Raw genomic sequence first — 72089 nt, 5'->3', positions numbered from 1 at the left:
TCTGCCCTGCTTTTGACAGTCTGCCATGAAGTAGGCACTCAGTTGTGAGCCACTCCAGACAGCATGACCGGGCGTTTTTGGTCTGTGTTTGTTTATTTTTTGTTTTCATGGAAGCATATATTGATTTATCTATTTTCTTGAACAAAGATATGAACCTGTGCAGCAGACTGTTATTGCAAAGAAAGGTGATGGATAACGAGACTTATGTGTGAGACAAAGGGCTTGTCTTCACTACCGGGGTAAGTCGACCTAAATTACGCTACTCCAGCTATGTGAATAATGTGGCTGGAGCCAACGTAGCTTAGGTCGACTTACCCCGGTGTCTTCACTGCACTGTGTTGACAGGAGACTTTTCTTACTCTTCTCGGACAGGTGGAGTACCAGGGTGTACTGGAGAGCGCTCTGCTGTTGATTTAGCGGGTCTTCACTAGACCCATTAAATCGACATCCGCTGCATCGATTGCAGCAGCGTCGATCTCCTCAGTAGTGAAGACAAGCCCAAAGTATTGGGCTGGATTTATTGGTTGCTCACTATTGTAGTCTCTATGTTAAACTAAAGATTATCCTCCCTTGTTTACTATATGGAGATCTTATGTGGATAAAGCTGAAATTCATGTTAAAACATAAGTCAAACAAAGAATAGGATGACATCTTAGATTTGTATATAATATGAAGACCCTTTCTCCAAATTCTTCCAAATGGAGCAGCTTACATATTGCAAGAGAAACTGGTCTGTCAGAAATAGTTTCAGAACTGTCCTTTGATGAGGAACTTAGTCCCAGCTCTTAAAGTTATTTTTGCACCTAATTCCCATTGATTTCAACAGGAGTCTGGCACTTAAATTCCTTTGAGAAACTGGATCTTGATTTATTGTGGAAGCTTTAAATGAATCTTGGAGTAGACCTTCACTTTATGATTAAGAGTATGTATAAACACTTGTGTATAATTTTAGAAATTATTTTAGTCAAGTTTTCACCCTTAAATTGTATAAATGGACATTTCCAATAAACACACGGAGAATTTACAACCAACTATATGTATGGGATTGCTCTATTTTATTCTTCAAAATACATTCTGTCCTAGCTGCTGTTGTGTTTAGCTATTTCAGATAATTGAATCACCGTTCCCTAATGGTACGATTTGTCCCAGCCTTGGAATTAGAATCAGAAACAATTTAATATTTAAAAAAAGGACTGTGCTCCCCAACACTTCAAAGCTTTTAAATTCAATCGAATTGGATAACTATCATCACCATTTCAAACTGTAGCTCAGTGGGTTTTCTTCCTTTGTTCCAGTGTAGGCCATCTGAATAGCCTTACAAAGCATGCTATGCTGAACAGTGCATCCATAAAGCAAAACATAACCCAAGACATGGGTCATAGTCTGATTCAGCCTGCTCAGCAGTCAATTATTGCAAATCCATTTGCAAAGCCTACTCATCTTAGTTCACCCTATTTTTAGAAAGTCTCCAGCTCATCTGCAAGCATTTTCCTTATCCCGGCTTATCTAAATTGGACATTATTGTAATTTATTACGGAGAAGTTTTTGACAGCATTGGTTACTGACAGGCTCTATTCTTACTGCAAGATATGTGGTATGGGGGAATGCTTCACACAGCGAATCTTTCTGGTATAAATTCTACAGTTATTGGGAAATCTCAGCGTGTGCTGGAGTGTTGGCCGGGCCCCACATTCTCCTTCCTCCCGTCATTACTCTAGATTGATTGTGTGTGACCGGACAGACAGAATAAATTGAAACAGATCAGCTCAGTATTAAATGGTTCAGGCCATTCTTGAGTATGGCTAGTCAAGTACCCTCCATGTGTGTGAGGGGAGGGAAGGTAAAGTTTTATACTCTTGAACGGAGGGGGTAAAAAATGGGTCAGTCTACTGGCTTCTACCTTCTCGCATTCATGTCCTTGTTCAGCCTCGATCCTGCACGTCCTTGTGCAGAGCACAGTGGGGAGCAAAGATGGTGGTAGTCCAGTCCCAGTATGAGTGGAGGCTACATGGGGGTGTAAATAAAGTTAAGCACTAGGCCCTGAGTGGAAGAAAGCCTCAGGCTCCATGGATGACCACTCCCTTCAGGCTTCTCTCGAAGAGGATAAAAGGTGTTCTTTCTAAGTGTTAGTGGCGCTGCCCTGCAGACACTCACCAGACTGCTGTTGGATCCCAACACTAAACCGGTGTGCTTTAAGCTTCCCTTGGTCTGTGTAGATTTCAGCAGTCTCTCTTTCTTTGGCCTCTCTGGCACACCTGCTGGGCATAGACTCTCTGTCTGTTACCCCTAGAAGTGGGGCCTCACTTACCCCTAGAAGTCCAGCAAACCTACTGGCCTCAGGACCAGTGCTGACACCCAAGTACTTAGATACATTTTTTCCCAGAGCTCCAGCCTTGTGGGCACTTGGGGGTTACAATTTACCCCTTCATGCACATTTAATAGACACAGATTTGCAAAAGGATTTCTAAACACAATCACTCTTTGCATTAGACAGCCCAACAGATACACAGATCTAGGCAAAATAATAAACATCTGTACACTATTCCCTGCCTCAGTTTCCTTACCCTGTTGAGTGTTCTTTGGGATTTGGTCAGTCTCTCTCTCTGAAGGAGTCCAGGATCTTTCCTCTCCCCATTCCCTTCTGTACATGGCTTCTCCTCTGGAACATGGAATTGCTATCTGACCCCTGCCTGCCCACCATATCCCTCAGCTCCTGGCTAGTCCCTCACTCAAAAGGTTCCCCCATGTTCTGGAAATCTGCTTCTTTGTTCCTCTGTGAGTCCCTCCCCAACTTCGCAGCCTCTCGTTTTAGAGGGCTGTACCAACACTTCAGTCTTTCTTTCCCTCCTGGAGATTTTCCACTCCTCCTCCTTTAGAGGAGTACAGAGAGCTAGTCCGAGTCTTCAGCCATCTCATTGTTCTGTTCAGGCACTGTTGGTAAACCCTAAGGACTGTCCCATTCAAAGACAGACACCCAGGCACTACTCCCCTGTTCCTTAGCACAAGAAGGATGATGTCAGCATACAGTAAAAATAATCATAAAGACCTAAACATAAAGAGTTCATATAATCAAACAGAATTCATCAGTTATACATAGAGTCCCCAAATCATCACAGTTAGCGAACCCCTTTTAATGAGCATGTTTCAACACCCTAGAGTAGCCTGGGCAAGTTGTATTTTAACAGGGGTTAGATACCAGCTAACACAATTGTAATGGTATTAAACTGCATCTAGACCAGGTGTTTCCAATGAGGTTAGCTAATTTAATTTAAAAATATACTCCCCTCCCCACAGTGTAGCCAGACCCTTATCTTCCAGTACAGAGGGTATTAGAAGGGGCAAGGTGTGGGCAGAGAATGCCCCTGGCTGAGAGAAGAGAAAAAATATCTTTTTTGTTGTGGGTTTTTCTGCTCTCTTTATGCAGCATGTAGCAGGAAGGGCAGTACCTAAAAAACCCAGACAGTGAAATTCTCAGCACGCAAATAGAGTCTTTAGTTATGTGCCACTCTCTGGCTAGGAGCAATAGTGACTGAGCCACTCACTCAACAGCACTCCCACTGACACGGGGTCAGTTTCCCTTGTGCCCCACCCTGCTCGTCACTTTCTACCCTGCCTTCACATGCACAGCTCTCCAGATATGCACAGCACCTGCGCAATCCCTTCAGGAGTTCCTGGCCATCTTCTCCTTTACTCCTTTTTCCTATTTTGTTCTATCTCCCCCCGCTCTCCTTTACTGCCATATCAACCTGCTGCCCGTCTATCCAGTGTAGTCAGAAGATGGGAAGGAGGACTCACTCTGCTGGCAGTACAAGGAGAGAAACCCACACAATGGCATTTTGACTCATCAGCTACAAAGCTCTTAAGACAGGGTGCTTGTCTTCAGGACCAATTATGTGAAGTGAGCGCATTCAGCACTTTGTGAAATTGGCACTTGGGACCCAATAAGTGCCAGTGAGCAGACTGAACAGTGAGCCCAGGGTAGATATAATCCCTTAACAACGACCTTGAAAAGTGTGCACTACAGCTAGTTGGTAGGCATGTCAGGAGAGCTGCAATCAAAGCCTGCCCTGGAAAAGGTGAGGTAGGATATTTATTACAATGATTGCACAAGAGAATGACTCAATTAATAAAAGCAGAGCTCTTTTCATAGCGCATTCTTTGAGACACCTCTAAAAGGACCTACCTACTTCGCAGAAGTCAACATTTTCCCATATGTACCTACCCACAGTGTAAGGTACTGCATGTATGGTGCAAAACTACAGAACTGACTGGACCTGGTCTGTTCTGCTTCCTGTACAGTGTTCCTTGTGCAGCTGTGGAAATGGCCGACATTAGAAGCATGGAAGAAACGGCACTGAGATCCAGTTGGAAACAGAGTCTGAAGTCTGACTTGAATGAACTTTTGCTGTTCCTCCCACGATACTTGGTCCACGGTCTCTCTGCTAAGTCCTGTAATAGACTAGGTTTCTAATCAAACCAGCATAGGTCAGAAAGGGTGGGGTGAGGTGCAAAAACTATGCTCAAAATACACCAAAGTGTTTCAGACAAGTCCCACTTCACAATGGTGTGACGCCTCAGTGAGGAGTTATACCAGTTTGATCAGAGGTTGTGGAATGTATTTTACACGGCACAAAATTCTGAGCGGGAACATGTCCCACAGGAATCAGAGCCATCAGCTCCTGAATTCTAATCTCTGCTCTGCGCCTACTGTGACCTCGGGCAATTCCCTTCTATTCTCTTCTCTCATCGGTATAATGGGAGACTACTACTTACTGACTCACTTCCCAGGGGGATTTGTGAGGTTGAATTAGTGGTCCCAGCAGGATTTAACTGTGTCTCCGGTGACTGCAAAGTCACAGTCAGCAGTATGTCATGTAACTTGAGTGTTCCCAATCAAACACAGATATGTTCCAGGGCTGACAAGACCCCTGAGCCTCTGTCTGAAATTAACCAGGACTTTTCAAAAACCATGTAGGAGCTGTTTCCCTGTTCAAAATCCTAAAATAATTTTAGGTAGCTATTTTAAGCTCTTCCCCGAACAGCTCAGCACAGATACAAACAAAACCTTTCTGGATCAGCCAGTCTCGCTGATGTTTATAAACAGGACAGGGCAGGCCACATTACACAGATAAGCACAGAAAGTCTAAACTGTGATACATGCCCCTGAAGGTTTTCATTGCTAAACTAAGAGGTCATGCAACTAACCTTTATATTAATCTTCCTACCCCCTCTTACCCAGAAACTGGCACACAATCCAGGTAATGTTACATATTTCAGGATTTTCTGCTTAATTGACAAATGTATGTCTTCCTAGCTCTTAAAACAGAATTGAGCTATCATGGAAAAGGAGCTTTGCTTGTTTTCAGATTTCAACTGTGTTGTAATAACAGTGCTGAAAGTGTGCAGTCTATTAGTAATCAACATGTAACAAAGATTATTCCATAGAGCCAATAGGCAAAACTAGACCTTACACACTGGTAGGAAATACTAAATAAAAATAATCTGGTCATGAAAAAGCAATGACAGAGTATCAGAGGCCCTAGTGCTGTAATGCTGATTGATGTTTTATTCAAAACTTTAACAGACCACTGTACAGATTCTAAAAATTTTAAAAACATAAGGTGGAATTACAAAGGGGAATGGCTTCTTGGCACAAGTACTATCCAGGATACAACAGGGACTGCCTATTCAGATCAGGGGAGTAGGAACAAAGATGGATCTATGGCCCCAGTATACGAGGAACCACATTTTTAAACTTAGGTACACACTTTTGTGCAAATACCTGATGTGCACATAGCCAGTTAGGCATCTAATGCACATGTGCAATTGTGTGGCCTGACCTTGACAATCCAACTCTGAATACTTCAGCTAGTTATGTGCCACTACTAATATACTATCTCTGCAGCATGTACTGGAGCAGAAGTAGCCATAATGTTTGATATTACATTTCAGTCCACATAGATATACTACATTTTGGAGTTTTTTATCTTGTCTCAGCCCTGTTTAGAGAGCCTCCCCGCCACACACAGACACCCACCCATACTTTCTGTATTGGGCACATTTCTTCGAAGAAAATGTTTTGATGATTTTTTTGTGCCATGATAATGGAATGTGACATGTTTCCAATGCCGAGAAATTACCTGAAGAAGCAATATAAGATTTAACTGACATCAAAAAGAAAAATTAACTGGAGGAACTGGTGCAAGACAGAAGGCTGTTTGTAATTTACAGAAGGGCAGTGGCCTACAGAATTAGTGGCGCAGAGGTGCTACATTTTGTAGTTTGGCTGCACTGAATAGCATGACTCTGCCCTTGTAAGTATAACCATCCATGGGTGTCAGGAAAGTGTGATGTGTTAAATCATTTATTAATATAATGTTAATATTTATGCATACAACGATTGAGTTTCGTTTAAATAAAGTATTTGTCTAGTGGAAACTGAACATAAGTTAAGCACAGAAAGAAGCGGGGGTGTGAGTATTCTGAGTTGTGCCGGGTTTGTTTGGTTATTACGCAAGTTGTACTTAGCAAATAGAGATTATTTCCTTTTATTACATTAAATAGTTAAGATTTTCAGTTCCCTCCCTCTACCTGCTGGATATTTGTTCTGAATCCATTTTAGAAATGACAGCTCAGATAGACTTGTTGCAGAGCCTTTTGTTACTGTAGCTAAAAATAGAACGGATAAAAAAATCTCTGTAAAGAAGGTTGAAAGAACAAAAAAGCAACTGAACAAAAGCAGGTGTCAGTCTCTATAGGTATTTCTGGAAAGGCACAGTGCGGGGAAAACAGAGGGTGTTCAGATTAGAGATGTAATGATTATAGATTCTAAAAACATCATTAGTAGTTACCAATAAGAACTACGATACTTAAAGGTGTAAGGGGATTAACAATTATCACTACAGAAAAATAGGAAATGTAAGGGAGACTAGCATCTTGTATAAGAATGGTTACCTTCAATCTAGCAAACAAAGGCATAACAAGAACCAACGGCTAAAAGTAGAAGTTAGACAAATTCAAACTGGAAATAAAAAAAATTTTTTTTTTAAACAGTGAGGGTATTTAACCACTGGAACTATTTACCAAGGTTCATGATGGATTCTCCATCACTGGAAATTTTTAAATAAAACTTGGATTTTTTTCTAAAAGATATACTCTAGTTCAAACACAGCTATTCGACTAGAAATAGGACTTAATAGAGGGAAATTCTATGTCTTGTGTTATGCAGGCAGTCAGACTAGATGATCACAATAATCCCTTCTGGACTTAAACATCTATGCCACCAGTTATCCATCAGTGTAAAATACTCGTATGAATACATTTACAGAAATAGTTACATTTATATCTAAAAAGCCAAGCAGAATAGACTAAAATTTGCCACTACCAGAAATTCACCAGGCCTGTGTCTGGCTCCATTCAAAAAGCATATGGACCCGTTTTCCCAGTCATTTTGCTAAGCTATAGTTCATTTGAGTACTTGTGGCACCTTAGAGACTAACAAATTTATTTGAGCATAAGCTTTCGTGGGCTACTACTGTTCTTTTTGCGGATACAGACTAACACGGCTGCTACTCTGAAACTTTTCATTTCCCCTGTCATCTAGCCCAATGGTCCTCAAGTTCTTTCCCTCTGTAGACCCCTTCAAAGGAGAAGGATCCCCTCCCCGGACTACTTCCTCTCCCAACCCAGCAAGTCCTTGCTGAGTGCTTCCCAAAATGTTTTATTCTGTGGATCACTGCTCATGCAGACACCACAAGGATATTTTTCTCCCTTTCTATATTATTTTTTTAATTAAAATTGCATTTAGAGAAAAAAGAAAAAGCTAAGCTGAAGCAGAAGTGAGAAGAATAAAAAGCAGTCTTACGCATGCTGGCATCGTCTTAGAGGTCTGGCGGTCCCGTGGCTACCTGTGACAAAACAGTTTGAAAACCACTAGTCTAGTCAGCTGTCAATGTCCTCCTTTCTGCTTCAACCTAAGCTTTCTACAGTTCATCTAGATACTACGATGACAGGTGTCCTTCAGTATGGATCATACTTATTAGTGAACAAACCCAGAAATCTCTCCAGGGGAAGAGCTGTACAAAAGATTTGACTTGAACAGCCAGCTACTCAAAATCAGTCTTGGGGCCTTGGCTACACTGGCGCTGTACAGCGCTGCAACTTGCTGCGCTCAGGGGTGTGAAAACGCCCCCCCCAAGCGCAGCGAGTACAGCGCTGTAAAGTGCCAGTGTAATCAGTGCCTGCAGCGCTGCACGCTCGCTCGCAGCGCTGCAAGCTACTCCCCTCGGAGAGGTGGAGTACTTACAGCGCTGCGAGAGAGCTCTCGCAGCGCTGGCGGCGCAACTACACTCGCGCTTCACAGTGCTGCCGCGGCAGGGCTGGGAAGTCCCGAGTGTAGCCAAGGCCCATGAAAGTTAAAACTATACTCCTCCTCTGCAGGCTTTTTATCAGGTTTTATTAATCTCCGGGAGCTGTTTATGGAAGAGTCTCATGACGCTTTTTTGCTTTATCTGGATATCTACAGACTTTATCACAGACTGCAGGTCACAGTACATTTAGAGTTTGCGAGTAGCTCACAGGAATAGTTCATATGGGTCAAGTCACATGATATTTCTCGCATGTCCCCGATTAGTTGAGTCTCAGCTCAGTAGAATCTATTTTTGTTTGGTTTCCTGCATTCGAGTTGAACTGTCTGAGCCAGCTGGAAAAAGTCAGAAAAAAAAGCTAATTTTTTCTAGCTGTTATAATGTCTGGCTGGAATTCCCCAGTTATTAGGAACCGTCTCATATTTACATTTTGATTCATATAATTCTACATGAACTTCAAAAGGGGAAGATTCCTAAAGTCAGAGTTTTCTGGAGGCATCAGACCTAAACAAGGGATGGGATTTTTCAAAAGCACTCAGCATTGGCCTCACTCCGGTCTATTACTATTGGCTTCACTGGCAGCGGTTAGGTCAATGCTGAACACTTTTCAAAATCCTGCCATCAGTGAATTTCTCACAGAAACCTATAGGCTCCCTGTCTAACTTCCCACTTATTGTGAACAGTCTAGTTACTATTTTCTTTTTGGGATCATCTAATTATATCTCAGTTCACTGAGGCAACCATACCTGATTTGCTTGTTTGGTCAGTTACTTCCCCAGCTTCTCTGTTCAGCAGACGACTTTCTAAACGAAAGATCCTTTCATGGACAATCTCCACTCCCAGTTTTTGGTTCTCAAAATAATTAGTTCTGTACACCACTAGGATGGGCTCTGTGGGCCAAGGTGCTTCATACACCATAAACTGAGAACCAACAGTCTGGCCCATCACAGCCCTCTGAATGCTAAATTGAAGAATTCAGCTGGTGATTCTGAATGCCTGTTGGATAGTCTCTTCAAATGTTCTTAGGATCTCAGCCACAACCCACCAAAATCCACCAGTGGGATCCTGGCTCCATTAAAGTCAGTGGCAAAATTCCCATTGACTTCAACGGAGCTTGGATTTCACTCCACCTGAGTCTTTCCACTGACTTCAGTGGACTTTGGATCAAAGCCTTAGTCAGCTCCTGTTTTGTTTCTGCCAACTTCACATTGCACAGAAAATGCTCCATAGCTCAGTTCTTCTTCCAGTTAGAGAAAATTTCTAAAGGACAAAGAATTTCAGTCAAAACCCTTGTATTAGGCTAACAGTCACACACCCTTCTTCTTTAAGAACTATAGCTACTTTAACCTGCTGTCGAAGATTACATTTTCTCTAACCCCATACAAACCACTTGGCAGGGGCAGCTACTGATGCCGAAAGGAGCACACTAGAAAATACTATCCCAAGCTTTCCCAGGAACTCTTTTACAGCACTAATCGGCATCCTTCTTGCAGGATTGAAGGGGCACAGAGAGTTACCTTCCATGTTACCATCGGGAGAACCACCAGAATATGCCCCACAAATTTGTCTCAGTCAATATGGGGAAGCTTTTCTGATGCTAGCCCTGGGTGTGGCTAAACTGATGACTTCAGTCTCCAGCGCTGAAAATCTGTCACCTTTCACAAGCAACAGATTGACTTGAAAGCTGAAATTGAGGAGGTGAGGGAAGGAGATCTTAGGACCCCAGTCTAGGAGCGCTTTGGCAGTATAGCTAGACTGGAATATACTATACCAGCAAAGCTCCCTAGTGTGGATGCAGCTTACACTGGCGAAAGTGAGTTTTTGCTGGTATAGCCCATTCCATGTCCTCCAAGTGAAATAAACTCTACCAGCAAGAACAGTTTTGCAAGTCTACAGTAGGAATTTCTGCCAGAACAGCTCTCTCAGTCAGAGACCCCATATCTACTCAGCTCTGAGCGACACTGCTATATCAACAAGAGTTTGTAGGCTAGACCTAGCCCTAATCTCTTAACGGACTCGTTTTGGTTATTTTACATTGGTCCCTAACCCTACTCAGAGATGCACACTGATTTGCAGATCTCTGCGATTTATGATGTTTAAATGAGAAATCCCTAGCTTTCTCTCTCTTTCATGCTTCAGGCTTATATTTAACTGTCTGGATACCCTGGAACATACTGCATAGTGCATTACACTTGAGTGCATATCAGCTACAAAGCCTGGCGATTGGGATGAAATGGCTGTAAATTGGCCCCTGGATGTGAGTTACTCCTGTTCTCCTTTCCCAAAGCAAACCTTGTAAAATCAGTTATTGACCTGTTTCCATGGGTGAGACACAGGGCAATGTGCACTCATTTATCCGAGGGAAGGTTGGGCATCGAGCCACAGCGTGAAGTAGTCTGAGCGCATTGCACTGAATGTGTTCTTTGGCAAACATCCCAGTGAAGTGGACATGATGTTATTAGAAGGGACAATCACAAGAATTCCATTGTCATTTTGAAAGCCACTATTTCTGTAAGGACCAGGGCAAAGAAACAAAGCGTTCCCCAGACTGAAACGCAACTGCCAGAGCTACATGGTCATCAAGCGATGGGGCTGATGCACAAGCAAAGGAGACTTGTCTTATAAACATGTAAATGATACATTGACAACATTGTTCTTCATACTTGCACTGGGCGAGTCCAAAAGGATTGCAAGGTGAAGGCTAGCTGTTCCGTCTCACCCGCACTGAGAACAAGGTAACACTCCCTCACCAGACAATCCATCAGCCGCAAGGGGAGTGAAGTGCCAGCTGGAAGAAACAAACAGAATGATGCCAGCCTGCTCTCTTTCTGCTGCAGTATTAGCCCAACCCTCCTGGCATGAATTCAGCTCATGCACTGAGATTTCAAACCTCTCTACCCTCTAAGCTTGACTGTGCTCAAGTGGCACAGCTCAGAGTAGGGGAGGGTGCAGAGCCGCATCTCCCAACTGGGAACTCAGGAGAGAGTGTGTCTTCAAATGTAGCCTGCTCTTGCCTCCTCCAATCCCCATCAGCACACCCAGTCCTTGCAGAGGAGGGGCACAGGCCGTTCTAGGGGTGTCCAGAGCACACAGTCCCTGCATTCCCTTCCCACATCCCCCGCACAGAACCAGGTAACAATCAGGGACAAGACCGGCCCTTTTCTCTAGCCTGTACAGTCAGCATCAGTTTTGTTTTACCAGTAGTGACTGTTATGCTACTGGGTGCTTCCAGGAGAGAGTCAACTGGATTATTATCAGAGGTGGTAGCAGCGAGAGAGCTGGCATTCAATATGAATGTGTGTACGGACATGTGTGTACTAGCATTTCCCGTCTGTAGGCTGAAGGGGCAGGAGCAGTGTCTCTTTTACACAGTCTCTCTCTCCCAAGAGTTAGGAGTTTGTTGAACAGGTTTTAACACACACAAAGCTTTACAGAGTCTGACAAAAAATCCCTTCCCCTGTCAATTGGCCACGTGTTTCAAGATGTCACAATTCTACCAATTCTCCAGTCTTCCAAGCAGCCCTCTAGCAAAAACACGGAAGGAAAGCCCTAATATTTCTTAGGTAAAACAACAAGCAGGGAAGAAAAGAGGACCTTCCAGGCCTTTTAAATGTTCATAAAGCAGCAAGAAGGGCCCATATGCATCCCCCCACCCCTTTCCTTTGCAGCAATAGAGGTAAATCAAAACATCTCTGTTCTTGGTTCTTCATCCCACACAGAACTTCATTTCACACTCTCACTACACTGTCTGAGCAGTAGGTATGAGGCACTGCAGCCTCCATTTCATTGCTCTCAGAGGCAGGAGATGGGCTCCTTCAAAAACATCATCCATCTTTCATTAACATTCCTGACATCTGCCTGGCAGAGACAGAGACTACGAGCAAGGTACAAAACAACCGAATAAAGCATTAAGCACTTGCCTTACAGCTAACAACTGCAGCGCCTAAATGGATCACTCGTTAAAAAAAAAAATCGATTCTCTCAATGCCACTACTTGCAACTGGAGCTAAATTGATACTTCAGAAATCTAGCAGATTATTTTACCACTCTAGCCTTTCACTCAAACCGCTTTAAAATTGCATTGCAACACTGGGTAGTCAGAATGTATGATGGCAAACAATCAGTTCTGAAGAAATAAATGAAAATCAAAGTAACATACTTGCAGATTAGTTCCATACATACACATACCAGCCAGTTAAAGTAAACAAATGAACCCAAAACCTTATAAATGTATCATCATTTGTTTAGATGCAAAATTCCACCCCAGCAACAGAAATAGGTCTGAATGCAACCAGATCTATACCTCATAAGTTAGATCCTAGATCACACACTAGTACAAGACGACACTGGTTTTATGCAGTAGTTTTGCTCCTAATTATTCAAGAGGAGCTCTGAAATGCCTGTCTTCCATCTGCCACACGTATGTGTCTGACATCAGATCAGTACTACATCACATGGAGAGGGAAGCGAGGTGACCACTTGTTTGTATTTGTCCTGCAGGACAAAATGATCGTGTCATGATGTGACAAATAGAAATATGCAAGACATTCATCCTGAAATCTGAAACATCCTCAGCATTGCTGAGGTTAATGAACCTCGTTTTGAGCACGCCTGGGCCAAGGTCTGGTTTTGGTTAGAAACTGAGTCAATCGCCGGGCAGGCTGTGGTGTCTAATAATTTGAGCATATGTCTAAGAGTCAGAAAATCTGTGTTCTAGTCCTAACTCATCCCTACCATATTGGGTGATCTTAGACTGGCCACTTAATGCTCTGTGCCTTAGTTTCTCTCTGTAAAATGGGGTTAATATATACCTACCTTTGTAAAGCATATCAAGAACTTTGAGTGAAAGGCACTACCTGGAACTGATTAACAGTGTTGTTAGATATGTGCTTTGCACAATGCTATAGATTAGCCCAAAACTAAAGTACTTGCACATGAGCTAAACTGGACCCTCTGTGAATTGCCATGTGTTTATTGGCTAAAAGTGCCACTGTTGCAACTATAGTGTTCTAACCTGAACCTGTGTTCCGTTAACTTCTTTGGTGACAGAACTTTACGGAAGAACATCCTGAGATCGTCTGGCCTGGCTTCTAAACTGATTAGACAGCCATTGAGATCTCATGCTTTAGAAACTCTTTTCTTTCTTCAATAAAAATAAAGCAATTTCTCAAACAAAACAAAAAATCCTGTTGAGTTTCTTTAATACCCACCAAACAAGCTTTGCTTCACTATCTTCTCCAATAGGAGTGAGAAGACAAAAAACCAACCAAACAAAAACAAAACCCATTGATTCTGAAACATTTCAAAGCTCTAGTACCTTGGTTCATTATAATAACTGGGGCATCATAAGAGTCTCTGAAGCATGCAGCTAGAAAGGACTCACTAGCAAATTAGAGGTCAGGTTTCCTTTCTTTAATTTGCTGTCTTTTTACTTGTTGTTGTTTAATAAAATAACCCCTAAGATATTTGAAACCAAAAGCTATTTCCTCACCATGTTTCTTCATACTGTGTGTGCACACATGCACGGACACTGGTTTCCTGTTGCAGTGGAGATTGGCATTGATTTTGTTTTGGAAAAATCTCATTTGAAGTCTTCGTTGTGAGAAAAGATAACACACAAAAATGATATGGGCTCTGCAAGCAGACACAAGAAAAAAAGAGATCAGATTTTGGGTCAGCCAGGGTCAACAGTGCTCTTCAAAGATCCTGCAAGCCCTTTTCATTAGCACATGTTAACAGAGTGAAAGTTGTTTTGAAACCCTTATAGTTGATTTCCGAATATAGGCCTTGATTCAGCGTAGTACTTCAGTATGTGCCTCATTGACTTCAATCAGACTAAACACATGCTTAAGGTTCAGGATGTGTTTAAGTACCTTGCTGAATCAGGGTCATAGACCAGGGGCTAGATTCTGCACTCACTTGTATTGATGCAATGTGTTCAGAGGAAAAAAAAGTGAGTGACTCCAGCTGTATAAAGGTATAACTGAGATCAGAATCTGGCCCAGTGTTTTTAAAGCACATCCCATGCTCAAACAGCCGCCATGTACCTTTCAAGAATGCCGTGTAAAGGTTTTGTTGCTGTAATAATATCAGAAGCGAACTTCACTCTTTTCAGGCAGGATTATTGTCCTGCCTTGCCAGCTTTACGTACCATTCGATCTGCCATCACCATGTCTAATGCACATACCAGCGTGACAAACACATGAGATAGCAACTGCTGAATCTGGCAAGGCAGAACAACACAGAGCCTCTCGAGTAAAAATACCCTGCACCATGGCCTATGTTTGTCTGCAGTGGCTCCAGAAGGGAGAGAAGGTTCTAGGAAAGAGCAGTTCTATCTTTAGAATGTTTTACTTTACACAAATGCCAAGGGTGGGGGCGTGGAGAAGGAGCTATTGCAGAAAGATTTGTTTTGAAGAGTTAGTTTTTATTCCAGTGGCAGTCCCACTGTGTCTCATTGCAGGAGTGTTGGCTTACTGGATGGCATGTCAAGAGAGCTCTCTCTTATTTTACACCTTAGATATTATTTCCACTTGGGTTATTTTTACTTTCACTCATGCCAAAGCAGCCGTGGCAGTGTGTGGAAGAGGGGTCCCACTCAGATTTTCATTCTAACAGGAGTCCCACACAATGCCCTCCGTGACATGGCTGGTTTCCCTTTAATGTTGTATATTTCTGTGTTTGGAGGAAAAGGCTGTATGTGTGCCTAGCAAGAAGCAGGGCCGGCTCCAGGCACCAGCCGACCAAGCACATGCTTGGGGCGGCACCTTGTAAGGGGCGGCCAATCTTGGGGCGGCGCTCAGGTTTTGTTTGTTTGTTTTGTTTTGGCAGGGTGGCGCTCGGGGGTATTTTTGTTGTCGTTGTTTTTGGTTCGGCGGGGCAGCTCTCAGGGGGGTTGTTTTTAGTTCGGCAGGGCGGCGTGGGGGAGGTTGTTTTTGGTTGGGCGGGGCGGCGCTGCGGGGGGGGGTGTTACTGCGGGGGGGGGTTTTTTTTTTTTTTGCTTGGGGCAGCAAAAAAGTTAGAGCCGGCCCTGGCAAGAAGGGCCTGCCTGAAATGCTGGCCCTTTGCTACATGTTTGGGAGGCTGTCACTATGTATCTGGGCCAAATGTTTCAGAGGTGGCCTTCGTTCTATACAGAGCACCCACAATCACTGACCGCTTCAGACAAGCCTTAGGATGTAGTCGGATGGTATGTGACCGGAGGGGTTACAGTGATAGAGGGCACCCACAACCCTCCTTCCAACGGGCGCCCACAGCTGACCAATGCTAAACTTCAAATTGGGCAGTGCAGGCAGGAAGGGGAATGGCTAGGATTGCCGGGGATGTGCTCTCCCAGCCGTCAGCCTAGCAGAGTTCCTAGAGAGCCCTCCTCCTGCTCTTCTGGTACCCTTGTCGGATATCAGGGGTGCAAACAGCCTGTGCCCTCCTCCAGGGTGAAAACCCTACTGTGGGTAGAAGTTCCTGCCAGCTCAGAGAGGATGTATCCTGCCCTAGCTGCTGAGGAATTTGGCTTACACAAAATGAGCTGGTGGTCTCTGCGGACACACGTACACATCAGGAGGATATCCTGGTAGGCAGAGAGGGTTACAGACTGGACAGGTTCAATCACCTCCATGGCACCATTCTCCCCTTCTCTGAACTCCATGGAGCCTCTCCACAGGGTCTAGGATCTACCCCCAGCTCCCATGTACATATTCCCCACTCAATATAACAAAGCCCCAGGATATATTATCTTTTGCTCACAGGCTTCCCTAGGGCCCACTGCGGCCTAGAACAGCCATGCTGCTAAGGAGCAGCAGGGGGCAGATTTCCCTCCCTATCCCCTCCTCCCCTGGGTTTTACTGTGGGAGGGGATGAGCTAGTTTAGCCTGGAAGTGATTTCTCTAACTTTAGTCAATAAATGTAGTTACGCAGGTAGCCTCTCCTCCTCTTAGAATTTGTAAGTGGATACTTAGTGTCTTCAGTCACTACCGAGACTGTTCAGCTCTCCAAGGAGAGCATTAGAAGTGAGACGAAATGCCATTATAGACCCAATGAACCACTCTGAATGGCCTTTCAATGTTTTAAGTACACCTCTACCCCGATATAACGCTGTCCTCGGGAGCCAAAAAATCTTACCGCGTTATAGGTGAAACCGCATAATATCAAACTTGCTTTGATCCGCCCGAGCGCGCGGCCCCGCCCCCCTGGAGCGCTACTTTACCGCATTATATCCAAATTAGTGTTATATCGGGTCGCATTATATCGGGGTAGAGGTGTATAAACACTGAGTTTTCCATTTCAGATGAGTGCTCTTGGGTGAACACATGTAAAACTAACCTTTTTAATGTAATTGTGGCCAACCCACTGATGGCCCAGAATGATTAAGGGGAGAGACTTTCCAAAGTGCCTATGTGATTCTGGAGCACAAGTCCCATGGAAATTTGGGTTCCTATATCAACTTAGGTGCTTTAGAAAAGCCCATCGTAGGTATTTAACAAAAGGATTTTAATTGATCGGATACTATTTCAATGCTGACTATTGGTCACACACTGCTTTTCATCAGGATTATCCTACATCCCTTCGAGACTTTTGAAAATCCCACCCTAAATCTACTGGATCTATAAAAAGACAAAACACAAATGATGCTTTACTTCTTTAAAGCATGGTACAAATAACTATTCATAATCCTCACACCACCCCTGTAAAGTATATCAGTATTATTACCTTCCAAACAGAGACAAGTAGAAGTGACAAGCTTATGATCATACACCAAATCTTTTGCAGAGATGGGTTAAAATGCAAGCCTTTGGCTGCAATTTCTATGCTTATATAAAAGCAAGCAAAATACACCTTACCCTATAACCAGACTCTAGTCTGTTTCCAGAGTTAACAGATTTGTAGTGTGTGTGGGGCTGGGAGAATTCCTCTCCTGCAAAAAGAAATATGCCCAACAGTACAGAACCATCATACGACAGACAGCAAGGCATCTCCTAAACTTGCTATGTTCCATTTATAATGAGTTTCAGACAATATGACATTAAGCATCAGGCAGAGAAAAAAAAGGAAGATAATACCATCTGCCGTCATGGTAACAAAGGTAGAATATGCTTTCAGTGCCGCTGCATAGAAACCTTTGAGAGTTTCTGAACTGTTGTATCAGGGAATCATTTCATGTACATTTCATGACCTCTGTCTCAGAACTTGCTTTTGTACTCAACAACTACCATATCAATAACAAAAACAATCAGAGGGGTTTGAGAAGCAGTGGGGCAACCACAGAGCACTCAATGCTGCCCAGTCCCAGTGGATTATTGTGTTTATGAGCAGAAGGTAAGAAGCGATTAGCAGGACAGTGAAAACAGTGACATAATCCTGTATCAATGGGAGTGCTGCTGAGCAGCCACTAAATTGCTTCTGCCTAGTGACATGAATAAGGCCTAAGAGAGGAGTTATAAGTAAGTGCTTCTTTAGCATAAAGAGAATTATGAAGAGTCACCCCCTCTCTTCTCCATACACAGCTCATCTTTTAACTTGGCAGCCCTCAAGGATCATTGTGAAAATGGCTCAGTAGATCAGACCCACATACAAAAGTGGCCAAAGGTCCAAAGTCACCAGAATTTTTTTTTTTTTTGGTTAAACATCATGGAATCAGTGACGAAAATGCAGCCTGATTCAGAATGTACAAACTCAGCTGTACCTGAACACTGCAAGGGGCTGCAGTAAGTATACTAATTATATTGTGTGCCAAGGCCCACGCAAATGTGCAGAACACACTGGTCAAGGAGCAGAGGGCATTAACCACAGTAGGGCTGCAAATTCTATCAGGTGAGAAAGAAGCAGTTATTCCAAAGGAAAGGAACTGAAAGAGGAGCGAGCTTCTTGAAACCACAATGCAACTGCAAGGTGCAATACAAGATGCTGACTTTGCTCTATGAAGCTCTCAATGGGTTGGTGTCCTGGATCTCTAGCAGAACCACCTCTTTCCTTCCCCTCTACTGCAAGGCAGAGAATTCTCAATGGAGGGTCCTTGAGTCTGGAACAAGTGTCCCTCGCTGGTCAGACAGCCTGAATTTGACAACCTATCCAGTACACTGCAAGACTCATAACTTGTCTCAGGCTTTTGCCTGACAGAGGGAGAGGGAAGGATGACTGCAGTGCAGCAGAGGCTATGGGTGGGAACTGAGGGTTGAGTTGGTCTGTGTGTAATTTTGTGGAGAGGAGGGAATTTTTGTCTTTGACTCTGTTTACTGAACATGATTGTTTTTATGCTACATAGTGTACATGCCCTCAGACACAACATGTACATTCAGTTTCTGAGCTGAAAGAAGCTGTGATTTGCAGCCCCATTTTCAGAGAAAAGAAAGATCTCAGAGTTATTGTGGACAGTTCTCTGAAAACATCCGCTAAGTGTGCAGCAGAGGTCAAAAAAGCTACCAGTGTTAGGAAGCACTAGGAAAGGGATAGATAAGAAGACAGTATATATCATAATATAATTAACTATAGAGATCCATAGTACACCCACACCTTGAATACTGCGTGCAGTTCTGGTCACCCCATCTCAAAAAAGACATTTTAGAAATGGAAAAGGTACAGAGAAGGGCAACAAAATGATTAAGGGAATGGAACAGCTTCCATATGAGGAGAGATTAAAAAGATTGGGACTTTTCAGCTTGGAAGAGAGGACTAAGGGGGAATATGACAGAGGTCTAATAAAATCATGAATGGTGTGGAGAAAGCCAATAAGGAGGTGTTATTTACCCTTCACACAACACAAGAATCAGGGCTCACCCAATGAAATTAATAGGCAGCATGTTTAAAACAAACAAAAGGAAGTACTTCTTCACATAACACAATGTCAACTTGTGGAACCTGTTGCCAGTGGATGTTGTGAAAGCCAAAACTATAACTGGGTTCAAAAAAGAATTGGATAAGTTCATAGAGGATAGATCCATCAATGGCTACTAGCCAAGATGGTCAGGGATTCAACCACATGCTCTGGGTATCCCTAAGCCTCTGACTGCCAGATGCTGGAACTGGACAAAAGGGGATTGATCACTTGATGATTGCCGTGTTCAGTTCATTCCCTTTGAAGCATATGGCATTGGCCATTGTAGGAAGACAGGATACTGGGCTGGATACACCATTGGTCTGGCCAGTATGTCTGTTCTTATGTTCTTTCAGAAGCATTCCCTAATTGTGTGTGCTCACATTGAGGCATCTCGTGCCTGATTTTCAGAGATGCTGAAAACTGGATGCCGAGAGTCTTTTCAGCATCTCTGAAAATCAAGCACAAGGTGCCTCAATATGAGCCCACACAATTAGGGAACATTTAGCCTCAGTGTCTTCCACGCAGCCATCATCCTGCTAGATATTTGACCATCGCCTTGAATTAGGAAGCAATTAGCTAAACTGATACTAAAGAAATGACATGGACAAGAAGAGGAAGAATATAGATCATCATCATGGATTTCTTCACTGTTCTAGCAGGTTAAAGCTCTGACACACAAAATCAGTATTTGTCATCGGAATACAGTGTGCATGGAAAGGTGCGGAGTTGATAGTCCTGGAGATTGGAGTCCTCTCTACAGCAAGTATAGGAGGCAGATGTGCCAGAAGGAGGTGCTCCAGCGGTAAGTGAGTGCCCTGTGACACCCTCCTACTCTTAACAACAAATAATGAATTGGACTCATTCAGGCCTATCCATTTATTTTTATTTCCTCTTCAATCAGCTTTAAGAAAGCTTTAGGGAGGATTAGGTTAAGCTTGCAAAACACATTTATTTCCATACTGCTTTGTTTGTTTAAATACATTCTGATGGTAACACAGATCATTTTGTTTGCAGTGTCAACAGGCTAATAAAAATTATGCTGAGAGCTGAGCTGCTGTTGATGTTCTAACTGCATCCCACAGTAGTGATAATGCAGGCCAGTAGGTTGTAGTTTTAGAAACATCCTGCAAAACAGCAGTTAGGCTGATGTTAGGATAAAACAATAATTAGCATACGCAAAAGGAGCTGCAGTTTTGTTTTCTTTTCATTTTTATTTGTCTTTCGTGTTGTCTAAATGACTATGATTAACATACATAAACCATTGGGAAAAATCAATTCAAGAAAACTAATTTAACATACAAGATGAAATAATTAGGCACAAATATCTAAAAGTCACTATTATGATTACTAATTACAGTGGGTCTCAATCTCTTCCATACTGTGACCTTGTGTTACAATGGAAAAGAATTTGGGGACTCCCAACCCTGATCCCATAAAACTTGCTCATTACCCCCAAGGTGAGTGCTTATGATTTATAATTTGTAGTAGAATAAAGCCTAGAAGCCCCAACCAAGAGGTAGGCATCCCTGTGCTAGGCAGTGTACAAACAGAATGAAAGAGTCCCTGCTCTGAAGAGCTTATGGTCTTAGTAGACAAGACATTTTAAAGGGTTTTGTGTAGGATGACCAGATAGCAAGTGTGAAAAATCGGGACGGGGGTGGGGGGGGAATAGGAGCCCATATAAAAAAAGCCCCAAATATCGGGACTGTCCCTATAAAATCGGGACATCTGGTCATCCTAGTTCCGTGAGTGACACATGTTTACAAGATTGGAAGGGAAAGCTGAACAGGAGGCAGAAAAAGAAGATCTTGGATGGACAGTGTGGCACCCTGGGTGGCTCAAAAGCACTATTCATCCACAGAGAGATACACAGGGGACTGTACAGAATGGGCTACCATGATTGCAAACCCCTAGTGTGGAGATGCCACATAAGAAAACAAGACAAAGAGCAAAGGAGAAAATAGGCCCAGAGAGGGGAAGTAACTTGCCCAAGCCATCCCAGGAGGGCGGTGGCTAAGCAGTCTCCTGGGTGAGTTCGGTGCCCTATCCACTAGACCACATTGCCGCCCCAAACTATTTAAAAGCTGATCAACGAAAAAAGGCATTAAAATTAATGGCACTAAGTGACCATAAGTCTTTATCCAAGCACAAAATACATTAAAAATAAATTAAGATGAAAATCAATGCCAGTTAGAACATCTATGCGGTTTTAAGATGCTAATCACCAAAGCCATATGCTGACACTTTCACTCATGCATTCTTCCATGAGTGGTCCTTACTCCTGGGGGAATTCTGCACCACTGAGCATGCACAGAATGTGTGTCCCCTGCAGATTTCTTTGCTTCCCCGCAGAAAAATGACTTTCTGATGGGGAAGCAAAAGGGAAGACACAAGAACGGTTATGCGACCCTCCCCAGGACTATGTTTCAGGGGCCCAGGGCAGCCAGCAGAGAGCTAAATCACTGGGGGGCAGGAGGCGGGACTGGGGAAGAGCTGGCTGGTCGCTCCTAACCTGCACTGGGCTCAGCTGCTAGTCCTGGCTGGGCTGGGGAGAACAGGACTTCCTCTTCCCCTGCATGGCATCCGGGGCCGGGTCAGACCCACCCCCAGATTTTTCCCCTGGCTGAAGGAAACTCTGCAAACTCCCCCTCCCCCCCCCTTCCTGTGCCCATCGCTCCTCAGCTGCAGGAGGAGGGATCCCTATACAGGGAGCTGCTCCCCCATCTGCCCAACCCGTCCATCCAGACCCCCTCATACCCAGACCCTCCTGCTGAGCCTCACCCCCCACACACTAATAACCCCCCCAATGAACCCCACTCCCCCCGCACCACCCTAACAAGCCATCTGCACCTGGATCCTCACCCCATCAAGCTCCAACCAGCTGCATCTGGGCCCCCCAATGAGCCCCCCCTGCACCCATACCCCCCACCGAGCTCTATCCCCACCACACCCAGATTCCCCCCTGCTGAGCCCCAACACCTTCACCTGGACCCCCCTGCAGAGTCCCATTACTATTGAACCCAGAACCCCCCAACAAGGCCCTGTGCATCCAGATCCCCCCGCATCCAGATCCCCCACTAAGCTGCTTGCACCCAGATTGCCCCATGCAGAACCCTCTCAACTCACACCTGGATCCCCCCCACTAAGCCCCTCCACACTTGGATCCTGCTGGGCTGAGCCTGCCTACTCATACCTGGTGCACCTGACACAGAGGGGCAGGGCCCTGGGGTGTTTCTGGAGCAGACCCAGTCCTTGCACTATGTCAGAGTTGGGTGCAACCTCACTGCTGAGTCCATGTCCCCGGGGGAGCTGCACAGTGGTCTTTTACAGCCAGTGTCCTGTGCTCCCCAATGCCATGCTGGAGCCTCCACATTTATTCGACAAAATTTGAAGAATTTTAAAATATTGCATGCAGAATTTTTATTTTTTGGTGCAGAATGCTCTCGGGAGTAGTGGTCCCCTAAAGGAACAGATGAAATCAACTATCCATGTATTTAAGTTTCAATGAAATCTTGAAAAGAGAAGAGTCCTAAACCTTTGTGAAATAGCAGGTATTTTGATTATAGAGTTTCCCCTCAATACAGTCTATTGCCCATATCCAACACAACTCATGAGCTGATTAATTGTATACTGTAACTGATTTGACGACTCCATTGTTCTCAATGGAGTTACAGCAGGGAGAGATTTAGCTCAGGGAAAACATTGTATTTTGTAAATCATTGGTTCAAAGGGGGCAATCACTGCAAGTTATATAGAATCTTAGGACTGGAAGGGACCCTAAGAGGTCATGTAGTTCAGTCCCCTGCACTCATGGCGGGACTAAGTATTATCTGGACCATCCCTGACAGGTGTTTGTCTAACCTGTTCCTAAAAATCTCCAAAGATGGAGATTCCAAACCTTCCGAGGCAATTTATTCCAGTGCTTAACCACCCTCAGTTAGGAAGTTTTTCCTAAACCACCCCTGCTGCAATTTAAGTCCATTGCTTCTTGTCCTAGCCTCAGAGGTTAAGGAGAACAATTTTTCTCCCTCCTCCTTGTAACAACCTTTTATGTACTTGAAAACTTATGTCCCCTCTCAGTCTTCTCTTCTCCAGACTAAACAAACCCAATTTTTTCAATCTTCCCTCATAGGTCATGTTTTCTAGACCTTTAATCATTTTTGTTGCTCTTCTCTGAATTTTCTCCAGTTTGTCCACATCTTTCCTGAAACGTGGCACCCAGTACTGGACACAATACTCCAACTGAGGCCTAATCAGCACAGAGTAGAGCGGAAGAATTACTTCTCGTGTCTTGCTTACAACACTCCTGCTAATACATCCCAGAATACATGCACCAGGTTTAAAGTGTGGGGGACAAGTTTGATGCCCTGTTTACATAAAATAACCCTTTTAACACTGGACAAAGCCATACCATTTCTTACATGTTGCCAGGATGATTGCCACCCTTGGGCCTATCAATGCAAAAGCATCAACTCAAGTAAGTCTTGTCCCTGACTCTAGTGATTGTATTTAAGTTATCTAACACTCAGAGTACAAATGTTCTTTCTTTGATCAATATTTTTTAGTGCTTCATCTGTCTTGAATTGGGAATTGCAAGCACCTTGATAGATAAACTGAGACATGGCATAGCTTTTCTATAGGTTGGATAAGTAACTCAGTATCTACTGCTGAAATGATTGAGATTTCTCAGAGTCGTGTTCACTGCATCACAACTGAAATTGTTAAGTCTTCCACTGCATCACTGCACTAGGAGAAGTGTCCCACCCTCTCCCCCATCACTGGAAAGGGCACACTGGTTCCAGAGATCTGCTAGATTAGGGCACCAATGCTAATTAGAGATGGACCTAAATGACAATGTCTGAATTTGGGTACAAACTACCCCAAAAAATATGGATCAGGGATTTTAGTTCAAGACCATCGCTCATCAAACAAGATGTGGGCTAGACCCCTTCATTGCTGACAACCACCTCTGTGGGAGGTACTTTGAAGAAGTAATATTCGTTTTGTCTATGGGTTGTCAGTCTCAATGTGCTTTAATTGTTATTCCTTATTGAAAAGGGAGTTTGGCTTTTGGTCTTGAAAGGCTGATAGAGGAACTTCCCAGCTGTACTAAAACTGTTGGTTTATTTGGCAAGAGGAAGAACTTGATTTTGTGTGGAGGAGAGAGAATTCCAACTCCAACCCCCCAGAAAACATACAATTGCGTATCCCAGCTAGACCCACTAAAAACCCTGCCTGCGGTCATCAGGCAGGCATGATGCTATCTTGACCAGCTCTCCTGGAGGAGTTAGTTCTTCCACAGGCTAGTTTATTATGTTACAATATGTTGAACACAGCTGTGGAGTAGGGTAGCAAATGCTAAACGCCATCAGTGCCAGTCTTTGTGATATGCTAAAGCTAACAGCTTTTGGGCCCTGGTCTTTACTACACAGATGTATAAACCAGTGCCCGAATAAAGCAGCAGTCTTGTACTCACTCCTCTAGCCACTAGAGGGCAAAACTGCTTAATGCAATTTAAGTTCTTCTCCAGTGAAGCCCTCCCCCTGACCTGTTAATGCAGAAACATTGAATAATATAGCACTAGGTAGTGGGTCCGCCGTACTGCCTCTGAACAGGCTGGTGCAGAGAAAGCCACTGGGGACAACTGAAGAGGTGGGGGCCACAGGATATGCCATTAGGTGGATCAGGTGGCCCAAGCTCCCCACATACAGTGAGTGCATAAGGGCAGCTGCCATTATTCTAGTCCTTTGGCTGGAATTGCCGCCTCAGAGGTGGTGGTGTGAAGTCCCATCTAGGTGGGATGCATGTGTTAATTCTGCTCCCCTGCCTAGTACCCTACACAAAGCACTGTTTCTCTGGTTTTCTGCAGGTGGGCCAATTTTATCCGAGTACAAACACTGCCCTCTCACAATTAAACACTAGGAGTGTGGATGGTTCACAGGCTTTAGAATGGGATAAGAAGCCAGCCTTCCATGGCGGGGCACTGATTTAGAACGGATTGGGATGGGTAAGTGACAAGCTATTCCCAACTGATGACAGGTTCAAAGACTTCTGGCACATTATAGTAGCTACTACCATCACTGCTGAGTGGTTAATAGATTAAATTGGGCTGGAAACAGGCCAAATTCACTGCTGGCATCTTGGGTGAAAGTCCAAGGATTAAACACTTGCAAGGATATTGAGAACATCCATATAATTATATTAAATAAAAAAAAAAAAAAAAGAGTGTTAATGATATAAACCCTCATGCTTCAGTGCATAAAGCAATGGTGAATTGATGGGGGCAGGAAGAAATGGCCTCTATGGGCAGCTTATTCCACAATTGTCCATCAGAGGTTCTTGTAACTTTCTCTGCAGCCCTTGGTAACTGGCCCCTGCCCGAGACAGTATCTAGGACTAGATGAACAAGTGGTGTAATTCAGCAAGGCAAATTCCTATGAGTGGCAGCCATTTATATCAGGGCTGATGCTGGCTTTTTGTCTCTCCAAGTCTGGATTGAAGCACGGCGGGGGGGGGGGGGGGGGGGGGAAACGTGCGGGAGCCTCAGCTGCTGCTGCTTCTCCTGCTCTGATGAATGACAGAGCAGTGGAAAGCTATATGCCCTTTCACCGGCACTATGCCCACTTTAAAGGAAATGTTATTAAAAGGAAAGGAAATCATTCTTCTCTTGTCTAGGCCTTCTCCATATTGCTCCTTTACTTCTGACCCCACATCTAATAGACTATCCTCTGTCCAGGAGACAATTTCCATTTTATAGCTGAGAGTATAAATTAATGCCAGAGTGTTCTGCCTTTGCAGGGTGTTTTGTACTGTGCTCCGTCTTAAAAAAAAACAAAACCAACCTCCCCAGCACTTCCCTGAGTGCTTTGTAAGCCTTGCCTTGCTATTCCAGTACTCTAACAGGAACATTGCTTTTTTCATTTGATTTCTAGTGCTCTCTGTGAGAATGACAGAGGTTGATCACAGAAGGAGCACACAAACCCCCGAACAGCTGTTCAAAGAATAAGCTTGTTTAAGAATTACTTACCATATACTAAACTATTATCTAGATAGAAACAAAGGGGAGATTTCTTAAGTTAATATGCAGCAAAGAAATAAAGCTAAAGTCTGAGGGAGTAACATAGCTAGTGCTTAGATATGATGGTTGAGTTAGGAAAGCTAGGTTCTAATCCTGGTTTGACACCAACTTGCTGTGTAGCCTTGTGCAAGTCATGTAACTTTCTTGTGCCTCCATTTCCCCATATTCCCACTGGTGAGGTAATACTACTTCCCTGCTCCACAGAGGTGCAGCAAAACTTAATTCCAGGCTTTGTAAATTGCTTTGAGATCCTTGGGTAGAAGACACTGTTGTAACCATTAAGTATTGTTAAACAAAACCTCCCGTGCAACAGAAGAAGAGGTTTAGAGTACTGTTCTACTTGTTAAATTAGGGGCTTGGGACTCCTGGGTTCTGTTTTCAGCTCTACAAACAATGCATGTGAGCTTGTGCAAGCCAAAACTTCTGCGCCTCGGTAAAATGGGCATACTGTAATCAAACTGAACATCACTATGTTAAGAGGCATAATTAATGATTAAAAACTGATTTAGGAGCCTCGGAAGACAGACAGTACAAGTACAAAATATTAATAATCTATTTTCTGTATACCCTGGAATTATAGCGTTTCACAAAACAGAGAGAAACCTTTCAAATGAATGACTCAAAAGTGTGACATGTTAGGGAAGTGAATGGTTGAAAGATTTGGTTGCCCCTTGAAATCTAGTCCCAAGTGAAAGTTACCACCATTTGGTGGGCTGCTTGGTTCGTACGTGAAATGCGCAAGTGATCCAACTCTGATTCTCAGCGAACTAACGTTAGAAGTTGGCATCAGTTTGTATCCTCACTGGCAGCTAACACTGAGGCCAAAGACAGACACAACTTGTCCTCACACCTAGAGATAGGTCCCTCAAGGTGAAAAGTTGAAGCACATTGTTCTGATGGTTTGAAAAAACAAAAAAAAAAACAAAAAAAACCCAAAAAACTTACCCTGCTTTTGCCTCTGCTCTCCCTGTTATGTAGATAGACTTCAGTATGCAGAGTAGCATGACATCTTTCACAGCCCCTATAAAAACACAACTGTATTGGATAGTAATAGTTCAAAACACTGCAATACCATTAGCAGAAGTTGTACCACTACTGTCTGGTTTTTAAAGGAAGCATGGATTCTAACATGTTTGAAGTCCTCAAAGAAAAATGATCAAGATCATTAATGTCAAATGTATGGATTTCTGAAGCAATTGCTTATTGAGTGGAATGTGCATGTTCTCCCTTACCAGGCAAATGCTTCAATACTCTTATAGTCCTTAAAATTTAGTACTATAAGTCCAGACAATCTCATAGTAACAAACCACGTTTAAGGAGAAAATATTTGGTAAAAGTAATAGATTTTAGTTTCAAGCGTCCAAAGGATTATTTAAAAGAGAGAAATAGGAATCAGAATTCTGAATGTTACCTTTGATGCTGTCTTTCAACCAATAATTATTTTTTATCTTTTGGAGAATGGAGAAGTACCACCAGTGCATCTGAACTGTATCATTTTTAATGATCTTTCTGCGAAGTTTGAATTAGAAACATGTTATTTAACAAAGCTACATTTACAGCAAAAATTCCAGAGATCCTTTATCATCACAGACTACCAAGTACACCTTTGTTCCCAGCTTCATTGTGGCACCTACGTTCCCCTGTTGCTCTTGAGAATGTGTTATAAATCACATGCTATTGCGTGGAATTTGACAGAACAGTACATTTACTGCAGCCAAGGATTCCCCCCCCCCCCATGACAAATGGTTACTTTTATTTCTAGTTTCCCTAGTCAAGACCAACACTTGTCTGACTACCAAAGTAAAAAAGGATAGGGGGGAAAATAACTCTGGCAAAAAGTTAAAGTGGATCCTGACAAGAAAATATGAAATGTTTTTAAATGGAAGAATTTAACATACCTGTACATTTGTTTTGTCACTATTTAGTCTCAACTTCTGGAATGCTGAAAGCAGAGAAAAGGGTTCTTGACATGCAAATACTTTTGCTTGCTAATAGCTTCCACAATAAAGTAGGAAACAGTACCTATACTCTTCAAATAAACCTCAGCAAGGAAAGGAAATAATAGCTAAACTGTTTGTCAACATACACACATGCTCAGCTGTCCAAAATACAAGTGTGGCTAGCTTAATTTAGCACCTGTCGTGCTCAAGGTATCCTCAAGCAGAGTTACGTGTCGTTAATGCAAGCCACTGAGGCAATCAGCGTGTGCTTCTCACAGCAGATCATGCAGCTTTGGGTATTTAAAAACTGCTTTGGTTGAGAGGAAATGCTAACTAGAATACTAGAGTTCTCCCCTACGCCTTGAAAAGGGGCATCGGATATTTTGTATTCACCTGGACAGCTGCTAAAAGATAAGCCAAACAAACAGTGATTGAGCATCTTGACTGATGGGCAACAAATCTTAAGCATGCACTTTCCCCACCCCAGATCTCCACTGCAGCGTCAGCGCTATGTATAAACGCACTGCAGGATGATCTTACTCCTCTCTGATCCCATTACCTATCAAGAGATCCTGAAATGGTTATAATTTCAGGTGCCCTCCTCTCCAGCTCCCAGCAAACACTCCTAAGTGAAGGTAACGTTCCAGGTAGGCACACATGACCTGCTCGAATGTCAACTTTGACTTGAAGAACTTACTAGGGTGAGATCTAGCTTGTAAAAGTCTCCTCATCCAGTTCTTCCAATCTCCCAAAATAAAGAGGTGGCCATGTTGCTGTGGTGCTACATCTCACCACGCAGAGGAAGCTAAAGTGTAAAGCGAGCTCTTATGAAACCACAGGAGCTGTCACTCTTGCCTAAGCATAGGCGTAGTTTGACTTCTATATATCAGGAACATCTCGTGGGGAGGCATATTCTGTGCCTGCCTGAGACTTACATTTTGAGGGGACAATGCTCCCTCTATTCCCCGCAGCTACGCCCATGCTTGTAATCCTCCCAAATGGAGGATTTAATCTATTTTGCAATAATAATTTGCAAAGCAGGTTTACCACGCCAATGCCTGCCGAACAGCAGAAAATGTTACTCTCATTTTTGAATGTCCTTCCTTCTCTGAAGGGAATTCTTTAACGTTCCACAGCCATTCAGGAAATATCATCTGTGGTCAGAAGGATTCTGAGGCTTTGGAGACAATTAAGGTAGAATTATCTCCCAATTTGTGGGAAAATTAAGAATTTTAGAGCAAAAAGACCCAACAACAACAAACCCCCCTCAGTTATTTCATCGGGAATCATCTGTGCAAAGATGAGAGCAATAAAAGGGAAAAAAGCTCACAAACTTAGCAAGGAAGCTATATATCCACTACCAAAGGCATGCTGATGAGTCAAAAGACTAGCAATTCACTGGAGGGAAAACATCTGCCTCAAGCACCACTGTATTTCTGTTCCAGGACATCCAGGGTCAAATGCAGAGAAGTCATTTTTAAAAACCTATATTATGCCAGGATGAAAAACCAATTGCTTCCTTAATATTTTTTAAATAGCTACAATCTGGATATTGAATATACCAAATCCTAGCTCCCAAAGCAGATGTTTTATTCCTGATTTGGCAGACAGCCTGAAACACTAACTCAGAGAGGTGAGAACTGCCCCATTCATTTCGAAGGGATATCAACTTTGAAACAAATATAATGTAAGCATCGACATTATTATTTTGCTACTGATCGTTCTGGCAGAAAAGCCACAAACATGCTCACCCCACAAACCCAAACTGCTTCCCATGTCACCTCAGTTGACAAAACCCCTAATTGTCCCGAGCTGCCAAAACCTCCAACTTTCCCAAGAATTTGTATGATGCCAGAGTCAATGTGGACCCAGACACATAGTTTAGGTCCAGCTTTCTGCCCAGTACCTGGAGCTTTGGCTCTCAGATCCAAGGAACCTGGAATCAAGGCAGGCCTATCTTTGGCAGCGCACAGTTCCAACGACCCAACAATAACTGGACTGTTAGCTGCCAGACCCAAGTTCTACCTGCTGGTCTGAGCAGCGCACATACACATCTGACCTGTTCTGTGACCATGGAAGACAATGGAACAGAGGTGGTCTTATAAGAAAGTCTCGCCGTGGATCTACATCCCTGTTTTTCAGCAGATCATCGATTGACAGACTTTAAGATCCAAGTACTGGCTCACAGGTCATTTTGGAGTGTTTTGCCTACAAAGTAGTTTCAGATTATGAATGAGTTGGTTCTCTCACAACACAGAGCAGATGAGATAGATCTGCCCTCGAGGGCTAAGCCATCTCTACCCAGACGAGTCTTAGCTGCTGTTCTTGCTCAAGGCAGGCCCCAGAAGTGAAGCCAACACAGAGTGAACACCCCTACTGTGCAGTACTTATTCCCTAGTCTCTTCAAACATGAAGGCTTAGAGCCTCACCCCTGCTTGGGCTTCAGGGGGTCGTGAGGTTATAACATGCGGGGGAGGGGTCATGAGCTGTCAGCCTCCACCCCAAACCCCACTTTGCTTCCAACATTTAGAATAGTATTAAATGTATAAAACGTGTTTTTAATTCATTAGGGTGAGGGGGTTGTCACACTAAGAGGCTTGCTGTGTGAAAGGGGTCACCAATACAAAAGTTTGAGAACCACTGAGTTAGGAAATATTCCCACAGTGCAAGCACTGCAGAAGTCAGCCATAAGGCTTCAAAGACCCCCTAGCAAGCTCTGGTGTTGTGGGCATACCAAGGCAGGGCTGGAGATTTCAGGCAGTGCTACAGACCATCGAACAGCCTTAGGATGCTGTAACTTAGAAAGCCCTAGTCTGTCTAAATTACCCTGGGAGCATCTCCAGCTCCCACAGCAGCCCAGGATCAGGAGGATGAATAGGCGGCTTACAGTCACCTTACTCTTCCTCCCCCGGGGATGCAAATTCTGTGCTGTCTCCCTTAGAGTACAGAACCTTGCCCAAGTATGTTGGTCAGTCATGGACATTATTGCCACATACTAATACCAACTGAGTACCAGGTTTTCTGTTCACATACCTAACAGCAAAACTGGATGCAACTGTTCTTCTGCTTACAAACTATCAGTGGTAGACATGAACGCCACTTAAAAATACTTTTAGCTTTACCAGAACTAAAAAATAAAAGGAACAGGATTGTAACAGTTGAGAGAAATGATGATTCAGTGACTTGCAGTCTTCAGTGACAAGAAAGGATTTGAAGGAGTGTGGACTCATGGTCTCTTTCATAGTTATCCCTTCACCTTGAACCTCTGAATCTGTGAGGGGAACATGGGCCTAACAGTCACTATATATCTAGATAGTTCTGGAAAGTATAGCATCCAGGCATTGGCTGCCATGAGTCGGAATCAGCATATACCAGTCATAATAGAGAAAACTGACAGGCGTTTTGTTCAATCTCTGCAGGAATTGTTCCTGTTTTCTCCTACTCTTGCAATGTAACACCAGATACCATTATGCAATAGTCATTTACAGAAAAAATCATGAAACTAAAAACAGTAAGAAGACAACACAAAGAGAGAATCTACAGCATATTTTCAATCTGCAGAAGCATTCTCCCAAGTAAATATCCAGGCTATGAAATATTGACTGCAGCATTTCATCTGATGAGGGGAAAGAGGATAGGCAGGGCGTGGGTGAGGAATGCAAATAAGATGCAAATTATTTGAATACTGTGTAACCAAGGTCAGAATTTATGTCTGAACGAGATTGCTGTTACAATGTACATCCAAGTATCTAACAGCTTACTAATGAGACTGTGCGCGTTGACTTTTTTTTTTAAGTCTACATTGTATTGTAGGTTGATTATTACACACATTTTGAAAAGTAACCCTCACTGCACTAGTCAAGAGAAAGTAAGTGCAAGATTCTGCTAAGGGTCACATCATAATTCTCAAAGCTCACAAATTACCTTTTTAAATAAAAACACTTGGGCAAATGGTAGTATAAAGGCTAAATATTAGCTCAGTCAGATCTTCCTACACGCATGACCTTTTCACTGATGTTTCTCAAATATTTTATACTGAAGCTAGAAACAGGTGTTTGTTTTGGACAAACTGTCATCAAAGTCAGGCTTTGCCAGAAATGCGGCATAAGAGAGGATGGAAGCAATCTTGCTTTGGGGTGGGGGGAAATATATTTTATATCTGCAGAGATCTCTCTTTTCTGAACAACAGATGCCAGAACTTTGCATTGAAGCTCATCTGCACATAATTAAAACAAAGAAAAACAGTGATTCAGTACTCAGTACTTATAATTACTAGCTCATAAACATCCACGTAATCTGCTTCTAAAACCAATGATGTAAGAAAAAAATAAATTTAAGTATGCTGATCCGATTCTGGTTGGTTGGTTGGTTGGTGTGTGTGTGTGTGTGCGCTTTTAGTATAGACTTTGAGTGGGAAAAAAAAATAAAAAAATCAGGAGACAGTCCCCCCCCACCCCCACCCCAACATTTCAGATTGACACATACAGCAGCAAAAGCAGATAAAGTAACAATATCCTGTTAAACTGTCTTTCCAAAAGTGTCAGGACAAGCAACATATAGACATTCATATGGAGCAAGTGCATCTGCGAACTAAGTGGTTGGAGGTGCTGACAAAAAAATTAAGAACTGAATAATTAAGCTTCAGAATTAACACTCCAGGAAGCTAGATGAGGATGCTCATATTGTGGCTGCCCATGAAGTATTGTTCTGTGGGCAAACATAGGACTTCCTATTCCCATGTCATCAATCAAGTCTCTTCAGAAGCACTATATTCACTTAATGGTTTCTTTTATCTGTCCAGGTGGAAGTTGTAATTACCACCATTTCCAATATTCATAGATTTCTATAGTCTTTCGTGATGAACATGTAGAAAAAGCTGTTCTCAAGCCAAAATTTGAAAAATACAATCATTACCCTATATTTCGTGAATACAGCTTTGTTAATATGCCGCAAATACTAGTTACGTAGTAACTTGATTTAAACCCAATAGGTGCAGGGATCCACTCTTGTTGATTTTTATTGCCTGCTAGCAAATTACAATTCCTGAAGATAGTTGGGTTTTTTATGCTCAAAAAGGAAGTCTGCATGGTTGAGGCTTGGAAACCTTATGCTTAAACCCCATACATGAAGCACTGATCTCCTTTATATATTACTATCTCTTCTGACTACTGCATTATGGTCATCATCCAAACCTATTGTCAATAGAAGCATGACACACCTGCAAAGATGACACTTCCTGGTGTCTTTCTGTAGCAAAATATTTACTCTATTTTACACTACTGATCCTTTATGCTTGTTTGAGTGCTTACAGTAGCTGAAAATATCCACACGGAAGTGCGATGCGTTGGAGGGCTCTCATTATGCACTCTACATTCAGATGTGCGATAGGGTGAAATGAAAATTACCCAAGTTGTTGTAATTCTGTTGTAAGAAAAGATTACAAAATTTTGTAACGCCTGGGTGGATATGAACAATGTATACAAGAATGGCATACAAAGCATAATCTCGTTGTTATATTCTCTTCCTCTAGCGAATTCCACCTTTTACCTCCACAATAGGCAAAGTTGTTGATCTTTTTAAATAAACAAGTATCTCAACTCTAAACTGCATTTTCACATGCAGATGCATGACTTCACTGAAATGGAATCTAGCTGACAGATATTAAAAATATATTTACAGGATTAAATAAGAGTTTATTATCACATTTAACTGCTTTGTCTGATGTACATTGCAGGTTTCTGTGCAGCATAAAAATAATAATAAAAAAACCCTTTCTTTTATGTGAAAACCAGAACTTATGAGATGGCAACAGCACTTGTTTAGTACACCAGCACTACAACTGCTTGAAGATAACCAACATTAATAAAACTGGAACAAATCTGTTAAAATGGACTGCAACACTTGAAAACAAAATGCATCAAGTTAAGGCTAATGAGAATAATGTAAAACAGTTAAAATAGATAGACCACTAGATGTTTAAAGGTTGAAACACCCAATAGAAGAGTGCCAATTTTAACATTTCATTTTTCCAAACCCATTTTGTTTAATTTAGTACAGGTAAAGAGAGGCTAATGAACAGATTTTTGCCCAACATATATATTATATAATGAGACTTTAGCCTTTTGTAAATCTGAAATATTTAAATATTTAAGCAACTGTTTTGTTTGGGATATTAACCAATCAAAAGGAGGGTTATTCATACTTTAAAGCATTAAATGCATGTGCTATCACCATAAACTGCAGGTTTTGTCATTTACAAGTAAGGGATAAAGCCCAATAGTACACAGACTTTTTAATGGTACAATTTCACATCTTTTGGGCAAAATTAGAATACAAGCAGTAATTAAATAAAAATATAAGTGCATCCAAACATAAATTCTCTAAATATACCACATTTCATGTTTCCAAAATGGCAAATTTCTGACAAGAGCTGCGATTCAAATTAAAATAAATGTTTGTGTACTTCACCCGGAGGTGAAAGTAGTAATAAACCTAGGGGAATCTCTAAACAACCTTCCCCAACGCAATCCCCGATTTCTTACATAAAATAAACTGTACGGAAGTATAAATTCAATGCACAGATTGCAAAGAAATTGCAAATAGTTTGTAACATTTGGAATTTGTAGATTCTAAAGCCCAATTGTGAATTAACTACTGTTTGTAATTTACTATGTGCACTTCATATTTTTAGTACAAAAATGAGACTGTAAATGAGGCTAGCGTGGCATAGAGCCATTGTAAACCCACCAAAACCAAAGTATGCTTATGACATTCATTTGGATGATTTACCAGTAAGTTTTTCCTACAGAAAAAAGGCAACAGTCATTTTAAATGATATACATTAGGCTAGTACAAAAAATTGAAACAAACCCCTTCTCTATTAAAAGAGCATGCACACAGAAGAAGGTAAACCACATTTGTTCCAATCAGACTTCTTGGAATTATCAAAATTTCATTTCTGGTAAAGATCAATTTGGCTCACCATAGAAAGTTGCTTTGAAGGCTACTGATAAATTGTTTCCCTTTCAAAAACTAAAATTCAAGGCATGATAGTGCAAGAGGTAAGTTTTGATTTTAGAGAACATTGTTATTTGTAGACTAACTGTGCTTAGTCACTAAATCCCAATTTATTGTCTTAAAGAAAATATGGCAACAAAAGCTACAAGGTTTCTAGAAATTTCATTTTGCCTAAATTTACCAGTACATCCATGAACCTCATCAACATTAACACAACTTGATTATCCTAATGATTCCATTATAAAACTTGCAAAATGTATCACAAGGTGAATAAGCCATCTAGTGCAAGTCTTCTACATTTTCTGTGCACAGTAATCCTCTTTGTAGTTTATTTCCTCCAGGTTAAATCCCCAAAATTTTTCTGTAACAATTATGAAAAAGAGTGCCATGTTGAGTTTTTGTTCTATTATATCTGGGAGGTTTGTGTGTTCCTGGAATCCCCATCAGGATGCGTCAGGGATCGTGAATCCCTTGTCTGTGAGTATTCACTGTCAGATGACTCTGTAGGTTCAAGCAAGTTCTCATAATCACTGTCTTCTGATTCATCAACAATGTCACCACCTGCTCTTTGGGAGGAAGGCATGGATGCACCATTGCCAGAATACTTCAATCCTGCATTTGTGGAAACATAATTGGAAGAGCCCACTGCTTGAGGTCGAGGCATGAAAACATTGCTTTCTGGGAGACCATGCCCCAAAGTACTTTCTTGATTGCTCACACTGAAATCAGAATAAGGAGGAGGGGGATCAGAGGCATCTGAGTCTTCAAGTGTGCAACCTTCCACAGCAAATCCAGGGTACGACATTCGTGGAGGAAATATAGATTCCAAATTATCAGTTGACATTTGCCTGGTTAAGATGGCTTGCTGCAGTCCTATGAAAGACAAAAGGAAAATAAACATGTCCTAATTACACTGAAAAGCATGAAAAGTGATCTAGTTTTATGTTGGTCAGTGTTTATGGAAAATTCAAGTATAGTGAACACATTAGATAGCATCTGTCTTGTTTCTTGTGGAAAACTGCATAAAACTGGCAAAAAAAAGTGTTCTGTTCTCAGTGACTTTATTTAAACAAACCATTTTCTGGATTGAAAAGTTGCTATACTGTGTAAACTTAACTCTCAAGCCTCTGGGAATTAGATTCCTACTACTACTATGTTTCATATAGCTTGTCTTTTTTCAGATTAAAGTGGTGTTTTATGAACAACTGAGGTGAAGCCAAAAGCACCAAAGTTGATTTATATGGAATCATTTAAATAGACAAGATGTTACTCACATAGGAAAAAGGACAAGTTCAAGCACATGGGTTTGGTAAATTAAGACACAATAGGGTTCCATCTTTGACGTACAGTACAGGGAGTGGTGAGATAGAAAGATGAAAGGTTTTTCAGCAGCTGAGAAGTGCATGCAACATAAAACATCAATCACTCCCTTGAACATCTTATAGCACTTATAAAAACGATAGATTTTAATGTTTTAGAAGGTACAGGTCTCAACTGACTTCTATGCAGCAGAAATAGAATTCACACCTACCTGACAATAATTGCTGAGTATGACAAGCTTTCCGACAAACAGCACTACTATGGGGACCTGAATTGCAGAAACGTACATAGCAATAGCTCCCTTTTCCCCCCTGCACAAGGAGCATGACTGATACATGATCAACTCTCCAATGCCAAAGAGGAAAATGAGAAGGTGGAAAACCAGCTACAACATTTAATCTAATGATTTCATGTATGCAGAAGCTGTGTATATACTTTCCTGTCTCACCCTATCTCAAGCAATTCTTGTCTGCTCAGACACAGGCTCTCAGGAACTGATGCCTGTAGCCCACTGGCAGTCCACGGCTAATGCTGTTCTGTTCTTAGTGCCCAGAATCTGTTGCCACACAGACTAGGTTCAGCTTTGGCCACTCTTGCTATCCACTTTCACCTTCTTGCTGGTTTATGCAGCAGTGGTCACCTGAGCTGCATTATCCCTGGTCAAGCTGGAAGCAGTAATGATTCACAATGGCTGTGTATTACAGGTGGTCAGTGAATAGGTAAGAGCCAGCATCAATCCCCCGGGTTGAAGGAAGGAAGAAGGCACCCTTCAGGAAGTGGGTTGGGAGATCAAACTGTTGCTGCCAAAATGCCCAAGCAGTAGTGGGTACCATGTGCATTGCCGTGCTGATTGGAGGGAAGGTCTCTCAATCCGAGTAGCAGAGAGGCCCACTACAAAGCTTGGAATACTCACTAAACAAAACAATCCCTTAATCCCAACCACACATCAAACCACTGAATATAAAGCTGATAAAGGATACTCTTGCTGGCAGTAATGGCAGCGTTATTTTTGTAAATTGTTCCATTAAATGGATGGAAAGAGGCAGTGGCCCCTTCGCAGGAATGCTTGAGAAAAATTAAAGACAATTATATAACCATGTGTTCCAGAGTGAAACCTCTCCCCAGAGCACCTTTCTGACCTTTCTGGAATACTGGTGAAAAGTACAACAGGGAGTTCAGATGCTTTGTTTTATATTACCCCGAATACACAATTGCCCAATATTCCACTTTGCACTCGAATGTTCTCCTTAACACCTTGTTTATACTTCCTCCCTTCATTTCATACTTCTCTCCCTCATCTCCACTGCCTTATGTCTGCCAAAGTGAGTTAGATCAGCACTGTTTCCTCAAATGATGGATCACTTTACCATACCCGCCTCCTGCTAAGCAAAAGTTTCCTGAAGCCCTATTCAGCTTCTAGGGAAGAGGAACAGTTTGGCACCAGCCCAAACATGTTCAAACAATGGATGTGACTGAGCACAATAGTGAAGCAGCAGAAAATAATTGCAAATTAAGCAGTTTTGTTGCTCTTGGATTTTTTTCTGGTAGCCCTTAACACATGCCATGAAAATTGCAAAATGTCAAAATGGCATAGAACTCTAATGAAAAGATGGATTTTTGATGTGGAGGACATATTTCTATTATAGTAAGCTAAATCATACCCCAGCAAATCAATACAAACAAAAAGTATTACAAACAAAAAACATCGGATCTTAAATCACAAACTAAAATAGAGTTAAGATTGTCCTGTTCTACTTATGCCTCGCCCTGTCTGAAATAAATCAAAGGATGAATGAGTCCACCTCTGACATAATACCAGATGGCAGTATTTCAGTACTCAAACTAACATTTCAATTACAGAACTAACACCGTCAAGTAGGAAACTTCAGTGATATTTGAGAAAGGCATTATGTATCTGTCTATATTTACCAGTGATTACTCCTTAATGTAGGACTGGGTTTGCTGGATTCTAGTTTAACACGCAAAAAAATGATATCGTAATTAGGGCTGTCAGTCGCAGTTTTAATCGCACTGTTAAACAGAATACCAATTTAAATTTATTAAATATTTTGGATGTTTTTCTACATTTTCAAATATATTGATTTCAATTACAACACAGAATACAAAGTGTACAGTACTCACTTTATATTTTTATTACAAATATTTGCACAGTAAAAATGATAAAAAAAATATTTTTCAATTCACCTCATACAAGTACCATAGTGAAGTCTTATCGTGAAAATGCAACTTACAAATGTAGATTTTTTTGTTACATAACTGCACTCAAAAAAACAAAACAATGTAAAACTTTAGAGCCTACAAGTCCACTCAGTCCTACTTCTTGTTCAGCCAATCACTAAGAGAAACAAGAGATAATGCTGCCCGCTTCTTATTCACAATGTTACCTGAAAGTGAGAACAGGCGTTCGCATGGGACTTTTGTAGCCGGCATTGCAAGGTATTTACCTGCCAGATTGCTAAACATTCGTATGCCCCTTCATGCTTTGGCCACCATTCCAGAGGACATGCTTCCATGCTGATAACGCTCGTTAAAAAAATAATGCATTAATTAAATTTGTGACTGAACTCCTTGGGGGAGAATGGTATGTTTCATGCTCTGTGTTTTATCTGCAGTCTGCCATATATTTCATGTTATAGCAGTCTCAGATGATGATCCAGCATGTTGTTCGTTTCAAGAACACTTTCACTGCAGATTTGGCAAAATGCAAAGAAGGTACCAATGTGAGATTTCTAAAGACACCTACAGCACTTGACTCAAGGTCTAAGAATCTGAAGTGTCTTCCAAAATCTGATTAGGATGGGGTGTGGAGCATGCTTTCAGAAGTCTTAAAAGAGCAACACTCCAATGCGGAAACTACAGAATCCAAACCACCAAAAAAGAAAATAAACCTTCTGCAGGTGGCATCTGACTCAGATGAAAATGAACATGCGTTGGTCTGCACTGCTTTGGATCGTTATCGAGCAGAACCCATCATCAGCATGGACGCACGTCCTCTGGAATGGTGGTTGAAGCATGAAGGGACATATGAATCTTTAGCACATCCGGAATGTAAATATCTTGCAACACCGGCTACAACAGTGCCATGCAAATGCCTGTTCTTACTTTCAGGTGATACTGTAAACAAGAAGCAGGCAGCATTATTTCCTGCAATTTAAACAAACTTATTTGTCTGAGCAATTGGCTGAACAAGTAGTAGTACTGAGTGGACTTGTAGGCTCTAAAGTTTTACATTGTTTTGTTTTTGAGTGCAGTTATTTTTTGTACATAATTCTACATTTGTAAGTTCAACTTTCATGATAAAGAGATCGCACTACAGTACTTGTAATAAGTGAACTGAAAAATACTATTTCTTATTTTTACAGTGCAAATATTTATAATAAAAAATAAAATGAGCACTGCACACTTTGTATTCTGTGTTGTAATTTAAATGAATATATTTGAAAAAGTGGAAAACATCCAAAAATATTTATATAAATAGTATTCTATTATTGTTTCACAATGCCATTAATCACGATTATCTTTTAATCACTTGACAGCCCTAATTGTAATTATTCCAGTTATTCATTCAGATCCAGTTCAATCCAACAGCAAACAGACAACTGATGCTGATCCATAAATAAAATTTAGTAGATATGTGGTAGGCTGACATGTTAAAAGATTAAATGAAGATGCCCCAGTCTAACGGATTAAATGCTAGTACACCTCTACCCCGATATAACGCGACCCGATATAACACAAATTCGGATATAACACGGTAAAGCAGCGCTCCGGGGGGGGCGGGGCTGCACGCTCCGGCAGATCAAAGCAAGTTCAATATAACACGGTTTCACCTATAACACGGTAAGATTTTTTGGCTCCCGATGACAGCGTTATATCGGGGTAGAGATGTATATGAAATAAAACTTGCAATCTCACTGATGTATGGGCCAGAGATCTACTAGACAATTACTACAGCAGCACTAGAGCTGTACTGCTAATTATCCCATCAATTAGTTATTCTCTTCACTCCATGCAGTTCTTCCAGGGTGCTTCACTTAACTAATGTTGCTGTATCAGCTTCCCATCACAAAAATCAGGCCTTCAATAATGTACTGACATCTACTAGCCTGAGACTAAGCCTACTAGCTCAGGAGGAAATTTCCCTGCAATTCCCATGCTATTACATCCCCTGCAGTTTGGAGTGATATGCAGTTGAGTACTGTAATGAAATGTAATAAATCATTCAACTTACTATTTACTACCTTTTAAAAAAGGTCTCTCTCAAATAGTTTGTCTGCTTTCCCTTCCTGGTTTCACTTCACTTCACTTTTCCTATAAGAAATCGCTATCTGTTCCTGTGTTATTTCCAGGGTCTGTTTCCTCTTTTCTTTTTCTCTCTGTATCCCTTAATATCCTCCCCCGTTATTTTCTGTTTCACTTCCAGCACAACCAAAAAAAAAAAAAAAACCCCTCACACACACACACAACTTCCCTGCCTTTTCAGTACTACAGATCTCTTTCCAAATGGCTACTATCATTTTTCCCCACTCTCTCCACATACTCACTCAGACTTCAAAAAAAAAACAAAAAAAACCCAACTCCCTCATACACAGGAAATAATTAATTTTTTCAAGACCCTTGTAGTCAAACACCAAACAGAGATAAGATGCCCCACTGTGCATGGACAACACCCAGCTGAGAAAAAAAAACCTCTCTCCTCCAGTGGGTGCTTGGTTTCCTATTAGGTGCTTTTAATGAAAATTTGAACATAAGGATATTAAATATAGTGCAGATCTCACCAACCACAAGTACATTAACCCTGGAGAATCAAAGGACATCTGGCTTTTCAGCCGTCTTTTATTAATTGCCAACTGCCACCACAGGTGATGTACTGTGTGTCCACTTGTATAAATTGTGGGCCAAGTACTGGCTTCCAGCTCTGCCCTCTCTGCTGTGGAATGTGACCCTAAGAGGGATGCTGTTGATATCCTTGGCCTAAGGGAAACCCAGAGATGGTATAAAGTTGGCATAGCCTGATATATTAACCTGACCCGGAGGTGTAGGGGGATATTCTTGGGCAGGCTGAGGGTTGGAAGGGTGTGACTGGAGCATGCTGAACTCCAGAGAGCTCTGGCTGGCTGGAGCTCTGACTCCATCCCCAAGTGATCATTAGCTGGCATAGCCAAGAGCACCCATCGGGCCACTCTATGTCAAGTGCTGGTTCAGGTTCAATCCCAGCAACACAGAAGCTGAGAAGTGGCTGACAGCCACCTTCCCCCTCCCACACCTTGGAGTCCCACACTCAGCAGAGTTCAGCCAGATGTAGGCATCTGGTCCTCCATGCTTCATCCCAGCAATAGTGATACTAGCATAGGTCATTCACCTAAAGGAGAAGCAATTCCCCACCAAATTCTTTATCACAGAAATCAATATTTCTCTCAGAATGAGTTCTCTTTATAAACTTCCCAAAGGGGAAAAAAACCACACAAGTTAATTAATATGAAACACTGCATGCATTTTAATCCTTTGTTAAAATCATTGATGTATATGCTGCACTCTCCCATAGTCACCATGCTCTAGGTAAGATAATGCAAATAAATGTTCTACAGTCCAAAGGCCTGATAGCCTGCATTATTCCAGGTTAATAATATGCATTAACCTATCGCACATCACACCTTTTTTAGGCTAAGATAACTTAAATAATGGAACCTGAGCAAGAATTGAACCAAATATCCACAGGAGAAAAATATTAACACGGGTCACTTAGCCCTCTCCACAATTCAGTTTCAAATTTTCAATTTTGCCAGTTCACATATACAACTTTCTAAGATTTTGCTAATTATATTTTTTTTCTGGCGTAGAGAACGTTGAGATGTGTGTTGCAAGTATTTTCACAAACTAGGAATTATTTCAATCGAAATCTATCACAGGCATCATAAACATGAGTTTGCAAGAATAGCTATTAGGTTGACAATAGCTGTGCCCCATATCTTTGTTGCAATAAGAAAAACAGGCAGATCATTCCAACGAGTCTTAAGTCCATGTTTCTACTAAATGTTTTGTCCTTACAGATCCTGGTTATGAAACATAAGTGTAAGGGAACTTACTTAGTTTTTGCTCCTTTTCGTTTTTTCTTTGTGTTATTTGCCCTTTTAGTTTGTTTACATCAGCTTGGAAAGATTCAACAACTCGTTCACTCTTTTCTACATCTATACACACTGCCTGGGAGAAAAACATAATAAGATAAGTCATACTCAGATTCTCCAAAAATCCATTACAGAGTTACACAACTAGGCCAGAGAATACTGCCAGACTAGAAACAATACAAAACCAAGAGGATGCACTGATACTGAATCAGACCATGAAATGAGATGTTGAAAACTGATTTTCACCTACTGATCATGGCCTATGCTCAGTTGTTGCAAGATGAAAAGAACTTCCAAACAGTTTACCACTACTTCTTGTGTGACCCTGGGCAATTCACATAGCCTCTCTGTGCCTCTGTTCCGCATCTGTAAAATGGGGATGATAGTACTTCCCTACCTCACAGAGATGTAGTGAAGATACACTAAAGATTGGGAAGCTCTTTGAGATCTACTGATGAAAGAGTTATACAAGAGCTAGGTATTATTATTATAATAGGAGGAAGCTCCTAACAGAAAGAAGTTATCACTCTATTTTATCATCTGTTACAAGTGATTCAGATAGTCTGCTAACCTTTTCTGCACTCAGTATCAAAAATAAGGCCTCATCCACACTGACTGAAACTGTACTAGCAACAGCCACGTGAGATTACCATGACTGTTAAATATAGTAAAGATCCTTGAACTGTTCAGACTTTAAGATCCTGATAGTGATGTGTTAATGTAACATCTATGCTACACTTTCAACTGTGTTGTAGCTGGGTGACTAGGAGTCAGGAGATAAATGTGTTGTGTCCTGATCTCCTGGCTGTTATACCTGTTGCACAGACAGATTCTACATTCTTCCTCTAGCTATAAGTTTTTGATAGTGAACATTAAAAGGTGTAGTGAATAAATGAAAACACAGATCTGTTCTTGCGCTATTAAACACATTTTTGGTGTTTCTAGTTTGCAACATTCTTTGCGAAACACATGTTTCAAAGTTAACCAACAAAAGGAACTTTTAACACTTGACATAGGATAAAAGAATGAAGAGGAATGTGTGCACAAGCAGAATTAACAGTGCCATTTAGACACCAAAAGACAGCAGGGTCACAATTCTAGGAGCAATAAAGCAGTTCCCCAGGGAAGTTAGTATTTTTCCATATTTCTCCCAAACACCTTGTTAGCTAAACTCACCAGTGATTAGTGCAGAGGCATACATCTAACTCTACTTAATGCTGGTAAGCAGGAGGTACTATACAAGGCTGTCCCATGAACCCATTTATTAACACATTTGTGAATAGCTGTTCACCTATTTCAAATATGGAGCTTGGAGGCAGCACTGAAACTCCTGGGAAGGATAATCTTTCTTTACTCTGGGTGCCATGCTCTGGGCAGCGCTGAGAGCAGAGCTGACGAGGTCCAGAGAAAACAGCATTTGTCCACAGGTTAGCTCAGAGGGAAGGTTGCTCTGATGTTAGTGTGCGCACACGTGTGTGAAAAATAAAAGTACATCCAGCCACCCTCCAAACATGCAAGGCCAAATTGTGACTTGCACACTGTGGGCTACTTACATAACAGGTCACAGTGGGGGCACTAAAGGAAAGCAGCTTCCACAGGGCAGGGTCAGAGATGGCTAGAGCCTTGACTGTGCCTCATTCCCCGTTTTGCATGCCAGCCAGCAAAGCTGAGCTGGTAGAGAGGGGGATATGACCTGCTACCAGTCTATATGAGTAGCACATTACTCCAGGGTGTATATAAAGGGGGAGCCTCAGGTCACAATTCCCAAACGAGTCTGATCCTGAGGCAGCACAGCTATATGCCATCGTCTCCTCGGGACAAGTTGTAAATTGACAATCTAGTCCTTAGTTGATTTCTGAAGCCCAGCAATGAGCCATTTTCAGATATCACAGATATGATTACAGTAAGAGTCGGGTTTTTTTTAAACTGACCCAAGCATTGTATCCAAAGCATTGTATGTTCCCTGCAAAATATCTGTCAGTTTTAATAAATGCAGAGTTCCCCATAGTATCTAGTACAGAGTGAAACCCCAATGTTGCAATCAGATCCATGTGGGCAGGCCCTTGCACTGCTGTGGTGTCCTACTGACTTCAATCGGGCTCTACTTTGTGGGGGATGGGGATCACCCACACGGATCCATTTGCAAGACTTGGGCACTTAAACAAAATAGAAGTTTCTCTCAAATGTTACTTAACATTATAATTACTCTCACGTGAAAAAAAAGGTGGCAACAAAGAGCCAGGATCAATAATGCTTATACTGAGTACTTTTACTTCTACTTTTGTAGAAGTATCTGTTAAATGCAGGTCACGTGGGAAAAGGTATAAGAGAAGCATGAATGTTTAACTAGTAAAGAAATACAAGTCATTTCTCATATTTCCTTAAACCATTTTGAATTCAAAATAAAGCTGGGTTTCCTTATAACTCTGGGCTACCAGAGCTCAGAAAAGAGGAGCCGCATGAACGTTGACCAATATTAAATAAAATGAGTTACCTGTACTTTTTCCTGAAGTGCATTATAAACTTGATATATAGCCCTGATGTCCTTCATCACTCCATCTTTATCAAAAAAATCAGTACTAAAAAAAAATATGCAGAAATTAGAAAAGATATCACAACTTTCTCTGTCTCTCTGAGCTGTTTTTCTCCAAATCACTTTAAGATTTGATTTTTGTATTTACACAATGAATTAAACTTCATATATTGCTAAATCGTTTCTATCCCAAGGAACCGGTATCCAGGCAACAACGTATTAGCTGCAGAGGCTCTTTCTGGAACAAAAGGCAAAACTTGTCGAGTCTGACGCTAACAAGATTAGACTCTCAAAAAAAACAAAAAAAACCCCCACCTCTCTCCAAGCTTCCATGCCGTAACTGGAAAAATGTCTTTTTTAGATACCCAAAACATTTTTAAACGTTATTTTGCAGTGTCTGTGCATTTTATTTAAATAACTATGAAAATAAACATTCTCAAACCATGAGTCAAAGCCTGTAAATCCACCCTACATAAAGAACATCCACTGAAATCAGTGGGAATTCTGCACAGGGAGGGATTGCAGGATTAGGCTACAATTAGTCTAACTTTGATGTTGTTGTAAACCTATAGAATTCAGATCAGTTCATTTAAAAAATATGTTTTGCTGTTTAGAAAATGGTGAATGCATAAAATGGAAGCAGATTATTAAACAGTTTCAATACTTAGTTCTGTTTCTTGCTGAAATCCATATTCATATTACTATTTAGGAGGCAAAAATTGTAGACCAGGGGTAGGCAACCTATGGCACACGTGCCGAAGGTGGCACGCGAGCTGATTTTCAGTGGCACTCACGCTGCCCTGGTCCTGGCCATCGGTCCTGGCCATCGGTCCTGGGGGCTCTGCATTTTAATTTAATTTTAAATGAAGCTTCTTAAACATTTTAAAAACCTTATTTACTTTACTTACAACAATAGTTTAGTCATATTATAGACTTATAGAAAGAGACCTTCTAAAAACGTTAAAATGTATGACTAGCACACAAAACCTTAAATTAGAGTGAATAAATGAAGACTCGGCACACCACTTCTGAAAGGTTGCCGACCCCTGTTGTAGACCTTCTGGATTATACTTAATTTAAAAAAGAACTCCACTTACCCATGTTCCTTAATAACTTTGGCATAATTCTGAGAAGTATTTGGCACTGAAGAAACTTTGTACTCCTGCTGACTAGTATTGCCTAGATTGGGAATTGCAAGCGACACCCTTTGATTATACCTGTAGAGAAAGTTTAGAAAGAGACCGCTATTATTCTTCCAAAGATTTTTTGCAAGTCTTGGTATGCCCCCACCTCCCCACCAAAGTGGACAGGTCTGTCCCCAAGCAAGGTGAGTACTTGAGGAGCTCAACTCCTTTAAAATTTAAGCTAATATAAATTTCTAGGTCAGCTGTATTTTGAATAAACAGTTTGTCATATTCAAAGATGGCTTTTTGGTTTTAACACATTAATGCAAAACCAAAATTGACCAGCAGGTGGATCTATCTTTCATATCCACTACATCGTCGACTGTGGACTAATCAGACTATTGTAGGTGCAGAAAGGAAGCCACATTCCAGCTCAGTAATTTTGGAGAAGCAAAGCCACACTGACTTCTCATTTCTCTTTAGAAACAATTCTTTCAGGGTCTATTTTTAGTCTAAAAAATGTATTGACTAAAAAATAACTTTCCATTGCCCTGACTGAATCTTAGCTTAATTTATGAATTGCTTCCAGAGAAAAACATGCTACCCTATTTTATTATGTATGTATGCATGTAAAAAACCAGAGTTTGACCAGTCGACAATTGCTTTCAATACAGATATTTTTTAAAATAGTTCTTAATGCTATTAGGAATTTCAATAAAGAGTATAATTACAACCACACTGTGGTAGCTGATGTGAACATGGACTGTTTACCTTCGGTTTGGTCTAAAGAGCACATACTCTAAAGCATGTGTTGAGTTATTTGCAGTTGAGATGAAGCTGAAGAGAAGGAAGACAAGGTCAGGCACTCCAAGAATGTGTGTCAGCTGTTTATGGATGATGTGCTCTCTATATGACATTTGTTGCTGAGTGTTTCTCCTAAATCTGTACCATCCAATAACATTCTGTAATGAAAGTAAAGAAGAAAAAAACCCGAAGTATTAATGGAGACAGAAAAGATTTATAGTTTTATCTGTTGAAAGCCCAAAGTATGGCTAATGTATTTAAGAAACTGAAATTCTGACAATTATATAATTCTAAATTATTGTAGATTGCTTACATTTTACACAGACTATCACTAATGCCACATTTGAAAGTTTAAGTGGTTTATTGTTATAAACCTTTTTGTACAAGAAAGAATAAATTAATTCTCTTCATGCTATCTAGGAACACACTTATAATGGAAGGTTATATTTTAGAGGCAAGTCTCAGAGCATCTTCTCTTTGTTGCTACTTGCTCAGTTTTCAAACCTGGCAGATTTTTTTCTTTTATTTTGAGGATTGCTGCAACAGACTATTCACTTGTGTTGCACTTATGAGATACATTTTCAATGACATGCATCATAGAACAGAATTGCAAATTTATGTTTATTCACAGGAACTGTGGGATTAATCCGCTGTGTATAGTGCTAAAATTATCCCTTTGAGCATTTAATTGTGACATACTCGTATGTTCTGCAGATAACATCCATCTAGTAATTCACTGATTATACCAAATACGAACATGTATTTAACTTGCTAATTTACATGCTAGTTAACATGAAATAAAGGGACAATAATGCAGAAAGTTAGCTCGTCATCAGAACCTGGTTCAGTAAGAGCCATGAGAGTACACAGTATTATAAAGAAAACATCCATATATTCAAAAAGAATAAAGTAGATTCCATACATTAACTGTCAACGCACGACACTTGTATTAAATTAAAAAACAGTAAGCAAATATTACTCAGTCTTTTTACAATAAAACCTCTACTGCTGTGGATTCTGATGAAGCTCAGCTAGCAATAAGCTGAATCCAGGATATTTACTAACTGCATTTTTATTTTAGTTGATGTCCTGGTAACTTAATGGCATTAAGAATCCATTAAATTTAAATCTGGAGTGCTGAGTCACATGACACTTAAAAGCTTTTCCCCTCCTCAAGTCTATCTACTTTCAGATTGCAGATAATGCATCTTTACTGACAGTCTGAAATTGACCTATGTCTCAACAAAATAAAACTCAGCTGAAAAGTGGTATCTTGATTTGAAAATGTACACTACAGGCTTAACAAAAAAAAAGAAAAGAAAATGCCAGACAGTTTTAAGAAGTGTTTTCTGCTTTATCTCCTGAAGGGGAACTAAAAGACTGAAACTTCTCTCATTCTTTCAACAGTCGAGAACATCTTGTTCCCACACACCATATTTATACTGTTCGGTGCTGGAGTTAGGTGCTTATAGAATCAAATGTCTGAGACAGGAAAGACCCATGTGATCATTACTAGACATAAGACATACTTGAGGCAACTGCTTTTGTTGGCGCAAACTGATAAGAAATAAATGGTTACAAGGAACTAAAAGTAGATTTGTGGGGCAGGAACTGGTACTGAAATAAGTGTTTAGTTTGAACAGATAACTTAGGTCTTATCTTCACTATAGAGTTAATTCGAGTTATAATTTCAGTGTTGCCCCAACTCTAGGCCTGTCCACACACAAAAACTCTTACCTCACGTTGGATAGACAGTAAGGGGATATAGGTTACAGCTCAAGTTTGCACAACTTGCCAGGTGCTAATACAACATTTGAGCTATGAAAAGTAGGTGAGAGCAACCACACTGCAAAATAACCAAGCCAAGTTAACTCAAAAAGAGTTAAGTCTGTATGAAGACATACTCTAAGACAAGGGTACTCAATAGGCGGACCGTAGAGCCAAATCCAGACTACCAGACGCTTTTGAACTGACCATGAAATCTTTTTGTTTACTTATTATCATTATTGTTATTGTGGTATGAAAAATATTTCTCTGGAGTCTGGACCTTGACTATACCGTGACCAAGAAATTTGGACCTTGACAAAAAATACTGTATATACTCGTTCATAAGCCGAATATTTTTGGTAAAAAAGTGACATCAAAGAGCGGAGGTTGGCTTATAAACGGGTCTACACCAAAATTTGATGATTTTAAACTCTATGGAATCATTGAATTGAATATCTAATATACTGTCATTTTGTTTACTTGGAGCGTCTGCAGGTCTGGAGCCCCTCAGCTCCCTGTGACAGCGGTTCGCCCTTCCCAGCCAATGGGAGCTGCGGGAACTGCGGCCACAGGGAGCTGAGGGCTCCACGCCTGCAGACGCTCCAAGTCCCAACCTGCCAGTGGCTTACCCTGATGGGCCGGGAGCCAAAGTTTTCCAAACCCTGAAATATAGGGTCGGCTTATGAAAGGGTCATACAGTTTTTGCTATTTTTACCTATCCATTTTGGGGGGGGGGGGTCGGCTTATAAACGAACGGGCTAATGAACGAGTATATACGGCAATTGATTATCCTTGCTCTAAGAATTGCTTATCCCCAATTTGAAGCTCAGTTCTGCTCTTTAGGATATCATATCTGTTAAAAACTTCTGAAACAAGTATTTGCTAATTGTTAAGATACAGCACTAGCAAGTTTTAAATGTGTGTGGAAAATGAACCATTGGTAAGAGCTTAATACTCCTCTCTATTGGTTAACTGTAGATACTTAAAACATTTTTAATATAGTACTGAATGTGCTAATAGCAAAGTACAGTTGAATAAGGGTACAATAGTTTAATAATAGCTACTTTGTGAGGCAATATTGTTTCAGTTTTTAAATATTTCAGATGGTGGAAATATATGAATTCCAAGACTGTTTGTCAGACCATTCTAATAAATCTATAACTATTTTTAAACAAGAGTATCTGAACATTTTCACAGTAACTGCTCTGGGATTAAATGAGCATTTCACATAAACTCCCATTTCTGTTGGCCTAAATTGCACAGTGCAGTCATTATTATGCAAGTTAACTCAGCCATTGGCTGGTGACAGTAAGTTAATACTAGTTATTAATTTCTGGGGACCTGAACTTAAATCTAAGGTTTCACGTGAACATGAATTTGGTCCTTCTGTTTTTGCCCCTACTTAAAATTAGCAGACTCATAAAATTGACAAAATAATTGGCATGATTGATAGCCTCTGCACAGGATAAGCTTAATCCTGGTATTGCCAAAGATTATGCGAATCAAGATAAACGGGCAGATTTGAAAAAGAAAGCACCTGTTCTAGGCATTACGTTCAGTTGCTCATTTGTATGAGCCCCAGTTTCCTTTTTTCCTATATGTAGACCCTATATGCTATACAAGGGGGAAGAAATAAAACAGAACTGTATAAGAATATAGTGAAACTTACTTTTCTTCGATCTTTAAGAATTCTGTCCAAACTCTCTTCATTAACTTTGCCTGCATAGTCATAAAAGCTTAAACCGAAAAGGAAAAAAATGTAGGTACAGTTTACACACTATTCACATGTCATCTTGGTAAACATACAGTACTTCAATTAATCTCATAATTTAGCCACAGAATACTAAATCACTACAGCAGCTTTACATTTATCCAATGCAGCAATTTAGCAACGTGGTGCCGAGACCACTAACGGTGAAAAAACAACATGCCTTGTTTTAACTACTGGTTTAAAAAAATCTTCAGTGTTGTTGCACCCAACAGCTAGGTGGCAATTATTTCACTGGCAACCCCTTCTACAAGGAGTATGTAGCTGGATTGCATAAATTTCCTCTGACTAGCTCTTGAAAAGCCCTATGTTTGGATGTCTGGGTTCTCCACCTGCTAAATGGGAAGGAGAGAAAGAACAGCAATTTTACATTTCACTTAAAAAATATGGAAACACTTTTTCAGGCTGCAGTCCTGCAATCAGATCTACGTGGGTGGACCCTTATACCTGTGAAGTTCCACTGAAGTCCACAGTTATCCATGCAAGTGTAAGGGTGTGCCCATGTGGCTCCATTTGCACGACTGGGGCCTAAGTCAATAACAAAACATGAATTCAAATGGTTTACACATTTCAAAACATGGGGAAAACATTTGAAAATAGATTCCTCCTTCACTTACCTGCCATGTCTTTAGTCTCTTTCAAGAGCTGATATCACTAACTCCTAAAGCAGTGCAGGAAAACACTGTGATTTAGAGGTCTATGATCTCAACTCTTGTCAGGGAAAAACAAAATCCTGAACTCAGTACTCGGCTGGTAAATAAAGGTGGAACTATATTTTGTTTTAAGATGCAAGTTATTTTGAATTTTAAGACTAATATTCCATTACAAATGTGGAATCCTGAATAATTTAATTGCATAATCCTTTCAGTTCACCTTTAAAATGTTTAAGCTTTCTTTCATGTAAAGTGACATCTAACCCCATAAGTCTGTTTTCTATAGTTCAGGGAATCATTCCCTGTTTTCTATAATTTACAGAATCATCATTCTTACATACAAGGATGATGATACCCAGCAATTATTGTAAAAAAATTGAGCAACTTCATTTGCAAACTGTTTTGATACAGGAAAATGGCCTTTTTAGAAACCTTATTTTTGGCTCAGTTCCCAACACTTGGGAAATGCACTGCAACCAAACCCACCCTATTCAATAGCAGCAAGGCCACAGCTGTTCTTTTCCAAGAGCACAGGGTGGGTCAGCTGAAAGCTTCCTTATGACTGACTACATTTAAGTCAAGAAGCTTTGGTAGTGTGCCAAAAATGTTTTTGTACGTGACGGTTAAAGGAAGAGCAACACATACTGAGCACCGCTACTGATGAGTAGTATATGCACTTTGAACATCAGAGAGGCCATACTGAGTCTGACCAATGGTCGTTCTAGCTCAGTATCCTGTCTTCTGACAGTGGCTGGTGCCAGATGCTTCCCAGGGAATGAACAGAACAAGGCAATTTGTTGAGTGATCCATCCTGTTGTCCAGTCCCAGCTTCTGGCCATCAGAAATTTAGGGACAGCCAGAGAATGGGATAGCATCCCTGACCATCCTGGCTAATAACCATTGAGGAACCTATCCTCCATAAACTTATCTAATTCTCTTCTGAATCCAATTATACTTTTGACCTTTACAGCATCCCCTGGCAACGAGTTCCACAAGTTAACGATGCACTGTGTGAGGTAGTACTTCCTTTTGTTTCTTTTAAATCTCCTATCTATTAATTTCGTTGGGTGACCCCTATTCACTTTCTCCACAGCATTCATGATTTTATAGACCTCTATCATATCCCTCCTTAGCCCGCTCTTTTCTAAAATGAAAAGTCCCAGTCTTCTTAATCTCCCTTCATATGGAAGCTGTTAGAATTGAAAAAAGTACGGAGAAATGCAACAAAGGTATATTTTCTAATATATCTTTCTTGAGATGGGGCAACCAGAACTGAAGATAGTATTCGAAGTGTATGTGTACCATGGATTCATATAGTGGCAGGATATTTTCGGTCTTATCTACTTCTTTCCTAATAGTTCCTAACATTTTAGGTTTTTTGACTGCCGCTGCACATTGAGTGGATGTTTTCAGAGAACCACCCATGACTCTAAGAATACTTTCTTGAGTGTTAACAGGTAATTTAGACCCATAATTTTGTATGTATCGTTGGGATTATGTTTTCCAATATGCATTATTTTGCATTTATCAACATTTAATTTCATCTGCCATTTTGTTGCCCGGGCACCCAGTTTTCTGAGATCCCTCTGTAACTCTCCGCAGTCAGGTTTGGACTTAACTACCTTGAGTAATTTTATATTGTCTGCAAGCTTTGCCATCTCACTGTTTACCCCCTTTTTCCAGATCATTTATGAGTATGCTGAACAGCATTAGTTCCAGTACAGATCCTTAGGGGACCTCACTCTTTACCTCCCTCCACTGTGAAAACTGAATTTATTCCTGCCCTTTGTTGCCTGCCTTAACCAGTTACTGATCCATGAGACGACCTTCCCTCTTATATCATGACTGCCTACTTTACTTAAGAGCCTTTGGGGGACCTTGTCAAAGACTTTGAATTTAAGTACACTATATCAACTGGATCACCATTGTCTACATGCTTGTTGACCCTCTCAAAGAATTCTAATAGATTGGTGGGGCATGATTTCCTTTTACAAAAGTGGTGTTTACTCTTCCCCAACATATCATATTCATCTATGTGTTGGATAATTCTGTTCTTTACTATAGTTTCAACCAATTTGCCTGGTACTGAAGTTAGGCTTAATGGCCAGTAATTGCCAGGATTTCTTATGGAGCATTTTTTTAAAATTGGCGTTATATTGCTGTCAGTCATCTGGTACAGAGGCTTAAGCAATAGGTAACATACTACAGTCAGTAATTCTAAAATTTCATATTTGAGTTCTCTTGGGTGAACACCATCTGCTGCTGGTGACTTATTACTGTTTAATTTATCAACTTGTTCCAAAACCTCCTCTAACACCTCAATCTGGGACAGTTCCTCAGATTTGTCAACTAAAAAGAATGCTTCAGACGTGGGAATCTCCCTCACATCCTCTGTAGAGGAGACTGATGCAATGAATTCATTTAGCTTCTCCACAACAGCCTTCTCTGAATACTCCTTTAGCACCTCGATTGTTCATTGGCCCCACTGAATGTTTGGCAAGCTTCCTGCTTCTGACGTACTTAAAGTTTTGCTGTTAGTTATTGTGCCTTTTGCTAGTTGCTCTTCAAATTCTTTTTTGGCCTGGCTATTTATACTTTTACATTTGATTTGCCAGAGTTTATGCTCCTTTGTTTGCTGAGTAGGTTTTGACTTCCAATTTTTAAAGAATGTCTTTTTGCCTACCCACCTCTTTTACTCCACTGTTTAGCCATGATGGCATTTTTGTGGTCCTCTTACCTTTTTTTTTTTTTTTTAATTTGGGGTATACATATAGTTTGAGACTCTATTATGGTGTTTTTCAAAAGTTTCCATGCAGCTTGCAGGCATTTCACTCTTACGACTATTCCTTTTAATTTCTGTTTAACTAGTCTCCTCATATTTGTGTAGTTCCCCTTTTTCAAGTTAAATGCTACCGTGGTGGGTTTCTTTGGTATTTTCCCTGCACAAGTACATTAAATTTAATTACATTATGATCGCTATTATTGAATGGTTCATCCATATTCACATCTTGGACCAGATCCTGTGTGCTACTCAGGGTGAATAAAAATCAATGATTTAAAAATAAATAAATAAATAAAATTGATTTTTTTTTTAATTTAAATTGGATTTTTTTGATAAAACGCTTTTTGAGGAAAAAACTATCTAAAGATAATTTTAATTAAGATACATTATAGCTCAAAGATATCATCATGGAATAGGGATTATAAAGTCTAATTCTATAGTATGAGACAATATATTCATGTAACGTTTAAGAAAAGTTTTGTAAATGAGTTCCAATAGTTCATGGATTAAGGACCCAATTTTATGGGGTTCCAGGGGCTTCTGTATAGATTATTTAGGTTAATCTTTCTATCGGACTCAGTCGAGAAGATACTATCAGAGATGCTTTGCAGTTCCCAAACTGTGGATTTGTGTCTCCAGAGATAACATGCTTGTTAACAGCAAAAATGTTTTTAAATAAATACTATAGAGAGGTGAGAAATAGTTAAATAAAACAATTTAAATGTCTGTCTGGTGATGTTCTCCTTCTAACACAACATGGGAAGAAAATCCTCCAAATCCTTCAATGGTTACCCTGTTGAATTGGAGATAGTTCACCTCCCAATGACTTCATAAATATCTGCTTCAATTACCTTTGGTAAATGAAATATCCAATCATTCATTTTCTGATATAGCTGTAAAACTAATCTGAAAAGTTTTCAAAATAAATCACTTTAAAAATGTATAGTGTGTACCTTTTAAAAAAGAAACCTACATCTATCTCTGAGTTGTGAAGAATATGTATTGAGGTTAGAACAACAACAAGAATGTACTTTTATGTAGAAATCCAGAATTAAACCGAGTCTTCCTGACTAGTGATTTAAATCAAATCCACCCTGGTGCTACTTAGGATTAAATCAAGAACTACCTCTCCTCTTGTAGGTTCCAGAAGTAGCTCCTCCAAGAAATAGTCATTAATGGGGTCTAGAAATGTTATCTTTGCATCCCATTCTGAGGTGAAATGCTCCCAGTCAATATGGGGATAGTTGAAATCCCCCATTATTATTAGGTTTTCTGTTTTCATAGCCTCTCTAATCTCCCTGAGCATTTCACAATCATCACCACGGTAATGTGGTCCACAGTATGTTCCTACTTCTATACTCTTATTATTCCAGCATGGAATTTCTATCCAGAGAGATTCTATTATACATTTTTACTATATTTGGGTCTATGCTTTTTTTCACATATAATGCCACTCCCCCACCAACGCAATCCACTCTGTCATTCCTATATATTTTGTACCGTGATATACCAGGTCCCATTGATTATCATCATTCCTACCAAGTTTCTGTGATGCCTATTATAGCAATGGCCTTATTTAATACCAGGTACTCAAGTTCATCCATCTATTTAGACTTCTTGCATTTGTATACAAGCACTTATTAAATTGTTCAATATTTAGCTGTCTACCATCATGTGATGCAACTGAATGGGACTCTTCATTTGACTGTTCCTCTTCAGTTCCTACCTGTACTTCATCAACTTCTATTCTCTCTTCACTACTAGGATATAGAGTACCACCTTTAATAAATCCTCCCGTAAAGAGGTGTCTGTACTTCAGACTCTCTTGGAGCTCAAAAGCAACTGAATATTTTTGTAAAGAAGTCACACTGTGAAATATACAGGCCTCTGTCCCTCTCTGACTCAACTATTAGCAATCAACTAATTGGGAAGATGATAGTAAGAACATGATTTCAGCTTTGATGTATACTGCATAAAGCAGCAGGGACCAATGCATGGTCATCCAAAAAAGACCAGCCAGATACTGGGACATAACCTGAGATATGGAGAATCTTGCACATAAATCACAGGGATGAGACTAATCCCTTCTGTAATTATCAGACAGCAAATCAGACTGCAGCATCTCTTTCTTAATATAATAAATGTCAATCATGACACTTGAGGCGCATTCCTTAGTAAATCTGTGGAAATCTCCAAATAAAAACAAATGTGTGGAGCATAACCAGGGATTATTTCTAAAAATGCAACTTCTAAACACATACTATCGATAGTAATTTAGAAGCCATCTTTGCTTAGTAACTGCAGTCTATATGGGAAAATTAGATTTAACACAGCCTGAGTCTTCTAAATGAAGATATACAGAGCTAGATTCCCTTTTACATTCTGGCAGTGCAGAGGGGCCAGATAGCAGCTTCATCTACCCAGCTGAAAATTCCTCTGGCATGGGAGAATAATTGGCTGATGCAAAGTCATCATTCTTGGCTCCTACACCACCCCCTGCCCTGGTATAGGGGTCATCTGGGGTGAGGGTGACCAGAGTGTGCTGCACATCCATTCCCCAGGTCCCTTTGGGACAAACTGGCATAGGTTAAAGCAGTCCCAATGATTCTCCAACCTATACTAAGGTGCAGCTCCACCTCAACTATCAGGGAGCCATGACTGGATCCTTCACTGCCACCACTCTCTAATACATCAAGTGAAAATTCAACACAGGAAAGAATCTGACCATGGTATCTACACGTACTTTGCTGCTATGTGCTTTTTAAACTAATATTCTACATTAAAATGGTGTTAGTACAGCTTTCAAAGGATGTTTTGTGTGTTACAATGGGTGCCATTTACCTGTATTACAGTAATACAACCACATAAAGAGCAGTTGCAAATGTTACTATATACATTTGAACCGCTAATGTATTTCAATGAGCTACCTATCTTTGTGTGCCGGATTCACCCACCAGTGGAATCAGTACAGTCAAACAACAGAAATAGCTTACCTAAAGAGTTTTGAACAAGGCTCGTGGTCATGGATTTCTGTAATAAAAAAAGAAAGTGTCTGTCCCAGCAGCTCAAAACACAGGGAAAACTGTGGTTGTGTATCTTACACAATTTCTTCTAAATCTCCAATAATGAACAATATCATAGACAATATACTGCTGTCAGTCTATGGGGAACTTCTGACAACAAACTGCCCCCTGTAGGGTGAGAGAGTAGTCTTCCTGTCTAAGAATGCATTATACTGAGCATAATGAACCTAGGGAACATGTAAGTGAACCTAGTAATCACATTTTAAAATATTCTTCTATGGGTGTTAAGTATCTAACATATTGCTGAGTTTTCATATTCATTTGCTTTTAGATGTAACTTCCTATAGTAGTCTGCTTATGGTTGTTCTGTAATGGTACAGTGACAGATAGAAAAACGTGTAGGAAGCAAACATAACAGCTAGATGTGACAAATTAACCAAATTGGAGGAAGGGAAATACAGATTAATGACCTAAAAGAGAAGAGGGTAAGCACCACTCTGGCATGACTACTTTCCTGTCACTTTAGCCAATGTGATTACAACTAAACAAAGTCACTGCATTATTTTTTCTTTTGATTTTAAGAATTAGTAACAAATATTACCTAAGATTCACATTTAAGCAGCAAAGGTTATAAAAGATCTGTGCTGTGGGGCAAGTAAGGGAAAATAATCAAAAAGCCCATAAAGTATATCCATCTTTTCAACGTGAATCAAAGTTTGTTTCTGTGCTTTAGGTACTTGTACCAAGTATCCTTCCAGTTATGACTTTTTAATCAGCTACTGTTTATCATTTATTTATTTTTCCTCTACCAATTCTTTCCAGTGTTTTTGTCTTAAATACTCTTAAATCCCCTATTCTTTCCCTAGATTCGGCAGCATTTATACAGAAATAATATTTTGAGCTCTGCCAAAGTGAGCATTTAGCAGTAACTTTGCTTGGTACCTTCCTCCCTGAAGAGTAACTCATCACTTGCTGTTCTGAAAGCCACAGAGTTTGCTCACAACTTCAGCAATTTCAGCTCAATCAATCAAACCACAATCTCCAAGAACAGACTTTACACATTAACTTCTCACCATATTCAGACACTGCCAAAATAAGTCTTTGCACATCAATGTATGTTTGTGCTTCCAGAGATTTCAACTTGTTTTTGGCTATGATAAGGATGCAGCTGTGAAAGTTACATTTTTATTCAATTGCAAACCAAAGATGAACTTAATGCCAGCTCCAGATTTACAGCCTGACATTCTTCAGTCTCATGGAAATGATTTGCTAAACAAAGCCAGTAAATAATATAATACCAGCATACAATGTAATTACCTCAAACAGCAGTACACATGCTAGAATTATTGGGAACATACACCAATGGTTTTTTTCAGCTACATTGTTATATCTAGACCAGATCTAGGGCTTTCTTTAAAAAACTGAAACAGTGTGGTCTACTGGATAGAATATAAGAGGAAACCAGGAATTCTTAAATTCTAGTTGTGGTTCTGTACAGTGAATAGCTGTATATCCTTGGGATATCACTAAACCTCTATGGTAAACTGAGACAATTGATAAACGAGAATGATAAAAACATTGCACAGTAGTGTTACGAGGCTTAATTTCAGTACACTACTTTCAGGTCTTAATACCAAGTTTTAAGTGAATGTGGTTTCTTCAACAGGAATTCACAAATCCTATATTTTGAACTATTACAATATTCAAAAGAGCTTTTGATGGGGCTAATTCCCTATTTTTTCCTAAAATATAAATTACCTTGTTTGTGAATAACATATTGTAGAAGTGTGTCTACTGACAGAAAAAAAGCAACCTATAATGCCACAACTATTGTTGTGTGCAGCTAGTGCTGAAACGGAAGTTATATATTAAGTGTACTGATATGCTCTATTGTCATCAATGACTCAGATCAGTAACTGAATTTGTATAATGCAAATTTAAATTTGTCAAAGCAAATATATATTGAGAACAAAATCAACAATTTTCCGCTACCATACTTCCCCACCTCTCACACACAAAATAATCTGTCATTGTTCATGGTATCATGTATATCAGTTTAAACATGGACAAAAATGTATGCCCTGTCCTGCAATCAACTCTATGTTAGCCAATCCCTTACACCTGCACAGAACCCCGCTAAAGTCAATGGGGGTCTGCTGGCACATAGATCTGATTGCAGGATTGAGGATTTAGGCTTTAAACACACCGACATCTTAAAACTGATAGAAATATTTTAATGCATTTTTATTTTGATTTATACATGCATCCATTAAAAAGGAGCACCTCCTTGACAATTCTTAAATATATTGCTATCAAACTGACTACTCCTATTACTGCCGTTCAACCATTAATCAATATATCTACAACAGCCAGCAATAACGCAGCAGCAAGAAACAGATCTTTAAAATCTCCATTAGAATCATCTCATTTTGTCACAGCAAGCAAAAAAAACCCACTAGGCTATTTTCATTGTCTAGAGAAATGCAAAATAGTAAACAGGAAGCCTAAACAGTTAATTAGTTGTTTAAAAAACAATTTTATTAGTAACATGGATAAGGATTTTAAACTTATATAATTATGAATTTGACCATACCCCTCTAACTACATTTTATTTAAAAAACAAACAACAAAAAACCTGAGAGATGGGATGGCCTCAGTATTGATGGCTGATTTTTCAGCTATTTACCAAGAAAGAAAAATATTTTGGTGTCCCATAAAAGAAACCAGAAGTTAATGAAGATAGATACAAGGGAGCAAAAAATCAAATTTGAAGTGTGTGGGTGGAATCATTTTCAAGATTAGGGCCTAAATCATTTCATGTTACAAAATTCAAGCTATTTGTGGAATTTACTGACCGGTTAAGATGAGTTACATTTACTCTACAGAGAGGCACATTAAAAATGTATCCAGCAAAAGGACTGTTCCCTTTCCTCATGCTTCAGCCATATATATACACACATGGTAGTAAAGAAGAATTCTGGATAACACTTCTTGGGAGATTGTAAAATCTTGCCTTACCCTTACAGAAGAATTAGCAAAAATACCTATTTTAAAAAGGAGAAAACTTTTTTAAAGTTTTTTCCTTTAAACAGGAAAAAAAAAATCTTTATAAAAAAAAAAAGTGAACTAACTAGGCACCTCTTCCAGAATTTCTCAAAGCTTAGTACAACTTACCGATTACTTGCAGAAATTCAGTGTTGCTGATTTGTGAATCACTGATGCTAAATGTCTCCTCTTGTCTTACCTCTCCCAGTAGAAATCCTTCCTACAATTAAAAAAAAAAGATGCAGACTAAAAACAGAAAGAAAACATTAGTATAATTTATTCATAAGCACATTTAATAAAAAAAATTAAATGTAAGACTGTTTGAAATTAACATGTTGACTTAAGCAACTGGGGGAGGGATAGCTCAGTGGTTTGAGCATTGGCCTGCTAAACCCAGGGTTGTGAGTTCAATCCTTAAGGGGGCCACTTAGGGATCTGAGGCAAAATCAGTACTTGGTCCTGCTAGTGAAGGCAGGGGGCTGGACTCGATGACCTTTCAAGGTCCCTTCCAGTTCTAGGAGATAGGATATCTCCAAATGCAATCTATCAGTAAATTCTGCGTTGCCTGATTCTAAGTTTCACTTAAGGCCCCTTTATGCAAATCTGGCAGTGTAAAGATGTATTGAATGAGGCAGAAATTGCTTTTGAAGAATACCATATTTTCAATTATAAAACTTGTGAAAGGGCTCTATATGCACTCTGTTAACCGCCCCTGGTACAGGGGCCATGTTATGCGCTTAATATGGAAATAGAGGTAGTGCAGCCAGAGAGGACACTGCATCACAGCTATTCTCTCCTTCCAAGGCCCACAGGAAACAGAGTGTAAATTATAGAAGCCCTGAGGTTACTCTACTTACACCTAACAATGGGGCTGGGCAATCCCATAAAACGGAAAACAGTGGTGAATTTAGTAGGCAGTAGGTTTCAAAGAAACAAGAGGTGTACTTCTTCACACAACACATAGTCAACCTGTGGAACCTGTTGCCATGTGATACTGTGAAGACCAAAAGTATAAATGGGTTCAAAAAATAATTAGATAAGTTCATGGAGAATATATCCATTAGCCAAGATGGTCAGGGACACACCCACATGCTCCAGGTGTCCCTAAACCACCAAATGTCAGAAGCCGGGACCAGCCACAGGGGGTGGATCACTCTTAATTGCCCTGTTCTGTTCACTCCCAGCCACTGTCGGAAGACAGGATACTGGGGTAGGTGGACAATTGGTCATACTGAGTTAGATTATTCTTTTGTAATTAAAGCCATCTTTCCCTCTCTGTTCCTATCCCAAGCACAGGAGTGGGATAACTGATAATCAGGCGCTATCAATATAAATAATGAAACAATAGGTTGCCGTTTGTTTCTTTACATTCAGATAAGTAGAGCAAATTTACACTACCTACCTCTGGACTAAAAGCTAATGTCAACAAAGCCCTAAAACGCAAATACATATTTTTGCAATCTGGACTCTAGGTAATATTTTTAATGACCAGTGCTAGCACACTGTGTAGGATAAAGAGGTTTAATCCAGATCCGTATGTTTCCCCACTTTTTACTGTACACCCACCCCAACTTTCAAGTACATGGCACACTGATACAATGCCCTGATCCAGCAACAGTCACACAAATGCTTGACTTTATTAGAAAGTACTCACGGAACCAAAGTTAATGACATACACGTTTGCAGAATTCGGGCCTACATCAGACTGTTAGTCAAACCACACTCTTTAAAATTAAAAATCTACTTTCAAGGGTGAAAGACCTTTGCAGACATTATAAAATCCCTATAATAAATTCCAGTAGTATGATACATTAAACATAGCTTTTTTGTTTACTTTGTGAAACAGTCAATAGAAAAGTTGATAATGCAACTGACAAACTCTCTTTAAATTTCTGCTTCTTGATTACATACATTTTACAATGAAAGTAGAGTGATAACTTGTATTTGGTCAACAAGTTACAATACTCAAGGGATGGTCAAAGCAGGCAGTTTATTTAAGTGAATTATGATCCAATGTCTATTGTATGCCAAAATGATTTTATGCAAGGAAGAGAAACTATGCACATTGAAGAGAATATTGTAAAAATAGTCTCTTATTTATAAGAACAAAGTAGGCTTTTTAGAGTAATGAACTCAAGATATTAGGCAGCTTTTGGAAGCTAGCTTTTGGTTTAGACACCCATGAATGGCCTTCTGCGACTATGGCACCATACTATCCACCTGGTTAATTTCAGCAGGGGCATGTGGGGCAGGCAAGAGAAGATGGAGAACGGGATCCATTTCCTGAAAGTATTCAGACTAGAGTTTAAACGAGAACTGGAACAGCAAGAGAAATAAACATCCCTAGAGGCAGGACTGATGCACGACTGATGTCAGCAATGCACTGACATGCAAACGCCTAGTCTGGATTGCAACAACACATACCACTTTTAATACCTACTGCCCTGTGTAGGACCAAGGGGTTCAGTCCACTTGGGCTTCCCCCTTTTCCCTGTATTCCTTCTGACTGATTCGTTAGACCAGTTGCGGGGGGGAAACATAAGAGACTCACTTCCCCGAGCCCCTCACAGCACGCCCCCCTCCCGCCAACTCTGCCCCTCCACTTCCCTTTCCCCTCACCCCACCACCCCCGGCTCCGGGCTGCCCCCCTCACCCTGCCCCCGCGCAGAGGTGAGGCGAAGGCGGCCGGCGCGGAGAGAGCGGGCGGGGCAGGGGGCGCTAGGCCCAGGGCAAGCAGGCAGGGGGTTCCCTGAAGCCCCCCAGCGCCTGTGGCGGTGAGGAGCCCGTCGCCCTCCCAGCAGCCCCCCAGCGGGGAGCTGAGCGCAGCCCCGGACACCTACGTGATCCGCGCTGCTGTTGGCGCTGTAGTAACAGACGGAACTGAACGTGTAGCCCGAAATGGAAGCCGCCATGATGGAGACCACCGCCGCTGCCACTCCCACAAACCACCGCGCCGCCCCCTCCCACTACCGCCCCACCGCCCCGGCTTCCGGGAGAGCCGCGGGGATGCCTGGGAAATGTAGTTCCCAGCTGCCAGCCTCAATGCGCGGGCGCCTGGGAGGGGTAGGAGCTGCTGCCCCAGACGGCCCTGGCTCGGCCACCATGGAACCGGTGCGGCCTAGCACAGTGCTGGCGGGGCCGCTGGCACCCTCATCTGGGCCGTGCCTATCAATACCTCTCGCTATGCACTACTAGTAATGATTGTCATTGTACTGCAGGGTATCACCAGGCAGTGCCCTAGCAGCGTCGGCGCGCACGGCGCTGTACGGAGCACGGGGACAGGTCGCCAGGCAGTGCTCTAGCAGTGTCAGTATGCACGGCGCTGTACTGAGCATGGGGACAGGTCGCCAGCAATACCCTAGCAGTGTGGGCATGCGCTGCGCTGTATGGAGCACAGAGAGGTCACCAGGCAGTGCCGTACCAGTGTCGGCGCACACGGTGCTGTAAGGAGCACGGGGAGAGGTTGCCAGGCAATGCCCCGCACTCTATGGAGCACAGGGACAGGTCACCAGGCAGTGCCCTACCAGTGTCGGCACACACGATGCTGTAAGGAGCACGGGGACAGGTTGCAAGCCAATGCCCCGCGCTGTATGGAGCACAGGGACAGGTTGCCAGGCAATGCCCTAGCAATGTGGGCATGCACGGTGCTGTACAGAATATTGGAATGGCACCAAGCGATGCTCTAGCAGCCTAAGCAGCATCAGAGTACACAGTGCTGTACAGACCAAGGGAAGGTCACCAGGCATTGCCCTAGCAGTGTCAGCACTGTTTGTCCAAGTAGTGTCTGTGCACACAACACTGTATAGACATGAGGCCAGGTCACCAGGCATTGCCCTAGCAGAATCGGTGTACATGGTGCTGTATACAGCACCGGGATAGACCCACTCCATGTGCCCTAACCTGACTGTGGTGTCGTTAGATTGTCGTCAGATAACCCATGGACATGTAGACCCCTCTGCCCATGCTGTCTCTGGGCCTCAGACTTTAATATCACAGGTGACTAGACCTCAATGGGGTAGGGACTATGCCATTTTATGTTTGCATGGCACCCAGTACAGTGGGGGTCCACATCAGGTTCTCTGGCCACTACTGTAATAAACATATTTAATAATAATAAAACAGATTTAGTCATTTTAAAATCGCAAAGGTTTCTATTTATGTTTTCATGAATACGTAGTACTGAAGGTTTTGGTTTTGGAGGCATGGATGAACAATAGTATAAGAAACCAAATTCTGTTTCTAGTTACACCTCAGGCCAATCCCACTGAAGTTAATGGAGTTACACTATCAGCAAAATCTGCCGCACTGGTGGCAACAGCTATTTCCTGTGACAGGTTTCCCACAAAATAATGTACAGGTGACTGTGTGATTTTAATGGTGCAGCTCAGTAACATGTCCATGCAGGGAGATGTGATTTCATATATAGTTTCATACAAAGTTCAATAAAACTTGTAAATGAGAAGTAAAAATCACAATATGTATCTCAGTAGAGGTGATTTCACATGCAAATACTACTTTTTCTTTTTCATACTTCTTTCACTCTTTTTTATTAACCAACTAGAATTAAATTAAAGATTCTTAATGTAACATTAAATGTAAGAGATTAAAGCCTGGAAACTGCAAGATAATCCATGTGGGCAGACCCTTATTCATTTGTATCATCCTATTGAAGTCAACGGAGTTCTGCTTGTGCACAGCCTGCCTGGATCAGCTTGCAGGACTGGGGCCCAAGTTAGTATAACAACAACAACAAAAATGAAGAGGCCAAATTCAGCGGGAGTTGTGAATTCATATGCCAAAGCTAAATTAGTAGGTCTAGGATTCCTACAGCCTCATTCCTCATTCCTATTTTTGCTGTAAAAAATATACTTTCAGGCTCCAATCTTGCAGAATTGAGGCCTAATATAGTACAGTAGAACCTCAGAGTTAGAACACCAGAGTTACAAACTGACCTGTCAACCACACACCCAATTGGAACCCGAAGTACACAATAAGGCAGCAGCAGAGACCAAAAAAAAAGAGCAAATACAGTACAGTACTGTGTAAAATGAAAACTACTAAAGATAAATAAATGGAGCGCAACATTTTTAAACAGCATAGTAAAGTTTCAAAGTTGTATTAAGTCAATGTTCAGCTGTAAGCTTTTGGAAGAACAACCATAATGTTTTGTTCAGAGTTACAAACATTTCAGAGTTGCGAACAACCTCCATTCCTGAGGTGTTTGTAACTCTGAGGTTCTACTCAGCAGCGGCTCCAGGCACCAGCGCTCCAAGTGCGTGCCTGGGGCGGCAAGCCGCAGGGGGCGCCCTGCCGGTCCCTGTGAGGGAGGCAGTCAGGCAGCCTTCGGCGGCTTGCCTGCGGGAGGTCCGCCGGTCCCGTGGATTCGGCGGCAATTCGGCTGCGGGTACACCGAAGCCGCGGGACCGGCGGACCTCCCGCAGGCATGCCGCCGAATCCGCGGGACCGGGGACCTCCCGCAGGCATGCCGCCGAAAGCAGCCTGCCTGCCATGCTTGGGCGGCAAAAAAGCCAGAAAGCAACAGAGAGTCCTGTGGCACCTTTAAGACTAACAGATGTATTGGAGCCTAAGCTTTCGTGGGTGAATGCCCATGACATGCATCCGACAAAGTGGGCATTCACCCACGAAAGTTTAGGCTCCAATACATCTGTTAGTCTTAAAGGTGCCACAGGACTCTCTCTTGCTTTTTACAGATCCAGACTAACACGGCTACCCCTCTGATACTTGACAAAAAAGCTAGAGCCGCCCCTGGTTCTACTGTAACATTTATAGGACCAATCCTGCAAACTACCAAATGTCGGTCAGACGACCATGAATAGTCCATGGAAACCAGTAAGCTTCTCAAAATTGTAAACACTTATTGACACCCTTGAAACTACACAAGATAGTAAGCAGCACCGTTGATAGTGTTTGCAGAATGGAGCTTGATATTGTTAAAACTGTTCAAGAGCTGTGCAAAAAGGCTGAGTGAAGGCTGTTGTAGGCATAACTTTTCACTCTCCTGACATTTTTGTGCTTGATTTCTCTATCTAAATATTGATTTGCTATATGTTTTTACATTTAAAGGACCTGTAGAATCTGATTCCCAAAACCATGTAATTCCTGGTGTTAGAAAACAAAAAGGCTGTGGCCTTCATCTTGCAAACCATTCCATGTGGGGGAACCCTTGTGATGATCAGATTGAGGTTCTGTGTGGGGTTCTGTGTGGGTCCTCCAGCACAGATGATCTGGTAGTTTCAGGGTTTATCACTTTGATGCGGTGTCGAGCTAGTTACACCCATTTTCAGATCCCTAATTGCTTGTTCTTTGGAAAAGGTGCAAGTCCTGTCATATATTTCATTGTGTACACTTCTTCCTTTAGGGAATATAAGTATTTATAGTATTTATTTATTTGTATATTTGATCTTTATAAAATTATTATTTTTAATACAAGAATCAATACCTTTTTATTCAATACATAGATTTCAAATGCTCAATACTGGAAGAAGTTAGGAGAAGCCTTTCAAAACTGAACCAATGTGTGAATGAATAATGAAAGAAAAAACATATGAGCAAGGAAACTGATTATTATAATCACTTTAAAGCATGGAACAGAGAAACAACAGCAAGGAAAATATTATTTAAAATGTGATGAAAAGTTCCTTTTAAAAGCTGATAATGCTGTGTTTGATAAGCCCAACACAATATAGAACAATGTTATCTCCAGGTCATTTTTAAAGGGAATATATAATAGGTGCAGAATAAAAATAATATAGAAAATTATTATTTTTATTATAGACTCTTAGATGGTATGGCATGGTCACATTAGAAATGTACAGAGAGATTAGATTCTATTTCTTTTCTAATTTAAGGCACTTATATTTTCATTTGCCATAAAACAGCAAATATATTTTTGATTAAGTTTCAAGCCCCATTCACTGTAGGTTATGCACTGTACTCATTGTTGAGTCTAAGAAATGTGTTTATATTTCCTGTCTCTTCACACGCTCGTGATCCAAAAGAAATAGCAGAAATCCTTCTGATTCTAATGGTTTTAGATCAGTCATATGGGTCAGATGGTCCAGGGTTCAAAATCTGTTCATTTGGAGTCACATTATCCATTGAAAGCAAGGCTATTTACTGTTTAATCTGTTTAAATGACATGCTGGCATTTGTATGTGATGATGGAAAAACAGGAAAATCATGTCTCTAAAACAAAAGAATCACAGTTTAAGAGACAGACAGACAAAAGCATAGGACTTAAAATTGGAGTCACGCTAAGGATGAATTTGGTCTATTGAAGTACACTATTAAAATAGCTATGACCTAATCCTGTTTGTGCAGTTAAGGGTTGCAGGATTGGATCTCTTAAGTTTAGTCCTCTAATCTGCTAAAATATTAGTGGTGTAGCATTACTGCCAGGCCTACTGACTTTATGAAGCTTAAAATATAAATACTTTAAAGCTCTTTAATGGCCTGAAAACCTAGGTCTGGAAAAAAGAAGCATATTCCATGGGACTGGTGTGGTTTGTTATGTGAATAACATAGGGTCCAATCCTGTACAATGCTAAATACCTCAAAATAGCACTCAACACTTTGCCAGACCAAGCCCATGTTATCTATAAAGAAGCTTGCAGTATTGCTAAAATGTTCTGTATGCAAACACAACATGAGAGCTTTCATATCATAGAATCATAGACTATTAGGGTTGGAAGGGACCTCAGGAGGTCATCTAGTCCAACCCCCTGCTCAAAGCAGGACCAAGCCCCAGACAGATTTTTGCCCCAGATCCCTAAATGGCCCACTCAAGGATTGAGCTCACAACCTTAGGTTTAGCAGGCCAATGCTCAAACCACTGAGCTATCCCTCCCCCCTTTCTTTCCTTTGACTTTATTCCCCCATGGACAGACGTGGGGCTGTCCAAAATTTGCCCATCTGAGTGAGGGTCATATTGGCAACTTCCCAGAAGCCTGATCTGCATAGAATAGAGCCCGTTGTATTTGCCTTCATCCTCAATACACAGCTGCTTCTAAGTTGCATGGTTCCAGTCAACCTGTTACAGAAAAGGGGTAGACATACCCAAAGCTCAGAGTGTATTGGGATCTGTTGATTAGTCTGCCCCATGTCCAGCTGCCCAATCTTTGCTAATTTGTAGTCTTCACTGCCTCTGCATCATCTCTTTGCCTCTCCAGCACTGACTGGTTCTCCCTCCCAACAGTCCCACAGAGAGGCAAACCTCATCTTGGGACCCACGGGTTCAGGAGCTGGTGAGAGGATGCAGGACTAGCTTGGAGTTCAGTGAGGACATTTTTGAAGGTGGTGGGGGGGCATGAAAGGAAAGATGGTCCAGTCCTAGGACCTGGGACACCTGAGTTCAATATCCCATTCCATGATAGACTTCTTTTGTGACCTTATTCTGTCTAACTCACAGGGGTGTTGTGAGGGTAAATACATTAAAGATTGTGAAGTGCTCAGACACTACACTGACTGGAGCTATAAGCACCTATCCTGGATTGACTGATGGATGCAGGAGTTTAGTGGAGGACTTTAGCTGAAGGCTCGGCCCCCCCCCCCCCCCCCCCCAGCATATCTCTGACACCTTCCTTTCCACTTCATTATTCCCTGCACTATTCCAACACTCCACCTCACTGCTGTCCCCATACTCCCAGCTCAGACCAGCCAAAAAAAAAGCCAGCCCTCCCACCCCCAGACCCTGATTCCTGGCTCACACAGTGACAGGGAAGACAGGGAGAGGAGCTCAGACTTCTCCCCAGAGAAGCCCCTCCCTCCCCCCAAGATCATACATGGAGAGCAAGGAAAGGGGCTCAGAGGAGGGAGGGGATACCATGGGCTGACAGATCCCCTCCCTCCTCTTGCCAACCAGCCCCAAATCCTCAATCCCAATGTTCTCCCCACCCTTCCACTTCCCCTAGTACTCCTGCCCCCGACCTTAAAAAAACGGACACTCCAGCAGGAGTGCTATAACCTCCCCTTCCCCCTGAAGACCCGCCCCTGCCCTGCCCCTTCCACCCAGGCCTCACCCCTGCCCTGCCCCTTCCCCCTGAGGCCGCGCCCCTGTTTGCTCTTCTTTCCCCATCCCTCCATCACTCACTGCTTTTCCCCTCTGCCTGCCTCCCTGCAAGGGTTGGGAGGGACTCGCCTGCAGAGCGTGGGCGGGAGCTGCAGCTGCCCGATGCAGATAGGAGGCGGCCCTGGCTGAGTAGGGGCTGGTGTGGGTAATGACTTGGCACCTTCCTGCCTCCCCAGCCCAAAGTAACTGGACTTTGGGTGTCAAGTCAATAGATCTGACCGGACACCATCAGGTCCCCTTTTCGACTAGACTTACTGGTCAAAAATCGGCCACCTGGCCACCCTACTACCAATGCCTTTCCCTTCCTCTACCATTTATCCTCCTCACCATAATCCCTCTCCCCTCACTGCAGCCCCAAAGCCTTCTCCACCTATACCCCCCACTACTCGACCCCAATCCTCTCCCCCCAGCACTGCTCTCACATAGTTCCGCGTTCCCCCTCACTACTGCAACACCCCCGAGTCCCTAGTTGTGCAGCGAAAACACCTGTAAGACTCTCAAAATGTTATGAGCATGTCATGTTAGGGGGCTGTGTAACCGGAGCCCCTTGACCTTAACCCCACTCAATTCCATGGCTCAAGAAACAAGGATTAGATTATCCTTCCTTGTCTTTCATCTTCCCTCTAGTTAAGCAATGCTCAGTGCTGGCTCTCTGCTATAATGGTCCCCCGAGGCAGAAAAGGGGTGTGTGTGTGTGTGTGTATGTGTGTGTGTGTGACAGGGACCCCTTGCTGAAGTGACCCAGGTCTGACCCGACCCTCCCCCCGGAGGGTACAACACCCAAGCCAGCCTGCCGATCGAAGGGCACTGAGAAGAGACGTTATTTAAACACACAGCGCTTCACAAGCGCAACTGAGCCTGACCGGAGCAGCCCCGAGCCCTATACGTGCCGTCACACCGGGCACGGCTTCCACGACCCCAGCTCCCCTCTGCCATTACTCCAGCAGCCCAGGGCCGAGGAAAAGTCCTCCAGCAGCCTAGAGGGGCTGGCCGCAGGTGTGCTCTAGCCCAGCCGCACTCTATGGTGCGCGGGCACTTCCGGCTTCTCTGCCGCCTGGAGGATGAGTGTCGCCGGGGAGCGGCCACGTGACTCCTCGGGGCTAGGGCCCGAGTTCGGCCCCTCGGCCCTGGGGACCAAAGAGCAGTGAGTCCCGGGCGGGGCGCGGGGCCTGCCCAGCCCCTGGCAGAGTCCCGGGAGAGCGCAGGCGTATTTCCTTCCCCCTGGGGAGGCGGGGCGGCAGGGCCCCTCCCCGGAGCCCGGCCCTGGGTTTCGTTCCCTAGTGGGCAGGCCCTGGGTTTGTGTTTGCAACCAAGGCTCAGGCCCGGGCTTTTCAGAGGGGCTGCGGCGGGTAGGCTCCCAACTAGGGTTGCCAGTTTGGGATGGACGTGTTCCTGGAGGTTTCATCACATTGACATGATCTTTAATTAAAGATTCATCTTTAATTCCTGGAGACTCCAGGACAATCGGGTTGGCAAAATTGTCCCCAAGCCCATTGACCTTCATTGGGACCTGGGTTCCTGCTTCCTCTGGCGCTGCTGCTGCTGAGCCCTGGTGATGTCTGCGCTGTGGTTGCGAGGTGTCATCCCCAGCCCGGGTGGGCAGGCTGGCGAGTTGCATTAGGGCATTGAAGTAGTGTTGTGGCTTCGGCGATGGCTGGGTATATGTCCCCTGGGGATCAGGAAGGCTTGTACTTGGGTGCTGGCCAGACACTGCCCAAACCTCTGACCCCAGCATAGGTGCTGGAACTATGGGTGCAAGGGGAGCTGCCGCAACCCCGGCTTGAAGTGGTTTCCATTATATACAGGGTTTACAAGTTGGTTCATTGGCTCTCAGCACCCCCACTAAAAAAATTGTTCCAGCATTCCTGGATCATGCTGCCATTTATAACATGTGAGCTCCAGCAGAGCTAGCATATATCATGTATTCCTGAGCTGGAAATCAAACCTCCCTGCTGATACCCTTTGGGCTTGTCTACACAGAGAAATTGACTGCTATAGCTATTCCAGAATAGCTCCCCCTGTGGACACTCTATTCCAGAATAATCAGAGTGTGATTTCAAAGCAGAATAGTTCATTCCTCAATAGCTATTCTGGGCAATTTCCCCATGTAGACAACTGTAAAGTAAAAATTGTCAGTTTTTTGTAATTTCTTATTAATTAATGACATTTTCCCCGGGCACTAGATCTCAGCAAAGTTAGTTGCATCTTGCTCTCCTTGTTTCAGTCTTTTTTCTTTTTTTAATTTGATTGTGGAGTTTAGGAGGAGAGCATGTGACCTTAAGTATGTAGCAATGTGTTATAGGCCTAATATTTTCTCTTGAACCTGAGGAATGAATCCTTAGTAAATTGTACAATTTCCAATTATTCTTCATCGCCTGCTACAGAAAAAAAAGTTGTATAAAAAAGTTTTTTGGACTCTTTGAGAAAAATGCATGATAGTACCCGCTACAAAAATTACAACCTTAGAAGTTGGTGGCTCTGAAAGCTTTTTATAATCCTACAGCTCGAAAGCAGTTCCATTTTAAAACCCAAAATTTAAACATGAGCTAAAATATATCAAGTTTTAAGCTCAATCTCAGGAGCAGTCAGAAAAATCAAATTCCTCCCCTCCCCCCCAATGCAGTTCATATCTAGCAACCTGCACCTTTTCAGTTCACTCTGATCATCCAGCGTTATCTGTACTGTGGACAAATGTTCCACATCAGTTTGTATAATATACAAATAAACCTTTGACTGAGCAATACCATGGAGAACATAACGAGTTCTAACATGGATCATAAAATAACTGAGTATGCCATTCATTTGTGTCTCAGATTTTGTAAGGG

The 72089-nt window shown here is 41.6% G+C and overlaps 2 protein-coding genes across 2 annotated transcripts in view; one reads left to right on the top strand and one right to left on the bottom strand.

The window, feature by feature from the left end:
- Positions 1–33866: 33866 nt before the first annotated feature.
- ABRAXAS2 (abraxas 2, BRISC complex subunit) lies at positions 33867–63100 on the bottom strand. Its single transcript, XM_024210686.2, has 9 exons — positions 63017–63100; positions 60306–60396; positions 57102–57138; positions 50575–50641; positions 47106–47296; positions 46308–46427; positions 45172–45256; positions 42639–42753; positions 33867–36084 (listed from the first exon to the last, which is right to left on the bottom strand). The coding sequence occupies exons 1-9, from the start codon at positions 63086–63088 to the stop codon at positions 35618–35620; spliced, it is 1245 nt and encodes a 414-aa protein (XP_024066454.1). The 5' UTR covers positions 63089–63100; the 3' UTR covers positions 33867–35617.
- A 7213-nt stretch (positions 63101–70313) lies between these two features.
- The window catches only part of EEF1AKMT2 (EEF1A lysine methyltransferase 2), a 13713-nt gene continuing 11937 nt past the window's right edge, over positions 70314–72089 (top strand). The window contains exon 1 of the mRNA XM_024210698.2: positions 70314–70408. Within this exon, the coding sequence (XP_024066466.1) occupies positions 70326–70408 (83 nt within the window). The 5' untranslated portion in view covers positions 70314–70325. The remainder of the gene's footprint in view (positions 70409–72089) is intronic.

This window comes from Terrapene carolina, unplaced genomic scaffold, assembly GCF_002925995.2.
Source record: "Terrapene carolina triunguis isolate 2854851 unplaced genomic scaffold, T_m_triunguis-2.0 Scaffold95, whole genome shotgun sequence".
In the NCBI taxonomy this organism is placed as follows: Eukaryota; Metazoa; Chordata; order Testudines; family Emydidae; genus Terrapene; species Terrapene triunguis.
The sequence above is the reverse complement of the archived record's forward strand: the minus strand, read 5'-3'. Positions and strand labels throughout refer to the sequence as shown.

Coding starts and splice junctions, on each gene's coding strand:
- ABRAXAS2 (XM_024210686.2), bottom strand. CDS start 63,088: ATGGCGGCTTCCATTTCGGGCTACACGTTCAGTTCCGTCTGTTACTAC. Junction 57,139..60,305: donor TGAATTTCTGCAAGTAATCG/GTAAGTTGTACT, acceptor TTTTTATTACAG/AAATCCATGACCACGAGCCT. Junction 42,754..45,171: donor CACTTCAGGAAAAAGTACAG/GTAACTCATTTT, acceptor TTTTTCTCCCAG/GCAGTGTGTATAGATGTAGA.